Genomic DNA, 72,089 nt, shown 5'->3' on the forward strand with positions numbered 1-72,089 from the left:
AGCTGCCCTGGTTTATTATCTATGATATTAAAAACACTCAGTTGATTTATTTGAATTCGTAAACTAAAAACGACTTTGCCATCGGCAGAGAAATCTGAAGAGTTCCTTATGTGAGAAAAAGTGAAAAGGCCTATTCACCCAAGTACACAGCAAATGCCTGTCTGTATTTCTTATGTAACAACGAAGTTCCGTTGGTATCCTAAAAACAATTTCGGCCCGTAAGTGTTTTTAGGTTGCATGCGACACAGAGATTACATCCCCCTTGCTGTGATGGTAAAAACCTACACATATTGGTTGTCATCATTCACTTGATGGCCGGTTAATGAATTTATAACAGGTTTAATTAGTGGTGACACCACTCAAATTACTCGACAAAGGTTCCCATTTGGCATTTCTCCTGTATGAGGTAAATGCTCAACATTATTAATTAAGGTCTGATGTGGCAATGTACTACATGTTATGTAATATGTGCATGTAAGAGTTTATCAACTGAGTTACAAAAACAAACATCGAACAAAGCATTAACCCATAACACACTGATTGATTAGTTGCTCTTAACTTCTACCGCGGATTTGTCAAAAGACAGTGTGTGTAGATGTACTAATCTATACTGACTACACCTTGTCATAAAGTTTCTAGTGCAAAAACAACATCCTCACTTCAAAGAATTAACCACCATTGCCTTGATTGAATGCTCGTTATTGGTTAACTAAGTTACTTAGAATGGCGGGCATGATACAATTAGCTGCCAGGTGATCTTGGGTAACCAATGAGAGGTTTATCAGGTTTTCACCAATGTGAAAGACCTGAAAGATGTGTCACTTTTTCGCACATTAGACTGTTGTAAAACACACGACACAGAGCAGAATTATTTACCAGATGCAGATGAATGGAATATCGTTCTTTTAGGTGGAAATTGATGAATACATTCCTGAAAAAGGTAGTTGTCTGACATTGTTGCTATAACATTAGTCTGTTTTAATTCATTATTTGCATTTTGTATTAATTTATTTGTTGTAGCATTCAGCAGGATCTATATGACACACACTAGATTGCGTATATGGCATGTGTTAAAGGGGCACTGATGCGGAGCAATTTCCGTGGACTGGTTGTTTCTTTGAGTACCTGGATGATATCCAGATTTTCGTGACTGGTTCGCGACCTCTGCTGCGCTATCCATATGCGCAATTGATAGTTTAAGAATAGACTGATCACCAAAGATGAAAGACTTTGAAGTTAGTCATCTGCCAGTGGTGAGAAAAATGGTTAGAACTGAAAAATAAAGACGTCAGTGGACGTATTAATAGTTCGTCTTAAAACCATAATTAGTTTCTTGATTCATTTGTATGTGTTTCGAAAGTTAGTAAAAAAACCCACACGGTCTGCTTATGCTTATTGTGAATTTATAACGTGACTGTAATATCTAAACATTGTGTATTGATTGCTAACGTGAATCATATTGCACACATAAAGTTTTGGAATCTATCGGACTTCTATGAAACAAATGGCTTGCTAGCTACGTGCCTGTAGACATCATATTTTTATGATTAAATATCGAGGTCAAAAACACAGAAATGGGATCAAATTGGATCAGTCACTATACCTACCATCCAGGTATCAGAGAAAAACTACACCGTTGGGATATTTTATTACGAACAGACAAAGGATACCATGGATATGATTTTCAAATAACGGCATGTGATGGTCATCCAGCCTTCCCACTGTTTATGGTGAAGAAATTCTGCTCATGTGGACAGGAGCCCAGTTCCCGTGTCCGTCACGGTGGAGGAAGCGGGTGCTGACCAATTTGCAGCTTGGTTTCATAATTAGACCGTTGGCGAGAAACATTAGTCGCTCTGCATCAGTGCCCCTTTATATAGGATCCACATTGGCAGTCTATACAATGTTTAAATGTTACAGACAGTGTGTTCTTTTATTAGTTTCCAAAATCATACAGATATGTCTGTAAACTAATTAGGGTTATGAGAAAAAATATAATGATGTACATTGGCAGCTGATTAACCTTCAAAGTGTTTCATTTGCTTTCATAATACATTTGTAATGAAGTAGAATGACTTCACCTTAGTTGATCTATAATTAAACTCTGAATTGCGTATACAGGCAGTACAGCAGAGGTCACGAATCAGTCACGAATTCTGGGATATCATCCGGCTACATCCGGATATCATCCGGGACAGACTGACATCAACAGCAACACGTTTACCCAACTCTGTACAACCAGCCACAAGCTTCTCAGTACACACAGGTACGATAGTTAGAGAATTACTAGAAGCATTATATTCACCCACAACAACCAGTCCCAGCCAGTCTATGATAGAATGAGTAAGCTTCGACAGACCAGTGGCTGATAGTGTGACTAAGCTCTTACAAACCAGTGATTGATAGAAAGAGTGATTTTCTACAAAACAGTGGTTGATAGAGTGACTGAGCTTCAACAAACTCTGTGATGTTCATGGGCAACAAATGCCCCAACCACAAAGACCCATAGTATTATCATTGTGAAAACATTGACATATTCTTGAATGTGAAGATTGTATTTTTCATATTTTGTGGGGAAATCAGCGTCATGACATCGTTGACATGTCCTCGGCTTTATGAGTGTAACATTGAAGCAAGTTGTTGTACAGTCATTGTTGCATAGTAAAGATGTATTGATGGAACTGGGGAATAAACCGCTGTCATATTTCTCATGTTTGACACCACGATAAACCAAGGTGACCCTTCAACGGAAATTGATCCCCAAAAGTGTATTTGATGAGATGTTACTATAAACATTCTAAACCCATTCGCCAACTAGCTTCTAATTGTCTGATTAAAATAGCTGTTCACCGACATTGCAACTATGAGTGAAAGGCTAATAAGAGATATGATAACCAGGTATGACCCAAATGATTCCGGCCTCAACATGAACGGATCGCACAAACGCAACAAAACTCGCCATTTCGAACATCTCATCTTAGCATCTTGTGCTTCAGTGCAAATCAGGAATCCCTCGAACTCTATATATTTTCTATATATAGCTGCCAAACAACATGACATTATCGCTTGCTCTCAAAGTGGCGGGAACAGAAAGCAGGGTTACTATAAAGAATTTGTGCCCAAAGAAATTTATGATGACAAGACATAAACAATACGAAATAATGCTCCGTAGGGTGTGGAGAAACAGTGGTGTGCCGAGTCAGGTTCAGCATGGATGACGAGCGAGAACGTTATCTGAAGAACGCTGGAGAGTCATGGTTTGATGTCAGCTTCTCGAGGACTTTCGGATAGATACTCATGTTTTAATGGGTCATAGTGTTACTCCGGATGAAACCCAGGGTCATCACTTTGACAAATGCAGTCGAGTTATCCAGTGGAAGCACATGGCCTCATCAGCACCCATAACACACATCTTCCGGTATACAGATGGCATATTAGGGAGGTCGAAAACTTTTGGGACACCCCTCGTAAACACTTTGTGAACGAAACAATGTCCAGAAATATATTCAGTGTACTGATCGCAGTATAATGGAAATGCATCCCGCTGGATAATGGAAGATGGGTGACTGGGAGCAGGCAATTACATGACAACGTTGAGGGCTTCTTGCTCTTCACACCTATGCTCTAGTGATACATCCGATGATAAATCTTTCGGGATAAATGCGTTCACCAGTTTCTGGAAAAAGCAGATTAAATAATACAATGCATAGTATATTCTATATTCTACACAAACGGATTACTGAACGTCTGCTGTGACGACTTCTTTGAGAGGCATTTATAGGTAGGAACAGCAAGGATGGATAATAATATATACAGAAGATCGTTTCGATGTATGTTCTTACACCGTTATCAAGCAAGTGATGAACCATATTGGGATAGAGAAGCATGTATGCATGTTACAGGAGATGTTTGTACACTACAACAGGAGATTAGGGAGCCAGACAATAACAACATGGACATAGAGAAGCATGTATGCATGTTACAGGAGATGTTTGTACACTACAACAGGAGATTAGGGAGCCAGACAATAACAACATGGGCATAGAGAAGCATGTATGCATGTTACAGGAGATGTTTGTACACTACAACAGGAGATTAGGGAGCCAGACAATAACAACATGGGCATAGAGAAGCATGTATGCATGTTACAGGAGATGTTTGTACAGTACAATAGGAGATTAGGGAGCCAGGCAATAACAACACGGGGATATAGAAGCCAGACAATAACAACTCATGGACTCATGCTACGACAACCTTTCTTTGGACTTTGGCTTGGAGAGCAAAGGTGTGTGTCCATATCAGCAGATTGTCTTAAGTGGGGGACACATCTGCAATCCCATTACAAAATTATTGTTTACTCACGCTCCATGCACTCAAGACACGCATATTCCTTCAATCCTACCCAAACATATATGGGCACGCGCACATGCATATTCCTTCAATCCTACCCAAACATATATGCGCAAGCGCACATGCATATTCCTTCAATCCTACCCAAACATATATGGGCACGCGCACATGCATATTCCTTCAATCCTACCCAAACATATATGCGCACGCGCACATGCATATTCCTTCAATCCTACCCAAACATATATGTGCACGCGCACATGCATATTCCTTCAATCCTACCCAAACATATATGCGCACATGCATACTCGCACACATATCAAACAAAAACTCACTCGCTGACTAGATCGGCCACTCTCAAAGATTGCAGTTACAGTTACCTGTTTGAACGTGTCCCCGCTGGACCTCCATACACAGTAAACCATCCAACACGGCGTGGGAACAATCATAAAGGCAGATATAAGCCAGCCAATCACAGTTGCCCACTCAGGATAGAAGTAAGTGCCGTACTTCGGAGGTCGGTATTGGTAGAAGGCGTACCCGAATATAATCTGGAGGTATTGAACAGAATACATAAGTGCAACTGTAGCCTGAGCCGAAATTCACCCTACTATTCAGTCGGCAAGGATACATATAGAGCTATGAAATGGCTAACTGATATTTGTGATGCTGACAGATCTCTGATTTGTCACCATGAAGAAGTGAGTGAGTGAGGCAGCATAAAAGTGTTATAAGTAGATTCCCTGTTCGGAGCATACGGACGAGTGAGTATGGGTTTAAGTCGCCTGACGACAAAACAATTAACCACTAGGTACCCTTGGCTGCAGATCTGGGCCAGATTGATTGATTGATTGATTGATTGATATTTATTTATTTATTTATTTATTTATTTATTTATTTATTTATTTATTTATTTATTTATTTATTTATTTATTTATTTATTTATTCATTCATTCATTCATTCATTCATTCATTCATTCATTCATTCATTCATTCATTCATTCATTCATTCATTTATTTATTTATTTATTTATTTATTTATTTATTTATTTATTTATTTATTTATTGTAATATAAAGCGCTCTGGAAATAATCGAGTCTGGACAAGACAATCAAGTGACCAGCAACAAGAGCATGCTTCTGCGCTAGTGGAATGCAATTGTATGTGTCAACTGTCAACAAGTCAGCGAGTCGGACGACCCGATCCTGTTAGTTGATTACCGAGGCATGATATAGTGAAGGCCAGTTCTAGTACAGGTCTTCACGGTTGTAATTAGATCAGGCTGTTGGGATGTTCTGTCTTGGATTCTGTGATGAAAGGTTCGCTCTTAAGGTGGGTTTTGTCAAAATCAGATTATTCACATGTATTTTTAATAATGGTTCGGCAATAAAGCCGTCACATCGAGCGCTTCTAACCACGCTATAATTAGAAACACATGGCGAAGTAATACCCATAAGCCCCCACGATTTTACTTTTAACGCGTTTGGATTTCTGAATAGGCCTATGACGTCTGTTTTAAGGGTTCATATATGAAGCATACCTAAAATCAATTTGATCTCGACTGACTCACTCATTCACTCACATTAAGAATAATTAAGTCCTACCATGAGAAGTCCAGGAGTGATGTACTTCATGAGGAAGGTTAACCATCTTGGAACGGTCTGCCCGTACATCTCTACCGTGCACTTATCAAGCCTCCAAACACCTGTAACGTGATAGTCTCGTCATACACATATGCACTGACTGGAATCACTCGTTTTCTGGCTGTTCTGTTTTTCGTCAACAAAATAACGTGCACGTGTTGGTATCAAATCCATAATTCTTATTGTTCATAATATTAATCATTCGTGGCATGGATCAGATTCGACTTTCCATCCAATAGTCTATTCCGTCCAGATGCAATGATAGGTAACTTTAGTGAAAGTCAACAGCACTCAGCAATACTCCAGCTAGATGACCGAGCTCTGTGCAATAATCGAGTCTGGAACAATCAGTCCAATGATTGACATCATGAGCATCGATCGTCAATGCTAACGATCGCCATGTATTTAATAAAATATTGAAAAATGTTAGTTCAAATACCAATAAATGTATGAGTTTGGTGCAGATGTCCATCGACTGATAGATTGAGCATAGAATCTGATGCCATTCTGTGCCCCATGTCACCGAAACCGACCACCCAAGTCTCGTTGTATGACCATTAGGACGAGGCCCCTATTCTTACAGGGAATAACTTGATTGGTTGGCTGCTTAACGCTTTCTATTTCAGTTACATCTGTGATTAATTGCGTCTAGTATAGACAATCCGGTGATCATCAGCATGAACATCGATCTACACAGGGAATAAGTATGTTAAGAAGAAAGTATTTACCAAACACCCAGGCCAGGACCAGACACTCCACCACCCCAAAAAGCATCACAGGTGGTACAGACGCGTACCAGTCTACTAGGGTCAGGACGTAGATGCCAGCCTGGAGGTAGAACATTTGAGACACGTGTTGTGTAACTAAAGGAAATATGTGCGATAAAAGTAGTCAGGGAATTTAATCGTCTATTTGTTTAATGTCACACTCAGCAATATTCCTGCTATATGACGACCATCTTTTATATAGTCTTGGACCAGACAGTTCAACGAAGAATAGCGTGACATTCGTCAACTCAGTTGATGACGATGTGCTAACCAAGTAAGCGAGCCGGAAGCTCTGACTCTGTGAGTTTGGTTTCAAATGAAATTTAGGAGCTAGGAATTCGGTCTTACATCAATATATCTTTCAAACACAGAACGCTTATCTCAATTAAAAACATGTAATTTACATGCGTATCCCAGCATATTGTGTATATAAAAATGTACTTTGATTAAGGTAATGCTGAACAGATTCTTATGTGTATTTTATCGCGACTTTCGAACCCCCTTAACCTCACCCAACCTTTATGAATAGTAAGATCGTCGTAAGTTAATGTTAATGTATGGCACTTACGAATATCTTAACGCTGAGAAAGCTTCGAAAATCTAAGCCTAAGGCCCCATTTCATAAGGAGATCGTAGCGCTAAATCAATCCCATACTTTAACGTAGATTTACGGCAACCGTAGCGCTACGGCCGCTTTGTGAAACGGGGTTAGTGAAATATTCAGTTTAAGAACAACCACACGCTTGATGTCACGTATGTTCTCGTCACGATATGGCTGCAATATTGCCGATGTGACGTTAAATATTAATTCACTCACTCACACGCTTGAAATGACAACGTAGCTCTCGTTCTTGAACAAGCAAGGTTCCTTATCTATCAGTGGACGCTATTTCAAGCTACCTGTGTAGTGTAAGGAAGAGCCAGGAGGAAACAGGGAAGAAACACAATCAGAAGAAGAAGCCACCGACGCTTGGCCAGTGACGGGAACTGATCAGCTAGTGTCTCCTGAGTGATCTCCAAACTCGGAACCTAAAACAAAAGGTTGAGTTTTGATGGGTGCTTCGTTTTATTGTATTTGTTTTGTACGCACAAATGCGTTAGAATGTATGTTTTGTAACCCCCTGATGCCATACAATCAATATTACGGTGGGGGAACCAGACATGGACTTCACTCGGGTCTTCAACTCAATGAGCCTGAAACCCGGCACATTTAGTCAGAGGCAGAGGTGGTTAGTCAACCCCGTCGTCTTGTGTATGATTTGCTTCGAAGAACTTTATATACCGTTGTGTCGAGACCCAACGTCATCATCATGAGGAAAACCAGCACGGACCATAACTGGGACAAGGGGAGATAAGTCACGGCTTCCGGTAACACTGAGAACGCCAGATTAAGACCTGGAATTGAAAATGAATGGGATCATCAGCACACATATATGCGCCATACACCGAAACTATACGTGATAGATGAATAGATATCTATATTCATAAGCTGGTCGTCAACGTAACTTCGTTTGGGTGAGAACATTGCCTGCTTCCTTTGTTACAAACTGTCAAACATGTTTAATGTTAGATGATGTATTGAATCTGTAGACGTGTCCATTATGGATCAAAATTCGTCCATAAAAATGCAAAACACGCATCAGCTTATGATATACGTCACACATTATCATATTTAAGCATATTTATGAAATATTAACATATACATAATAGCCGACTCCACCTCACACCCTAGAACATGTCCACTTGTTTATTATTATAATGTTACTCACCAAAATGGGTGACCCCCTTAAAATCATCATCATCCAACTCCCTCGCCATAAAGTATGAACAGTCCCTCATAACAAATTGTTTGGTCCTAGCTAGTTTTGCATATTTAATTCAAACTGCGGATATAAAACTCCGATTATAAGACCTAGCATTAGTAGTCCCTGTAGAAAACATAAGGACTTAAATTATTTAAATGTCAAAGTGAGAAATAAGATTTAACAGACACGTCCTGATAGTGGCTATGTTTATTATTACTGTTAGTCCATTGAGATTTCAGGCTACATCTTAGTGTAACAATTACCCCGTACATATACCTGAGGACTGAAAGTCGTCCATGTTGGACCCTGTCACGTACGCCATGTGTCCCAACACTGTAAACATGGACAGTCCACAGAAGATGGTGATCAGAGGGTCCACGATACACAGAACCATCGCAACTCTGGGAATTGGGAAAATAATATTCAATGAAGGACTACGAAAGTGTTATACTTTAAGAGTGGAGCGGTAAACCAGAGTACTGACCGTTTTGGAGTTACAGGAACGTGAACATTATTGTTTTGTTTTCTTTGTCAGATATCATGTTACTTTCAATGAAACTTTGATAGTTTGAGAGCGCTTCCTTTGATAATTTATGTTTGTGACCTTATCCATCATTATATATGTAGCCTTGTTCATTGTTCAAGAAAGTCGCTGGTGTGAGCTTTTCAAGAGAGTAACAACAGATAACCTTGCTATTGTGCCTCTGTACCTGATGTTGCCTTTGTTTCAAATGAGTATATAGGCGTTTCCTCTGATATTTGTGAATGTATATTTGTAGCAATTCATCAAACAATGAAGCTGAGTGATACACTTAATGCAAAATACCTTGTGTTGTTCGGGAGAAAATCAGTAATGCCTCGAACGTTTTCGAGAACGTTTCAAAGAAATCGACGCAGTCAAGAGAATAATTATTTTTCCATGTGTAAAACCCGAGACAAAACAACAATGTTAAATGTTAAACCGGTTCCCTATACCTGTAGCAGTTACTGTTCCGCTGATTGTGACTGGAAATGGTGTTGGCGATCCCAGTGCTGGTCCCCATGGAATGAAGGGCGTAGCCACATGCTTCGATCCATATCTACGGCACATCAAAGTAACAGTTGTTTTACGCTTAATAATATTTGGGATTACACTTTGTCAGTAAAGTACAGATTGTAGAGGTGGCTGAGTGGGCTAGAGGGCTGACTCAAAATATTGTGATGCTGACAAACTTTCCATCAATGATCATGTATAGGACATTTTATGTCCTGAAGCGTATACTATACCAGGCCACACCACACCACACCACACCACACCACACCACACCATCCTATGCCATGCCATCCTATGCCATGCCATGTTATAAGAGAATACATTATTTTCATAACGTTATATTTACGACTTCAGGAAAGTGTTTTTGGAAAAGCCAAAGATCTCGCCTTTAATGAATTCAAGAAGATGCCAAGCATGTGCCTCAACTTGGAAACGGTTGCTAAGCAAGCTCGTCGATCCTAAAGCTCAGCATACCTCCAAAGTGAGGTACACTGGTTGAGTGAATTTAGTTTTACGCCGCATTTAACAACATTGTAATATCACGACAGGCTTCACACACTGATCCAAAGTGTGGAATTGAATCCGTGTTTTGGGCGTGAAGTGCGAACCTATCCAAGTTGAAGATGAGAAAATAACATGTACTCACGAATAAAACTTTTGCCCACAAAAACACGTTCAGTGTTTCAGGATAAACCATGAGCGTTCCGCTACCTACTAAAAACCCCGACGTCGCCAGAGACGACAATTGTCTCTTTCCATCTTTTTTTTTCACTGAGACTCACATTTGGGCTTTTCAGCTTCTCAAAGTCTGGTCTTATGAGATAAAACAGTCCATCTGTTGCCCCTGGCAACAAGGATCCCCTTATCAAGAAGACCGCACACACCAGCACCGGGCACATGAAGGTCACGTACACTATCTGGAAATGGTGTCATTATGTTCGTTAGTTAAATCAGTTCAGGTCCGTGGAGTTTGTATGCCCATGAGAAACTCTCACTTGAAACTTCATTTCTTTCTGCCCAAACTTTCCAGAAATCCCCAATGAAACTTATGGCAGCTTTTCAGACATCCGCATTGAAACATATAGCAGCTTTCCGGGAATCTCTCATGAAGCTTATGGCAGCTTTCCGGAAATCTCAATGAAACCTATAACAGCTTTCCAGAAATCCCTAATGAAGCCTTTTGGGTTAAAAAGATATGTCTTTACGTGCATACGTTTTATGTGTTCTTGTTTCTGCCAGTAAGACATTACATGTCCTTTTGTATTCTGAACGTGGGTACATTTCATCTGTTGTTGTTTCTGCCAGTAGGACATTACATATCCTTTTGGCGAATATCTGGGATTATGGCCCATTACCTGTTATGAAGAACCAATAATTGTCTCATCTTATTTTGCCTATAACGCCCAATGTATACCCCCTCGTCAGATACTCGAATCTGATATTCACTGATGTTTTACCTTACCCTGACTCAGACTGCGGACATTTGCGACATGTTTCTTGCAATTCGAAGAAATATTTCAGACATTTGAGTCTGCTGATATCCATCGATATTTGCCTGATTGCGTTAATACCTTGCCCGTGACGCGGATGCCTTTAAATAGCATGATGTACATGGTGACGTAGGTGAAGGTCAGACACCCAAACAACGGCCACCGAATTGAGCCAGTGTCATCCAGGCCTCTCGAGATGTCCAGTGTTTTGTATCTGAAACAAAGTTTTAGTAAGAACGATGATTGCTAAAATCAGAGTCCTCTTCGTTCAAAATAATACCCCTATAAATAATATCCCCGAGAACTTCAGTTAAATGTGGGTACTCCCTACGACCATTAACCTGTGACATCATCATTGGACTATTCTAATACTCGAATTTGATTGGACAGTCAATAAAACTGGACAAAAACCAACATGGCCTCTGATTTTATGACTGCTTCACCGTACTTGTGTACAACACTTCTGCTTTTGCTTGACCACCAGCACGGCTGATATGAACATAACGTGATGGGAATGTTAATTTTTAAGCATTCAGTATATCTACGCATTTCAAATGACATGTAGCACCGATCAGTTCAATTGTTGAAATACAGTACGTGTGTTTCCTCAAAAACAACATCTTAATTTGTACTTACACATATTTCAGAGAGTGGGAAAGTCAGAACTATATCACTTGCCTCCAGAATTCTTCTGAAGCACTAGCAGCATCCCCAGAGGACACATTCAGATGATCCCAATGTGTAGCATTCATGACGCCTTGTAGAACAACAGTGTCATTCACTGTGGTGGTCCTCCCAGTATGTCCATAAAGGGTCGACTCCACACAGCTGGGCGTGTTCCAGGAGTTGTCACACGTGGACCATGGCAAGGGGTTGAAGAAGGAGTTGAAGAAGTAGTAGAGGTACCAGGAGAAGTACATGGAGGTGTACATGGCGTATACCCACGATACCAACGCCGTGCCCAAACCCAGACCTGCTCACAGTAGGCAAACGTACAATAAGGATTTTTCTTTTCTCATTTAATGGTATTTGGGTAATAGGGATTAAATATAGAGTGTTTTTTTTCAAGTCCCATTATACCCTGGCTAAATTCAGGTAATTCTTACCATTTCAAAATGTCTCGGTCATTAGTTTAGTTTAGCTTAGTGATGTTTAATTTCAGCACATATGCTGGGACAAAAAGCAAAGGAAAAAATGAAAATAGGCACGGCTGACGTTGGCAGCAACTGTTGGTGAAGCGTCCCATCTCTGTTGAAACAGTCAGAGAGAAGAGGTTCTGTTAACAAGACTTTGTCTTGGGCATTGGCGCTTATTCTCAAAATTAGTAATAAATATATCTGTGCATTAAACAGTGTGTAATCAGCTAGATAATGTGGCGCATTATATACTGCATTGATAAAATCGTGAAGCAATTGTTGAATCTCCTACAGCTCCCCTCATTCTTTGAACAATTATGTTAAAAGAATTAATGGTGCTTGCATGAAATGAGGTAGTTGCATGAAATCCTATTAAATTTTTAATGATCAATCATTAACAAAAGAAATATCTCTTAGACAACATGCTTGCAGATGTAACGTGCATTAGCAAAACATGATCAATAATAAGCAGGTAGTTACTTTTCTCAAAAATGATTTATTGTTGCATAGAATATGATTGAGCATTTCAATTTGTTCAACCGTTTGTCACAAAGGGGTCCCAAGTTTTGAATTTTTTTATAAACCCGTGACAAAAAGGTATATTGTACCTTTGATGACTGGACAAAATTTCCACACCTCGACAGGGCCCTTCTGGTAGTAATGGCCAATGACCACATCCAGGAAGCACAGAGGTACAGCACAGAGGCCAACAAACACAAGGTAGGGGATCAGGACTGCTCCTGAAAACAGTACAAAGACAGAGATGGTAAGGTATACTGTACCTTTCATGGCAGGACAGAACTTCCACACCTCGACAGGACCCCTCTGGTAGTACTGGCCAATGACTACTTCCAGGAAGTACAGAGGTACAGCACAGAGACCAACAAACACAAGGTAGGGGATCAGGAATGCTCCTGAAAACAGTACAAAGAACAATTCTGAGATAAATGGGTTTTGCTGCTGTGAGCTAACACATTTCGGATATTTCTATTTTAAAAAGTAATCTGCCGTGAAGTGTGTTTTCAAAATGAATATTGTGAAGTAAATAATTGTGTTAACTGATAACTATATGAAAATATGTAAACAGAACTATATTTGCATGTTTGGATGTTCTCGTGTGACAGGCGATTAATATACATGGGAAAGCAATATTCAATGAAGCCTAAGCAAATGTTATGCTTCTTGGGAGGAGGGCACTTGTATGCTATCTGCCGTTTGTGGTAAGAGATTCAATGTCTCTACGTATTCCTGAATATACAAGTGTGTACTTAGAGAAAGCTTTTAGAAATATAAAGGTGGGTGAGCCTGACCAAGGTCATCTCCCATTGCAAGAGGACCAGCAGTTGTGTGGAGATCACTCTCCGCCTTGAATACTCCGCCTGTTTTGTAAGCTCGACGTTTGTTACAGTGAGATGAATATTACCCTCACTGTCTTTATTGACACGATATCTGCTTTAATTTTATGATGGGTATTTATATTTTGTAGTGTCAATCTCAACACGACAGCGTGTTTTTATTCATTTGTAAAATTGTTAATTTTAGAATTTAAATTTGTTATCTCACAACTCTCATAACACCGGTATCCTATACTGAAAAAACAGCACCTCTACCTTTAGTGAGTTTTTAAATAGATGATATAAACATGAGCGCTATTTTTTAAAGAGATTTCACTATTGTAAACTTGCGTTTGGTTTGCTGTTCAGTATTGAGTGGAAGCTGTCAAAACCGGCATCTCTATAAATCCAGCAAGTTGTCAATACCATCATAAATACATCAGTGCCATTCGTGGCTTATACATTTGTCACCAGCTCTATAATCCGGGACATCATCTAAACCGGAATATTTCTGCAGTCCCAGTGAGGGCCGGTTTAGACAGCTTCCAGTGTATATTACAGCAAGACCAACAGTTGTGGGGAGATCAATCTTCACATTACATTCTCAGTCTAAGTTTGGTTTGCAAGTTTGATCACTGTTCATGAATATTACCCCCATTACTCTCTATATTACACTTATTGCTGGTTTAATAAGTAACTGATACTCCAACTTGTAGGGCCACTGAAAAATAATAAGTGGCTTACATCAATTTGTGAAATTTTCAAAGCTGTAATCGTCAGTGTTTCCTTCCTTCGATTTTGGGTTAACCTAAGTTGGGAATCAACCTGTCACACTTATCATGTGCAACCCTTTTCAGTACATAATCTGTGCACGTACCTCCACCGTTTCTGGCGCACAGGTAAGGAAACTTGAGAAGTGTTCCCTCACCAACACTGTAGCCCAATAAGGTGACGATGCCATCCACCCGATGGCCCCATGTCTCTCTTGTTTCTGGAAATGTTTCAGCTGTATAATTTATTTCTTAACACACTTTAGATGATACTGCAAGATAAATATCGAATAGTAAAGCCAGTGTTAACTGATGACAGGATTCGCTGAATTTTGACGTCCTTCGACGTCCTTTTCAACTGATGACGGACAGGGCTATATCTCGTGGATGTTCAGTGTTTAACGCTGATATTGTTGAGCGGTTGGTTACAGCATTGACTTACTTGCTTCATCATCGTTCTGTTTTGCTTGCTTCGTCATGGTGGAATAGTAGCCTAAAGGTCAGCAGTTTTACAAAGCAAGATTGACAAACTTCCAATCGCCTGTAAAATGATCAAAAATAAAATGTATCAACGTCATTCTCAGAACAGATTCATTTCCCTGGTCGACTTATTCTCCAATGTTTCTACCAGAATACCTGATATGTGTACAGTTCTTATTATTACAGCAGACGCAAGCGCCATGTTAACGGCTGTTAAATATATTCAAATACTCTCTAAACATATTTGCTATACAATCACTCGTTTGTTTGCCTCCAGGCTTCTATAAAACGTGAAGAATGAGGACAATTTTTATGGATGTACAACTTCTTTACTCTGTATTGGCGCCGCGACGTTTCGACATAGATTCTAGTGTCGTTGTCAAGCACGTAGTACATAAGAATACCTGTTATACATGTGCTTTTAATTGCAGTTTAATTGCTTTTTAATTCATACTCCGATTACAAAGTTAGCAATAGATCATATATCTGTGAGCTAACGCAAAAGAAATGGGATACCCAAGTACCCAATACATTACATGAAATGTAGCCAACTATTGATTACATCAGCTTGAGCTGACGGTCCAGATTTGTGGAGGTCGTATTGCGACAATAAAAGTTATTTTATAAATAGCAGTATGAATTAGAAACTACGTATTAGTGGCTGTATCCTCAAAAGGGGCTAAAGTATCGTTATATTAATGTCCCCTGAGAGCATACGTAAGTCCTAAAACTTTCTAAGTAAGACTTTAACCTGACCAAATATGTTAAACGTAGTATATTAATATTTTAAAATTCGTCTAAATGTAAATTTAATTTAATATTATTAACAACCTCTTTTTATTGCGTGCTTTCACAATATGGCTAAAAATATTGCCAAGGTGAAATTAGATTTTAACTCACTCACTCTTTCTCCACTGGTATTAGTATGTGCTTCGCGCTTAACAACAGGCCACTATCTGAGCCAACATTAATTTCAAACAAGCATGAATAAACATAGGACTAACTAAAGAATTATTGCTTGGTACAAGGTGACCAAAGACTGTTTAGACGCAGGCAGTTCCATGTAATCCACACCATAAACCTGCATATGTATGGTGTTGTTATTCAGAGTAGTATTTCCACGGGAAACCATCTCTGAATATAGATGACTTGTTTAATGCATGCGACTTGTATGCACTGAAACTGCAAATAAGAACACACCTCGGAACCGTCAATACTATTGCAACAATATTACACCCCTCTTCTCTCATGCGGAAGCCGAGAAGATCTGTGTTGGAACTGATCTTGATTAACCTATGCTTGTCCTAAGAGGCGATTAAAGAGATCATATGGCCGTATCATATCCCAACTGTGTATATCGCTGCTCGTGCTGTTGATCAGTGGATGTTCTGGTCCAGACTTAATTATTTATAGTCTGCTGGAATATTGCTGAGAGCGGTGTAAAACCAAACTCATTCATTCACTTTTTTTATGTGGACAGTGCGCATAGGGACAAATTTGGACATCTTGAAACGTTTGATTGACAATGATGACTGTGACCATCGCTCATTACGCGACCATCGTATGTATGCTTCATCATGGCGTTTTAAAGTATGAAGCTTCCCTACAATTTGAAGACGGTTACTACAACGGTACTTCGTTACATCTCCTCAAAGATCCACTTGTCCCTTAATCCTTTAAGATGTAAGTGCTTCAAGCACACTGGGCACGAAGTTCAAAACCATATTTGTACGATGAAACGTGAAACGCAAGAATACTGAAGAGTTTGGTCGGAATACTAGCCACACTTAAAAGCACAAAGCTACAACGATTGCATTAAGATCAAAACGGGTTTTCATTAGATAAAAATGAATAACATTTTCCATATTAATGACATGGAGATCATTTCAGTACCTGAAACATAGTTACGCGGCAGCAGAATAAATTAGTTCCACACCCTTATGTTTAGTCTTTAAGAAAGTGCCCTTTGAGAAGCTACTGAAAGACTTCAACTGTAAGAAGATCCTAATTTCCATCCCGACTTCCAAGTGCACTAGAATGGGCCCTATTACTTTTTGAGCTTCCGTATGATCAGGATTCATGTAGTTGTTGAAAAACGCTTGGTCTAATATGGGCTGGGCACCCAGTGTACAAGACAATGTAATGGGGAACAGCTTGTTGCCAACTTTCGTATTCATACATTTGCATGATGTGCATAAGCCATTACCGTTACTATTTCTTGGGTAAATACCGAAATTTAACCAGACGATATTTACAATTCATAATAGAATCTAATGAAGATTCAGTCACGTCGACGTAATAAGAACAGGTTCAATGAATCCCATTCTGCATGTTCGCACATCCGCTGTATCAGCTGTTTCAATAGAGTAGTTATACCTATGACTTGATCTGAAACGTCTGAAAACATATAACTCAAACCAGAGACCAATCATTACCAAACGCCTGCTGATACCGAAGAGGCTGAATGGGCATTTTTGACATCATGAAGAAAAGGACTGTACTCCCATATTATGCTTTTCTCTCACTGTTAAAGTGCGATTGAGGTCATTGAGGTCCAAGGCCTCCTTTCACGAAGCAACCTTTACAAAGGTTAACCTTAACTCCCATTCTGAAGCATTGCACTAAGGTTACCTTAGTGACCTACAGTCACCTTAGCACTTCATAAAAGGAGGGGCTGATCGATATTTTGTCTGGTTTGGTTGTTTCATGCTGCAGTCAACAATGATACAAGTTTTATGGCGGCAATCTATGAATAATAGATCAAGTGGACGCGAACAACATTGCTTTACATTTAGAATAAGAAGGAGAATACAATGTGTGTTTGTATTTTTTGTTAATAATATAGTATTAATATTTCATCCTCTATTGTGTTATTTGTCTTTCACAAGTAGTACAGATTATAATTCTGAGCGTTTTGAGAAGGTCACAGAGATTTACCTGTACATTTAAAAATGGATCTTTTCTAATAAAACGTAGTTTTTGTTTGCAGGGAGGTTGAAGTCATCCGAAAATATAACCAAAACTCTTTGTCGTCAGTACAGATCCCACACAACAAGAGGAACGCACCACGCCGCACCCAGTAGATCCGTGTTTCTTAATGTCCCTTCTTACTATTGCAGCTGACGCTCGATCAACATTCGTGTAGTTGTTGAAAAACACTTGCTCTAATATGGGGACGCCTATCGTACAAGACAACTTAATGGGAACAGCTTGTGGTTTAATTTCGTATTCATACATTCGCATGATGCGCATAAAACAACACCGTTACAATTTCTTTGGTTAATACCGAAGTTTAACCAGAAGATATTTTTGAGCGTTGAAAAACACTTGCTCTAATATGGGGACGCCTATCGTACAAGACAACTAAATGGGAACAGCTTGTGGTTTAATTTCGTATTCATACATTCGCATGATGGGCATAAAACAACACCGTTACAATTTCTTTGGTTAATACCGAAGTTTAACCAGAAGATATTTTTGAGTGTTGAAAAACACTTGCTCTAATATGGGGACGCCTACCGTACAAGACAACTTAATGGGAACAGCTTGTGGTTTAATTTCGTTACAATTTCTTTGGTTAATACCGAAATTTAACCAGAAGATATTTTTGAGTGGATTCAGTCCATTAATAGCATTTACACGCTAAAAGGCAACGGAACTGGATTAAGTCAATCCTGTCACAGTCAGCTGTCATGAACGTTTTGCTCTTGTGTATCATGGATGGATTTACAAAACTTTCGTGTTTTATTCAACATCATTAAGTTATTTTTTATGAAATGACTGGGCGAGTATGTGTGAGTGAGTTGAAATTTAGAGTAGCATCGTCCGTATTTAATCCTGTTTAGACCTGGATTCCAAAGATCCATGAAGATCCGTCCAAAAGGAGAATGAGACCAGCAAACGTGTCTCAAAGTCCATTTAAGATCTAGAATTGACCAGATTCCTAAATAGGAGCAAAGATAGGCTTTCTTTAAAGACTAAGGAGACAAGACTTAGTGGAAATACTACTATGTGCGTCATCAGAACTACATGTGCTCTTACAATGTTTAAGGGCCAATTTCACCTTGTGAAAATTTAATCCTTCATCTTCTTGTTTTTTTTGTTGTCACATATTTGTTACCGGTGGATCATGATGTGCAGTGGTGCTATATTTTCTTTCTAATCCTATGGCTAAATTATATGGATGAAAGATATTCTCTTGCAATTATTTTACTGACTTCAAACACAGCCCTAAAGAACCATACTAAAGCATCCAGTCGACATTATAGCATTTTGAAGGAAGTCAGCAGTCAGTTCAGTTTAACGACACGTTCAGCAATATTTTAGGAATATCCAGACGGGGACACCACAAATGGACTTACCCCATTGTACCCATGTGGGCAATCGAACCCAAGTCTTCAGCGTGATGAGCGAACACCTTAACCGCAAGTCCACCCTGCCGCCTATTTAGAGAACAGTTACTATTCTGATTGTAACGTTATGTCAGTTCAGAGCGAACCTATACCTCATTAAAATACATATTGGGACGGAGCTAAAATTGTTCCTTTCATGAAATGCTGAGACCAAGCTGGAATACTATCGGAGAGAATTTTCAAATCAAGTTTATTGTCTGACCTTATTTTAATGCTGCTTTTGGCAGCATTCTAACAATATTAAACACGTGCTTTAACTTCTCACATTTTGCAAGCCTGATATAAATGGACCCTCTTTATGTAAACTTCATTGATCGGCAAGTACGCTAGTTTCCATAAGTTACAAAGATCACATTAGGACACTGATAACTACAGGGGCATTTCACTTTTGAATGTATCTGGGAGAGTGTTTACTGGCGTAATAGAAAGAAGACTTCAAGTAAGGTTTGATGTTAACAACTTGATTGATCACTGAAGCACAAGCAGGTTTTCGTCCAAAATATTCAACAATAGATAGTATATTTACTCTCCTATCAGTTCGTACACATTATCTGTGTAAACCAAAAGGTCGCTTTCACTGTGCATTTATAGATGTTTAAAAGCGGTTGATGATGTTGTACAAAATGGTTATGTAAACCCATGCCGTGCATACTGAAATAAGTACCAAACGTTCATGTAACGTAGCCAGGCCAGACAGCTGGTAGCTGGCTGTGAAAGGATTGGCATTTTCATCATTAAGTCTCCTCATTATTGTGTGTGCATTCAACTATTTAGTTCTCGGCCAAATGCTAGAAAAGTCTTTATTTTTTAGGACGTCCCAGAAGCAGTAAACATGTTGAAATTATATTAGTTCAGCGCAAACCTTATACCTTCCTACAATACCCACGGAAAGATAACTGAGGGATAAAGTCTATTCAGGTAATGTTACCCAGTGGGGACGGAGCTAAATGTCAGCTAAGGTCAAATCTGAATATTAAAGGAAATGATTTAAATTAAATTCTGTATTTTGGTCGCTTTTAGAAATATTGACGCAATATCAAGGCTGGGGACACCAGAAACAGGCTTCACACTTTGGACTCACGGGCGGACTCGAACCAGAGTCTTCAGCATGACGAACTGACACTTTGAGCATTCGGCTACCCCACAAACCCTGAAGTCTGCAAAAAGCGGTCTCTTGACCTTCAAAATCTTAGAGCGGTATTACTAATGGGTCGTCCGTGAGGTTTAAATGGGTTTTAAACATAACGTGATATCGCTAAAACATTTGTTTACTTTTGACAAGATCGGGTCTTTTTGTTCATCCAGTCATAGAATATCAATAACTACCCATAACCGCATTAAGAAATGACAACTATATTTTCTTTTGATCTATCATGCCACGCCAAGCATTGTTGGCTCGTGCTGTCCATTGTAATCATGGCCAAAGTTTATTTTCACTGGTTATTTTTACCTTGCTTGCGCAACAGTGCAGCTTCGAAATCCTGTGATCAATATCAAGAACAAAGACCCACGCTATTGGCGACATGTCTCAACCAAATTAGCGAGTCTGACCACCCGATCCCGGGACTTACAGATGCCACGGGTTGCTGATGCTGAAGATCAGTCGTGACTCGGATCTTCATGGATTTGAAAATGAAACAAATGACAGTTTATGATATTAAAAGTGACGATAACAAATCCCTCCGGCTCCCATGACATTTGAAAGAACAAATCAACTGACAGTTACTTGAAGTCTAACTTGATTTCTTTGGACTAGGTTCAAATCATTTCCATAGAAAACATGAAAACTTAAAATGCAAAAATTCTGTAATTTTTTTACGGACAGTGTTTCAAGATCTGTGTGATATATCTGTCAAGTCTTACAGAAAGATATTGAATGGTTTTCGAGTTGTGCTCCGAAAACGAAGCCCAGCCCTTCATTTTGAGACTAAGACTGAATCGTTTCCATTGAAATCGAAAAACTAATAAATTACAATAGTCTGTAAATAACAAAGGGCAACACTTTAGGTTCTGTTAGATATGTCTACAAAGTTTTGCAGAGAAAATATTGAGCGGTTTTTGAGTTCTGCTCCACAAACAAGAAAGCCCATTCCTTTCTTTAAGACAAGGTCCCAAACGTTTAATTGAAAATCGTGAAAATTAAATACGGCGATAATATATGAATAACTAAAGGGGTGGGGATAACAACGGTAACGCTATTTTTACCAACTGCAGTAAAACTGCAGTTTTGTAGCATCTACTGCGAACAGGGTACATGACGTCACTACTGAGAGCGACGATTTTCGCCCTAAACCTTTGCCCATACCACCAACCGCCATTTTTTTCAATGCTCAACAACGTGAGAGTTCCAGTCGACGTTTTCATTGCTGCATGCTATGATTTATGGCACAATTATTAAGGTTGGCAACGGCAAGAAAGTGCATAATGGCACAGGTACATGTGATGAATCGTCAATATTGAATCCAAGTTCAAACGAGCTATAGGTGGCAAGATCTCAGCTTCTTATGACATCACCTAACAATTTGATGGCCCGTGATAATGGCCCGTCGTCAAACAATTAGTAAATCATCAATTTACAGTGGTCCGTTCAATCCTGACAACATGCGGGCGTTTTAAAGGATAATTTTATTCATTTTAGCTATAATGAAAATTCGTTTCATGAAAACACGACACAAACAACGTGCAATCGCCTCTAAACACTGCAATAACTGGAAATTGAAAACATTACGTCAGTGACAGCTGGAGGTTTTAATGTGTTGAAAATAGTAAAAGACCGCATTTACGCTCATATGTATGGCTACCATAAATTGCAAGAAAAAACAAAACGTTAAATTCAAAAAAGGCATTTAATACCGTTTTCTGCCACCTCCAGAGTCAGTACACATTGTCTGCGGATAAATCTGTCATAGACTAAATCATTTCTACAAGTTTCCTTAAAACTTCATTTATTCAAACGATCTATTTATTTCAACATAAGTCCAGGGTGCACCGAAATTCTACCCCCTTTGTCTATGTAATGTATTCAGCAAACATTCGGTGTATCCCCTCTTATCATAAACCCCCCTCCGGGCAGGACCCTTAATTCTCAAACGCTATCAATACATGTCAATTAACACCTCCCTAAGTCGCCTAATCTTACGCATGTACTTGTGCATGGGTCAGTGACCTTGCACAATGTGGCGTAATGGCCCTGTGTATAAAAACCTGGCTGATATGGTCAGTCGACAGACCATCCAGGGGGACCATCCAGCGAGACCAACCAGCAAGACCAACCATGGAGACTAGATCATCGACAGAAGTGGACGGATTGTGCGTCTAGTCGGGGTGTCGGCCAAGGCCGTCGCCCCACCTACGACTACGTCGACGATGAAGAATCGGACTTCTGAATGTGTGTGAGTGACAGAGCGGGTCTCCACATCGGGATCATTGGCCACTCAGTCCCGATGTGCGTTCTGTCACATGTTTACCACTGTATTTACCATTTCGACCATCCTTCGACCAAACAGTAATAAAACATGGCTGCTGCTGTCTTCATCTCTAACACCGACTCATGTCTTCCCTGTTTCTTGTCCACCATCCTAAACTACCACCCGAGAGCTCTATAAAATGGGTATACATGTAAAATACCGCTTTCTGTCACCTCTGGAGGTTTTAATGTGTTGAAAATAGTAAAGGACCGCATTTACGCTCATATGTATGGCTACCATAAATTGCAAGAAAAAACAAAACGTTAAATTCAAAAAAGGCATTTAATACCGTTTTTGCCACCTCCAGAGTCAGTCAACATTGTCTGTGGGTAAATCTACAAAATGGGTATATAATACCGCTTTCTGCTGAGTCAGACGCTGCATGGACATCTTTCTTGCTCTTGATCAATGGTCAATGGTTTTGATAAATGGCCCGAATGCCAAAGTTTGATTAAGCCACGTGAACAAGATGGCGGTAGCTGGACGTGTTTTGAGTTACTCCAACAATATTTAACCTTTAACTTCAAAGTAATGAATCGCTCTTCCGTGACACATTCAAAATCAAAGTAAGATGAAGAAGAAACCTTCCACAGATAGCATAGTCTCGCCCGGGGGACACACTGTAACAGCAACAGCAACACGTTTACCCAACTCTGTACAACCAGCCACAAGCTCCTCAGTACACACAGGTACGATAGTTACAGAATCACTAGACGCTATAAACACGTCACAATTTAATTCTGGACTCACAAAAGTCCAGAAACTCTCAGCACTGTGGCCACTCTCGCACAAGGGATTTCGCAACATTAAACAGGCAGCTGTTATGTATAAGTGCTAAGGATGAAAAAATGAAAAAAAGAAATTTTCGAAAACTCACAATTTAAACTCGCTCGCCCATGGGCGAAAGTGTTTCATTTCATCCAGAATAAATGTTTTGGAGCTTGTAAATGAATGAAAAAATGTTGATAAGTATCATGACATGTTCCCATGTTTCCCATGTTTTGGAGGCTGTGAATGGATGAAAGTATGTTCATATGTATCATGTCACAAAATTCAACTCATTTTGAATTAATTCCGTTAATTTAGAGCTATTTAACAAAATCTCACCCATGGGCGAAAAACATTTTGGCCCATGAGCGAGAATATTTCCTTTTACCCCAAACACATCTTTTCCAATATTTGGAGGATGTAAATGAATGAAAGTACATTTATGAGTATCGTGACAGAAATTTCAACTCATTTTGACTTAAGTCCTCTAAATGAGAGCAATTTTGAAAACTCTAGCCCATGGGAGAAAGACATTTTGGCCCATGGGCGAGAATATTTGCCTTCACTCAAAATACATCTTTTCCTGTGGTTTGGAGGTGTAAATGAATGAGGATATATTTATGAGTATCATGGCACAAAATCCAACTCATTATGACTTAATTCTGCTAATTGAGACCGATTTTCAAAAACATCTCGCCCATGGGCGAAAAACATTGGGCCCATGAGCGAGAATATTTCCTTTTCACTCCAAATACATCTTTTCTAATGTTTTGGAGGATGTAAATGTATGAAAGTGCCATTGTGAGTATCATGACACAAAATTCAACTGATTTTGACTTACTTTTGCGAGTTCAGGAAGATTTTTTTTAAATATGCCAGAATAATCACTTTTACTCAAAATACATCTTTTCCTGTGTTTTGGATTTTGTAAATGAATGAGGATATATTTGTAAGTATCATGGCACAAAAGTCAACTCATTTGGACTTAAATCTGCTAATTTGTAACAAGTACAAAAATCTGGATTTCCACTTAAATTTTCATAGTTTTTTTTATTGTCTTGGGGGTTGTAAATTTATGAATGAAAATGTGTTCATAATTATCACGACAAAAATATGAAATAATTCCGGTCTTAATTCGACTAATCTCTCTTGTGGACGAAAATATTTTCGTTTGCTGGTTTTCTTTATTTTGCAAACATGTGGTTTAAAAATAGATGAAATTCTAATGAAAATTCAGTTTAATTTCGTGAGTTTAGTTTTATGTCGCACTCAGCAATATCCCAGCAATATGGTGGTGGCTTGTAGATAATCGAGTTTGGATCAGACAATCCAGTGATCAACAGCATGAGCATCTACCTGAACAATTGGGAACTGATGACATGTGTCAACAAAAGTCAGCGAGCCTGACCACCCGATCCCGTTAGTCACCTCTTACGACAAGCATAGTCGCCTTTTATGGCAAGCATGGGTTGTTGAAGCCCTCTTCTACTCCAGATCTTCACGGGTCCCGAACACAGAGCTTTACTTCCAGCAACATATACAATACACTTAGAATACTAAGCCTTGAGATTCTTTTGAATTTAGGTATTCTATAAATATATCAAAATTCAACCTATATCTATGAAGTTCAAGTTATTTGTGAAAGCCCTAATCCAGGCCCCCATAAGTAATTGAAGGAATTACAGCAAATTTGAAGGAATTGCATCTCAAATGGATACAAACGCAGCCCACTCGCGAAATTATTGCAGCGATATCGGTAATTTAGCGGTAATAACAGAAACACATCGGCCCTATCGGAAGCAATGTCGGTAATACTGGAAACACGCTCGGCCATCTTCGGAGATTTTTCGGTCGCGAGCGGAAACTCACGCAGCAAAACATGGCGTCGTTGGAAGAAACACCCGTCTCGGTGAGTTGTGTTTTTCGTTCCTACTATTACGTTTTTATACCTATCCATCTTTGACAACCCGTGTTGAATGCGTTTAGGTATGAGGTGTTGTCGGGGCAATAGCTTATGTTTTTAGGAAAAGATTGCCACTGCAGAACAGTGTCACAAGTCATGCCCCTGGAGATTGTTTACACCTGAACATCGAAGTCGTGCCGAAATATGTATTGAAATATGTCTTGCCAATTCCGCTGACATTCACCAAATGTACCTACCTAGTAATTTTAAGTGTACCTACCCAGTTTAGCATGTTTCGTTTTAATAGGGTGGTCTCCATTTTTAGAAATTCCCGTTTGCCCGTCCCGGCTTTTCTTCGTCCGGGGTTTTATAGGTTTTATTTGTCAGACCAGAAATAATCTTCAACAGGGGTAGGTCACTCGCTTGTTTTCTTTACCATTTGTACTAATTAGTATGCGCCTCCTCATGCTCCAATGCACACAGTGACCTGATTCGTCTCCATCGCAACTTAGGCTGCGTTTAACAGTACTTCAGCCAGTTTACTGTATCAGTCGAAATCTTACAATGAATGAATGAATGAATGAAGAGCAAGAAGTATATGTGAATGAATGAAAGAAATAAAGAAAGAAAGAAGTACATATGTGAATGGATGAAAGAATAAATGATACACCACGGCCATCCCTTCCAAAACACGCTAAAGAACGCAAAACTATCGTTAGATCACATGTGTTAACATCAGCTTGTTATTGTCTCCCTGGTCAGGCGTAACAATTGTCAGACAGGTTAAAACAACAAACTATCTGGTTGACTGCACAGCTGCCTGTTGACGTAGTATACCCACATCACCTACTTTTCCTGCGTAACCTTCATCTACATCACCACCCTTAATATATTGAGCAGAGAGCACAGAAGGCCCTAGCTGTAACCACTGAACCGTGGCGTCTCTCTGCTCCCAAGTTCCCAAGTGGGGGTGTCCTTTTTTACCTATTCTATTAATCTTTAAAACATCTAACAAGCTCAACGCAGTCATTTTTTACTCAAATGTGATGTTATACATATCATAAGAGTATTTTTTATGTGTTATTCAGTTGATAAATTGTTATTTCATGATACATATATGTACAATATTTTGCTTCGATTCTGTAACTACCCACATTATGACATTGAGACCATTCTGATTTATCGAGTAAAATACGATTGTATAGTTTTGAGTTTGAAACTTGGCATATTTTACCAGTTTGCCACTTTTGCACTCTACCTTTTTAAAGGGGGCGTGCATATTTTGGTGGTTTTTAGTATTCCATCTATTCATTTGGATTTATTAATCTATTTGTTTTTGTTTTGTTTTGTTTTTTGTTACTGCTAGTGGGCCTGTTAGTCTGCTTTGATAACTGTAAATTTATTCTGACGTTTGACGAGCGAAACATGAAGTGTTGTTATCATGTATGTTATGTAATTCTATTATTGGTGTGGAGCGGCATTGATATGCATGTTTATGCTTGCCAATCCAGTCCCGATTACTTGAGGAGATTAGTTTAAACTATAGATGAACGTATCCATACTATTAATGTGTAATGTAATCAAGATTGACTTTGCGTTTACTTTTCTATTTTCACTATTTTTGCTACACTCGAACAGATTTACTTTGGCTTTCGTGATTGTGGTCTCTAAGTATTTTGGTGTTGAGACAACTGGAACTGTTGATCTGCAGTCTTTCAAAATTCATTTTCACGGGATATATTCTCCCTTTTTACCAGTTCTCAAAATGAACAAAAAGCTGTTTACACAAAGGTATCTTCCCGTACAATAAGTAGGACGAAACGTGAAGCATAGCAGCTTTACTGAAGCCATAACCGATTGCCATAACTGAAGTTGTTAAAATGATCCTGAAAACTGTCATTTTCAACATTCACCTTGCAAGCAATTTTACCAAGAAACTAAATAACTCATTACTAATGGAAGGAGTGAACTGAAAGCCCATTTTATTAACTGAAGTCACTGATTGAACTCGCTAACATCGATTGACTTACATTCTGGTACACGTGTCTTATTTCGTTTCCTGAGGACACACATTTTACTTTTTTTATAGAAAATCCGTGTCTAATCCCATAAAACAACACCGTTGTCACTACACCAAACGATTTTGACCTCGACCCAAAACAAAGGTTTAACTTACAGGACTACCTGTAAGATATCCCTTTCTTGATAACGAGTTTAACAGCTACGCCGAAATGCTGCTTACCTTATAAGAAGTTGTATATCCATAGAACTTTCGTATTTTTTTCCAAATGATCATGACCTGAACAGAAATTACTTTGTCAGAGACTTCATGAGTGATTTTCAAGTTCTAATCCACACACTGATTTCCACTTTTTCATCATTTTGACTTTTATCTCAGTTTGTTGAGTATCTCAGCATAACTCGCAAAGACAATGGAAACTGAGCGGAACGATGACGCTTTCTGTTTCTTCCGCGTTCACTTACGTAGTTTCCGCAAAGCGCCTACGATGTCATGTCTCGTCCGCTGGTCTTGTTTATTGGAGTATAACAGCTGCCGCTTTCAAGTGTATTTTACTTGTCATATACAAAATTCATCCATGGATCACATTAGGTCATTAGGGGACACCAGCTTTGAAATGAACAGGTGCTCGTGAGTGTATATGAATGAAAAAGACTGATTGCGCAAGACGCGCAGCCAAATATCTCACATTCAAAGGAAATCTCGAATTGATTGTTTTGGAAGGCGTCGAGCTGACCGGTTGGTTTTGGTGTTGTGTATAAACCTCCTTTGCAAGAACTTTGTCAAGCATACCTGCTTTGTCCTTTTGCAAGACCTGCACATATCAGTCTTTGAAAGACATTGACATTTATGTGCAGGTGCTCTGGAAAACCTTGTCCGGCACGATATTCCTTCCAATTTAGTTATTGTGTGCATGCTGCATTTCAATTTTGAAAATGTGCTTAAAACATATTTTGATTCTCAAAGAATGTGGTTCGTTTAGCAAGCAAAATATTGCTTTGATTAACACTTCACCAGTACTATGCAATATTGCAGAATACACAAAACCGGATACACAAAAACGACAAATTATAGCATTGTGATTAGGGGTATATGGGGTTATAGGAGTCCCTTTTTATCCACCGAGACAAGTCCTACACGCCCTGGTGGGGTGTGGATTCGGGGAGGGGGTAACGGAGGAGATGACCAAGACACAAGTACTCCATACGCTATCATGGTCTTCCTTACTGCTTGAAGATCGACCTTTTCTCACTGTGGTCTGTGATGACTTCGGTGAACGGAAAAGAACTTATTCACTGTGAAAACCAGAAAATAGTTGAATCCGTCCATGATTTTAGCATAAAACACAAAGCTTGATTTTTAATTTTTTAACAGGAAACTAATTAACTTGTCAAAAACCTTCTCACAAATGTTCAGTGTTTCTACAAAGAGCTAGTCAGACGCAACAAACCATAATTCTATTTTTCATGTTTACTTATATGATAGATGTATTTGATGTAATGATATGTATGCATATGTTATTATATGATAGTTCATATGGATGACGACACATGCTTCATTTATATTTTGTATTATATGCTGTATGGGTGAGGTACTGTAAAGCTTGTTCACCAGTCCCAATCAGAGTTACAAAACACACAAAAATACAACAACATGGAGATGTGTGGAGAAAATAGAGACATATGGAGAACAGCAATGTCATAACTGAACAGAAATCATTCCCTCTATTGGTGAAGGCCGTGTTGGATTAGTTAAACAAAGAAATCTAGTCGACCATGCCTCCTAATCCTCTTACTCCTTAAACAAACCACTTGCCTGGGCTGTCTAAAATTGAATTGAAATTTTTGTAAATTCGATGTTTCGGGTATTACGTAAGGAGGTAATCAGGTGTCAACACTATGGCGTTCGACGCTCCGGACATGAAGGAAAACCAAATACGTTATAAAGTACAGTAATGTGGTCACTATGAGCGAGGCAGACAGTCTGATGAGCACAGCTCATTACGGAAATCTCTTGTCTTTGGAGCTGCTCGTTGAGACGCTGAAGCCTTCTGTCAAGTTCTTCTTTATTCTTTATTGTGGCTACTGTGTCACAATATGCAGTTTACATTGCTCACAGACCCTCAATTCACGATGACGCCAACTTTCTCGACCACTGTTCGTGCGACGACTATCATTCAGGAATTGGTTCCACAGCTCATTCTTTCACCGAAGTCTTTGTGTATGTGTTTTAGCTCGTTAATTAGCGTAGAGACGAGTCTTCTGCTATTCTCGGGCACAAGTTCTCCAAGGTATTCGACGCTCCGGGTGTCATTAGAACAGTGTTGAGCACTGTCACACTCCACTGCTTTTTGACAGTCCTGTTGTGTGTTTGATAAAACAATCGACAATCCGGGTGTGAACCAAAAGAGGATATCACCATTCTCATCGGTGGATGAAATGGGATGAAGAAAACCCGCATACTCTTCATCATATTCCTACACCATATTTACCATAACGAATGTTTAAATATCACTTTATGTAAATAGAGCATCAAAACAGGCTGAAACCATGTATTATATTAACATGGTACTAACTATAGTCGATTCGAACCACTGCTTTACAGTTCACTGACTGGATGCAGGCTTTTCCCACGTGGCGGGGTAAAACTTAATGATCTATTCTCCCTCGCAAGGCCACGTGAACCAATCAGAAATGGACATTCTTAAATGGGGTAGGAGAAATGTGCCCTGTACGTTCTTATGAACCTTGATCTTTCAGGTACATTTCATCAGTTGTGTACAAATAATGGTCTAGAATAATGTTTCAAACACTTTAATACGTATTGATGCAGGGGCTCCATATATGTTCTTGTTTACGTCCCGCTCGTCAAACGTCAGAATAAATTTACAGGTATCAAAGCACTCACTCGCTGGGCCACTTGCAATAAAAAAACCCAAACAAAGCAAAAACAGGTAAATCAGTTAATTTAAACAAATAGATGGAATACTAAAAAACACCTAAATATTAGTATGCAGGCCCCATTTAAAAAGATAGAGCGCTAAAGTGGCAAGATTCAAACTCAAAACTATTCAATCGTATTTTACTCGATAAATCAAAATGGTCTCAATGTCATAATGTGGGTAGTTACAGAATCGAAGCAAAATATTTTACATGTTTATGTACGATTTATTTAGCAAAGCCAGAAAAATCCCCGACAAACACGGCCGCTTCTCCTCAGTACGTGGGTTTGTGAGAGTGAGGGTACTCCCTACAAGGCTCACTCCCATTAGTAAACAAGGCGTCCTCCCATTTTATGTATTTTTTACTCGATAGGTATGGAAAATTAATTAGGCGATGTGGGTATGGCATGACTGGTTGATTTCTCAGGATTAGGTGAATTGGGTATGGCAGAGTCGATATACTATGATCAGAGGGGATTTAGCAACCATGTTGGGGTGAAGGAATGACAAAACTCTGAGATAGATTAATGAGTGTCTCTTTAAGCATTATGAAAATGGGAATGGTAAATTAACACAAAATGCCCTAGACCTGTCCAGCGTGTCATACATATATATATATATATTATATATATATAATAAAATAATAATTTATCAACTGAATAATACATAATCTTATGATTATGTATAACGTCACATTTTAATAAAAAGATGCATGCGTTGAGCTTGTTAGATGTTTTAAGATTAATGGAAGAGGTATAGAAGGACACCCCCACTTGGGAACTTGGGAGCAGAGAGACGCCACGGTTCAGTGGTTACAGCTATAGGGCCTTCTGTGCTCTCTGCTCAATATATTAAGGGTGGTGATGTAGATGAAGGTTACGCAGGAAAAGTAGGTGATGTGGGTATACTATGTCAACAGGCAGCTGTGCAGTCAACCAGATAGTTTGTTGTTTTAACCTGTCTGACAATTGTTACGCCTGACCAGGGAGACAATAACAAGCTGTTCTTAACACATGTAATCTAACGATAGTTTTGCGTTCTTTAGCGTGTTTTGGAAGGGATGGCCGTGGTGTATCATTTATTCTTTCATTCATTCACATATGTACTTCTTTCTTTTATTATATCTTTCTCATTCATTCACATATGCACTTCTTTCTTTTATCATTTCTTTCATTCATTCACATATACTTCTTGCTCTTCATTCATTCATTCATTCATTCATTCATTGTAAGATTTCGACTGATACAGTAAACTGGCTGAAGTACTGTTAAACGCAGCCTAAGTTGCGATGGAGACGAATCAGGTCACTGTGTGCATTGGAGCATGAGGACGCGCATACTAATTAGTACAAATGGTAAAGAAAACAAGCGAGTGACCTACCCCTGTTATTTCTGGTCTGACAAATAGGAGAATACCCTATAAAACGTCGGACGAAGAAAAGCCGGGACGGGCAAACGGGAATTTCTAAAAATGGAGACCACACTATTAAAACGAAACATGCTAAACTGGGTAGGTACACTTAAAACTACTAGGTAGGTACATTTGGCGAATGTCAGTGGAATTGACAAGACATTTCAATACAGTTTAAAGATCTCACAACACCGTTTATTAATGTGTCCCAGCATAGTCACTGGAGTTTGGTCACTCTTGATTAGGGCTTTCACAAATAACTTGAACTTCATAGATATAGGTTGAATTTTGATATATTTATAGAATACCTAAATTCAAAAGAATCTCAAGGCTTAGTATTCTAAGTGTATTGCATATGTTGCTGGAAGTAAAGCTCTGTGTTCGGGACCCGTGAAGATCTGGAGTAGAAGAGGGCTTCAACAACCCATGCTTGCCATAAAAGGCGACTATGCTTGTCGTAAGAGGTGACTAACGGGATCGGGTGGTCAGGCTCGCTGACTTTTGCTGACACATGTCATCAGTTCCCAATTGTGCAGGTAGTTGCTGATGCTGTTGATCACTGGATTGTCTGATCCAAACTCGATTATCTACAAGCCGCCACCATATTGCTGGGATATTGCTGAGTGCGACATAAAACTAAACTCACGAAATTAAACTGAATTTTCATTAGAATTTCATCTATTTTTAAACCATATGTTTGCAAAATAAAGAAAACGAGCAAACGAAAATATTTTCGTCCACAAGAGAGATTAGTCGAATTAAGACCGGAATTATTTCATATTTTTTTGTCGTGATAATTATAAACACACTTTCATTCATAAATTTACAACCCCCAAGACAATAAAAAAACTATGAAAATTTAAGTGGAAATCCAGATTCTTGTACTTGTTACAAATTAGCAGATTTAAGTCCAAATGAGTTGACTTTTGTGCCATGATACTTACAAATATATCCTCATTCATTTACAAAATCCAAAACACAGGAAAAGATGTATTTTGAGTAAAAGTGATTATTCTGGCATATTTTCAAAAATCTTCCTGAATTCGCAAAAGTAAGTCAAAATCAGTTGAATTTTGTGTCATGATACTCACAATGGCACTTTCATACATTTACATCCTCCAAAACATTAGAAAAGATGTATTTGGAGTGAAAAGGAAATATTCTCGCTCATGGGCCCAATGTTTTTCGCCCATGGGCGAGATGTTTTTGAAAATCGGTCTCAATTAGCAGAATTAAGTCATAATGAGTTGGATTTTGTGCCATGATACTCATAAATATATCCTCATTCATTTACACCTCCAAACCACAGGAAAAGATGTATTTTGAGTGAAGGCAAATATTCTCGCCCATGGGCCAAAATGTCTTTCTCCCATGGGCTAGAGTTTTCAAAATTGCTCTCATTTAGAGGACTTAAGTCAAACTGAGTTGAAATTTCTGTCACGATACTCATAAATGTACTTTCATTCATTTACATCCTCCAAATATTGGAAAAGATGTGTTTGGGGTAAAAGGAAATATTCTCGCTCATGGGCCAAAATGTTTTTCGCCCATGGGTGAGATTTTGTTAAATAGCTCTAAATTAACGGAATTAATTCAAAATGAGTTGAATTTTGTGACATGATACTTATGAACATACTTTCATCCATTCACAACCTCCAAAACATGGGAAAAGGTGTATTTTGAGTAAAAGTTTTTTTGAAAAATCACTCTTAATTAGCCGAATTAAGTCAAAATAAGCTTAATTTCGTGTCAAGACACTAATAAATACACGTTCATTTATTGAAAACCTGCAATGCCTGAAAAAAACAAAAACACGTAGTTTCAAAGAAATTAATTATTCTCGTCCATGGGCCAATATGTTTTTCACCCATGGGCGAGATTTTTAAAAATCGCTGTCAGTTAGCAGAGTCAAGTCACAACAAGCTGAAATTTGTGTCATGATACTTATTAACATTTTTTCATTCATTTACAACCTCCAAAACATTTATTCTGGATGAAATGAAACACTTTCGCCCATGGGCCTGCCCATGGGCCTACCCATGGGCGAGCGAGTTTAAATTTTGAGTTTTCGAAAAAATTGTTTTTCATTTTTTCATCCTTAGCACACATACATAACAGCTGCCTGTTTAATTTTTCGAAATCGCTTGTGCGAGAGTGGCCATAGTGCTGAGAGTTTCTGGACTTTTGTGAGTCCAGAATTAAATTGTGACGTGTTTACTGTTTATTTTTTAAAATGTTGCAGAAATGCATATTTTGCACACAAAGATTTCGGTCTTAAAAGAGAAACTCTACAGGTCCCCATAGCAAACACCGGTTACCGGACCTCTTAACTGATACTCTGTGTGTGCTGTGAAGAGAATGCATTTTTGAACAATTCAATGCAGCTCTTCATTGAATAAAAAGAAAATGATACGCATTTGAAATGAAATACTTGACTGGACAGATTTAAAATAATCTCATAAATCTTGATCCCCAAGAGTTTTCAGTGGTATCATGTCAAATGATAACACGTTCTTGCACATGGTTTGATCAGTAACGTTATAACAAGTGTACTAGGTGAAATGCTGCGTTGTTTACCTAGGCCTTCCTTCATCCCCGCCTGTGACAGGGTAAACAAACGTCTGGGTGTAAACACTGTGTGAAGCAAGCACTTAGTTCCCACCACAGTCATACTGCTCTGCAGCTGTCGTAAAATATGCATTTACACTATTTCTTAAATGAGTTTAAAATCAGAAAACTGAGAACTTACCCACCAATCACCACAGGCACTCGTGTCATTGCGCAGATTTAAGTTTCGGTTTGTTTTTGTTTTTAAATATGAAAGTTTTGAGATGACCCCCGACTTGAAACGATTCACAGTACGATATAACCTAGACAAGACCGGACACTTCCGTGTACCCTACTCGCCTGCTTTGCTGATCGCTACGCTACCATCGCATGCAGTCGATTAAAAGTTCATCTGAACATAATCATGGGTGATTGGCCCATCGAGCACCACTCATGACACCTACCAGTTCTTTATTGTTATTTGTACAAGTCAATTGAAAGCCGATTTTTACCCTCAACTAAACGATCTTGACACAAATGGTGGGCTATAGTAAGCGTCGACGAATGAGAGGGCTTGGTTTCAACACACCCTCTTTATGCAGCCTTGCTATCGTCCGCATATAATGTGAACCGTATGTTGACATGTCCTGTAATGGCATAGCCTGTCTGGTCTGGTCGAGAGGCATGACGGTTGTTTAAAACTGATATATTCGGAAATGGAAGGTTTCCACTGAAACACAGAGGGTTTACCTCCGACATACTGTTTCACAAACGGAAGTATGACTGTAAAACATTGACTGAAATTATAACGAAATGATGACGTTATTCTCGTATCCATCAGTTGGAATGACAAGATAGAGCGCTAATCAAGCGACTAATCTTTGCTGAAGCTCTCAGCTCTCACCTGCTGTAGTTCTAGGGTGGGCAGTGGTTCTGGCATCACGCAGGTCAGCTACAGTCTGATTCACCTGCAGCTGTAATGCCCGGATGTCTCATGTCAAGCTGCCCCGTAGTTTTCGTAGACTATCTCTGTAATTGTCACGTTCCCGTTCCACACGTCTCAGCCTTTGCTTCAGTGCTTTAGGGTGTGTCTTCGTGTTTCGCACATTGGCTTTGAGACTTTGAACTTCATCGATTACATGTGCACTGATGATATTCCCGATAACATCTGATGTCAGGATGTCGGTCATGGCTTGTTGGACTAGATTTTTTATTAAGGGGGGAACGAATGTTCTCTTAAGTTCTTCTTTTAGCGTCAACTCCAACTCTTCAAAGTTCTCCATCACTTTAATCTCAATACCAGCAGCTGAACGTTTCCATGCGTTGATCTCAATTTCGTTCTGCCTGACCTGTTTAGCCAAGGCAGCAATCCCGGGATCAGCCTGTACGTCGCTAATACCACACAATAGCAGACTGAACAATACAACAGTTGTTACCTCCATCGTGCAAGTGTGCAGCACGCAGATAGGAAGCCGAGTGCCTCGCTTGCCGGGTAAACGGGTTTAATATAGCCCGACTCAAGTGTTAGGCCGAATGTCAGCTCGGGTCAGCACATGCTCCATCAGCAGTGTGCATACACGTGATCAACAACCGACATGGCGAATAGCTACTTGAGAATATTAGGATGTATATCCAGTGCCATGTACCAAGCAACATAACACTGCTCGATATATTGTCACTTTTAAAGTAACATCAAATATATTGCAACACTTGTGATTACACTTTCTAAGTGAAGTACAAATTCTAGTACTTTTGGTCGTAACAAGTTTCGCGTGTCAGATGGGTGGATAAAGGTGATTGTTTAAAGTACCGCACGACTTTTATTGTTGTGTGGGCCGCGGTGGCTGAGAGGGTTAGACGGCTGACTTTGTGTGTGCCTGACTCTGAGAGTGTGGGTCCCGTGGCTGGATGAGACTCAACCCATCAAAACAGATATTGGTGCATGTTCCTGTAGTTAAGCAACAATAACAACAACAACACCTCGTATTTTGTGGTATAATATACACATGCACAAAAGTTAAGCGCCACGTACTATTTTTTTATCTGCTACTTTGGATACTCAATGGTAACTATCATAACGAGATCTATGCCTGTCATTGACGTCATTGGTTTGATTATGTTTGGCAACTAAACGGGTGATGACGCTGTGATGACGACCCATGTACCGTACAAAGGCCCTGCAGGACATGTCAGCATTTTTTTATCCCTATCAACTGCCATCTCTCAGCGGTAGTTAACTTTCTCCTGACCATGACTGAAAGGAGAATCTCACAACAGACCGTTGAAACCCAGTGTGTGAAACATGATTTTCAAGATTCAGATGGTAGGGAAAAACGTTGCAAAAACGTTGTCCTTGTCATAGCTTGACAATCTTACGTTCTAGAATCTATGGAAGGCTAATTCAGTCATAAACGTTTACAGTTTGTATTTCTGATCTTCAGTGGTGAAATCAAGACGCTATGAAAATAGTGGCGCTTAACTTTTGTGCATGTGTACATACACCAGAGTCCTTTATGCATTACTGTCTTCGGTATCCATTGCAAGCATTACCTTACAAGACACTGTAGGTAGTCTAATCGTTAAAGACTCTACTTGTCACGCTGAAGGTTCGATTTCCTACATGGGTACAATATTTGAAGCCAATTTCTGGCTCTGACTCTGCTAACTGACAGCGATTTTGAAAAATCTCGTCCATGGGCCAATGTTGTTTTTTTTATTTATTAGTGTCTTGACACGAAATTAAGCTTATTTCGACTTAATTCGGCTAATTTAAAGGGATTTTTGAAAACGCCTCGCCCATGGGCGAAAACCATTTGGCCCATGGGTGAGAATATTTACTTTTAACATTTTGGCCCATTGGCGAGAATATTTCCTTTTACCCCAAACACATCTTTTCCAATATTTGGAGGATGTAAATGAATGAAAGTACATTTATGAGTATCGTGACAGAAATTTCAACTCAGTTTGACTTAAGTCCTCTAAATGAGAGCAATTTTGAAAACTCTAGCCCATGGGAGAAAGACATTTTGGCCCATGGGCGAGAATATTTGCCTTCACTCAAAATACATCTTTTCCTGTGGTTTGGAGGTGTAAATGAATGAGGATATATTTATGAGTATCATGGCACAAAATCCAACTCATTATGACTTAATTCTGCTAATTGAGACCGATTTTCAAAAACATCTCGCCCACGGGCGAAAAACATTGGGCCCATGAGCGAGAATATTTCCTTTTCACTCCAAATACATCTTTTCTAATGTTTTGGAGGATGTAAATGTATGAAAGTGCCATTGTGAGTATCATGACACAAAATTCAACTGATTTTGACTTACTTTGCGAATTCAGGAAGATTTTTTGAAAATATGCCAGAATAATCATTTTTACTCAAAATACATCTTTTCCTGTGTTTTGGATTTTGCAAATGAATGAGGATATATTTGTAAGTATCATGGCACAAAAGTCAACTCATTTGGACTTAAATCTGCTAATTTGTAACAAGTACAAGAATCTGGATTTCCACTTAAATTTTCATAGTTTTTTTATTGTCTTGGGGGTTGTAAATTTATGAATGAAAATGTGTTCATAATTATCACGACAAAAAAAATGAAATCATTCCGGTCTTAATTCGACTAATCTCTCTCGTGGACGAAAATATTTTCGTTTGCTCGTTTTCTTTATTTTGCAAACATATGGTTTAAAAATAGATGAAATTCTAATGAAAATTCAGTTTAATTTCGTGAGTTTAGTTTTATGTCGCACTCAGCAATATCCCAGCAATATGGTGGCGGCTTGTAGATAATCGAGTTTGGATCAGACAATCCAGTGATCAACAACATGAGCAACTACCTGCTCAACTGGGAACTGATGACATGTGTCAGCAAAAGTCAGCGAGCCTGACCACCCGATCCCGTTAGTCACCTCTTACGACAAGCATAGTCGCCTTTTATGGCAAGCATGGGTTGTTGAAGCCCTCTTCTACTCCAGATCTTCACGGGTCCCGAACACAGAGCTTTACTTCCAGCAACATATACAATACACTTAGAATACTAAGCCTTGAGATTCTTTTGAATTTAGGTATTCTATAAATATATCAAAATTCAACCTATATCTATGAAGTTCAAGTTATTTGTGAAAGCCCTAATCAAGAGTGACCAAACTCCAGTGACTATGCTGGGACACATTAATAAACGGTGTTGTGAGATCTTTAAACTGTATTGAAATATGTCTTGTCAATTCCACTGACATTCGCCAAATGTACCTACCTAGTAGTTTTAAGTGTACCTACCCAGTTTAGCATGTTTCGTTTTAATAGTGTGGTCTCCATTTTTAGAAATTCCCGTTTGCCCGTCCCGGCTTTTCTTCGTCCGACGTTTTATAGGGAACGCATGATAAACAATAGACTAGTTTGGTACTTAGAAACCAATAACCTCATAACATATATTCAATGTGGCTTTCGTAAAAACAGAAGTACCATTAATCACTTAGTGCGTTTAGAATCTTTTGTCAAAAACGCTATAATTAATAAACAACATGTAGTGTCTATCTCTTTTGATTTAAAAAAAAAACATATGACACTACATGAAAATACGGCATTTTAAAAGATTTACATGACTTTGGACTGCGAGGCCGATTACCTCAATTTATATCCATCATTTTAAATGACAGTTTCAAGTCCGAGTGGTTTCTTCCCTGTCTGAACATTATTATCAGGATCAGGATGGTCCACAAGGGAGTATTTTGTCTGTTACTTTATTTAGATTTACAATCAACATTTTATCCAAAGTTTTAAATGCTTCGATTGACGGATCATGTTTTGTGGGCGATTTTAATATTTCTTGTTGTGGTAAAAATATGCATACTATTGACAGGCAATTGCAGTTGTGTTTAAACAAAATTAATAAATGCTGTGTTTAGAACGGTTTCAAATTTCTAATCGAAAACTAATTGTATGCATTTCTGTAGACGATATAAACCACATAAAGACCCTGAACTGTTTCTAAATAGTACTGCTATTAAAGTTGTAAAAGAGGCAAAGATCCTGGGATTGATTTTTGACTCGCATTTAACGTTTCTCCCTCATATCAAATCCCTTAAAACTAAATGCCTGAAGGCACTTGACTTGTTGAAAGTCATTTCTAATTGTAAGTGGGGAGGGGACCAAGCTACCCTCCTATCGATCATTGGTCCGTTCGAAATTTGATTACGGCTCCATCGTATATGGTGGAGCCGGCAAAAGCAGCCTCAAACTTCTTGCTTCTGTCCATCACCAAGGTTTAAGACTTTGTCATGGGTCTTTCTGACTTTCCGGCATGTTTTGTTTGATTGTGTTGAATATTCCATCACAAGGGATAACTATTTTTAATCAAGAACTATGAAGGATCTTTTTAGGAATGTTAGTTATCATTTAATCATTACGTTTTTAAAAGAATTAGACCTGTTACATGACTTGTAAATAGATAAATATTTTATAATTGGAAGTTGAATTAGCAACTAAGATTGTTAGTGGCTGTATCCTCGAAGGGGGTTGAAGTACCGTAAATTTATTGTCCTCCTGAGAGGGTACGTAAGTCCCAAAACAGTTGACGTCATATTTATTCTTCAACTTTTTTAGTCGTAGAATATGTGTCATTTTAAAGTGTGCCTAGTCTTGCATACAGTCGCCAGCAGCCGAGGTGTAAATCCTGTTAGGGAGCATGCAGGTAGCAAAGGCACTGTAAGTCCTCATGGTCCATTTACCTTCGGTTGCTGGCGATCTATGGCCTGGTTTTATAATGTTCTGTCCAAATAGTTATACTATTATTTTTTTAAGTTTCCACGCTAGTTTTAAATACTAAGTGTGATAATCTAGTGGTTTTACTGTCTTTCGTAGACAGGTTCTTCATAATATGCATATATGTTTGTTTTTTTAATGTCACGTATGTTCTCGTCACGATATGGCTGCAATAATGCCGATGTGACGTTAACTATTAACTCACTCACTCATCCCAGATAGTCACTGATGAGTAAAATCTACTTCCACAATAAACTTTATGATTTTAAATGTTTGTGGCCTTCGAAAAAAGCTACACTACCCACACCTATAAGAACTCATAGATGATCATGATTTCATAGCGTTCCAAGAAAAAAAAAACCCTGATCAGTTTGATGAGTTACATATTGAAGGATATACTCTTCACATAAAACAGAGCTATATTCAAAAGAAGGTCAGGTGGTATTGAACTAGCTGTACGCAGTGCTTATTCTCAATATGCCACTGTACTAGATCTAGAAAGTGAATGTGTTTTGTGGGTGAAGATAAATCGTTATTGTTACGAGTGTGTAATTTCTGCATATTTTGTTAATTAAGTAATAATTGTTATTGGGTCACAACATTTAGTGTTTTGAAAAATAATTATGATAAGTCACATTTCGCATAATAGATGGTCAGCATTTTTAAGTTTGTGGTAGCAGGCTGTCCGAAAATTGTCTGCCCTTGGTTTTCTATTTGTTACTTCCTGGAGACTGTTTAGATTTCTACAGTTTTGGCGACTGTCGTACGTGCCCGGACTTTCGGGAAAGGACTGAACGTGTATATAAATGTTCGTTGCCGTTTTGTGAGGGACACATTCACACAATTTGCTGGAGTTAATATCTTTCTGCATCTGCCAACGCCTGATCTACTGCCGCCAGACCACTCGCTGTGTTTCATTCTGCATAACTGTCTCTCTCTCGCACTAGGTCTTTGGTCAGTTTGCTTTACTATATTTTGTGAACAACTGCCTTACATTTTGTGTCATTGGTATTGTATTTGAGATCGGTATTGTGAAATTGACTTGTGACTTTGTATAACTTGCTCTCTGCTTATTAATGATACAATATTTGAATATTTTAGACTTGTCTTTGTTCCGTTTTGCTGGTTCACAGGGGTTTTTCTTACATCGTTTGTCACGGCAAATTCTTCCAGACCGAGAATGATGTAGTAATGGGAATTGTTTATAATACCCCCCGAAGGGTCCAAATATTGTGATGTACAAGTGCTTGAAGATATTGAAGCAGATGTACTTAAATGGTTAATCATTAGTGAAACTGTTGTGCTTACTGGTGACTTTAACGCTATATCAGGAACTTTAATGTATCACTGTTGTAGTGATAAAACCACTCTTTATGAATTAAGACTTAGATGAAAGTACATTCTTTAGCCTTAAGCATACACCGTTGGAGCTTAAGAAAGCTATGGAAAGAATATCACAAGATACGGGAAAAGTTAACAACTTTAATAGAAAGCTCACAAATATTATTCATACTCGTTTAAGATATCATGTAAGTGACTTGAATTATGATCTATTTCATGTTGGCATTAAGATGAACTCAAAATGTATGTGTGGCTATTTCTGTGAAAATGTTTATCACTTCCTCCTTGAGTGTTTCCTACATAATGTACATAGAACGAAGATGTTAAACCTTGTAAACGTACATGTACATGATGATGATTTAAATGTAGATCTATTACTAAATGGCAGCAGGGACTTATCATATGATCAAAATCACGCAATATTTAAAGCAGTTCAGCAGTATATATCAAATAGCAAGCGTTTTTCTTGAATGCTGTAAATATTTTCATATAAGTAAATAACCATCTTTGTACATAGACCTCTACTACTTCTGTACCATATTTCCTTCCATTTTCCTTCCTTGGTTGTTGTATATTATATCTATCATGTTGTAAATACTCGGGAGAGGGTTACCTAAGTTGGATAACTTGTTCCTAATCCCTTTCTTCACTGAATAAAATATGTTTAAATAAAAAAAAAATTATGCAAACGTCTAAATCTACTTATATGTAATGATCGAATTGGTGGAGACGAAGGTGTTGGTAGCCCTACGTGTAAAGACAAAAGTCTTGTTGATCATGTTATATCATCCCCTTCCTGTCTACCCTTATTTGTTAATTTGAAAGTCATATCATTTTCCCCACTATACTCAGATGTCCATCGTCCAGTCTCATTCAGTCTCCAATCAAGTGACCACCCAATGTGTGATACTGGTATACGAAATACGATCATTTATACAGAATCCCATAATCGTATACTGCGTCGGCCACAATGTTACGATCAATGTAAACCAACTGAGAATGTAAGTAAGTTGGAAAATGAACGTACCGACTATGTGAAAGGTGTAGCGGAAAGAGTCTTGCAGGGTCAAGGTGACTGTAAGGCGGTAGGTATACTAGCCAAGGAAATTGCTGACGTGTTATGTGATGGTGCATGTGCAACTTTTGGCGTGAATGAACGACACCGTACTCGTACTACTTGTACTGTGTAAACATTCCCGGTTTGGTAAAGATTGTCATATAGCAAGGAGAAAATACAGAAAAGCTCGTAAACAGTTTCAGAAACTCAGATCCTACCAAAATGAGTTATATTATATATAAAAAAACAAGCTAAAGGTTATAAAAGCTGTCTGAATAAATGTATAAATAAAGAAAGGTATCGGGCCAGTAGTCTGTTGTGAGATAAAGCACAATCTTCAGTCAAACAGCGTTGGAAACGTTTGAAACCTGCTGATAGTAGTCACGAATCATCTCGTCCAAACCTGGAGGATGTTTAAAACACTTCAGAGATATTAATAAATGTACACAAGATGATGTTGTGACTGATGATAATATCGTTTTTGAAACACGTGACACTTCTATACTCAACGATGATATTACAGAACTAGAATTAACACATGCTGTGAAAAATCCTAAAAGAAATAAGGCATAAGGGATCGACTTTATAGAAAATGACTACCTAATTGACTCTTTTGATGTGTTTGGTCCTTTGTGTGTGCCTTGGTTCATCCTCGTGTTAAAAACTAGAGCAATGCCAGAAGCTTGGATAGGAAGAATAATCAGAGCTATATACAAGAATAAGGGGGGAAAGGATGACCTCTCATCGTACAGGCCTATTACCATCTTGGGCTGCTATTCACTTCTGTACTAAACACCGGGTTGACTAAAGTTTAGACAGTAATGCTATTCTAAGTAATGTTCAAGATGGTTTCCGCAAAGGGTTTTCCACAATCGATAATATCTTTGTCCTAATCATGCTGATGAACGTTTTCTTAAAACACGTAAACAAAAGTTATATCGTGCATTCATTGACCTTTCCAAACGTTTGAAGAGTCGGTTTGGGGCATAAAATACTGAAGCAAGGTATACGTGGGCGGTTTTTTGACCTAATAGAAAATATGTATAAAAACATTAAATCATTCATGCATGCAAATAACAAATAGTCAGACTACTTCCCGTGTGAGTGTGGTGTAAGACAAGGTGAAAACCTATCACCAATATTGTTTTCACTGTTCTTAAGTGATCTTGAGGTATACATTTCAAATGATAATCCTGAGTTTGTCTATATCGAGAGTGAATGCCGTTTTACGCCTTTTTTCTCTCTTATACGCAGGTGACGATGATGTCAGTATATCCAATACTAAAATCGTCATATTTGGTGGTAGAACACCTTCTAAAATGAAACATATGTTCTATTTCGGAACACGTGTAATCTTAAAAATGTTCATCTGAGGTTTCTGAAAATCATCTGTAATCTTAAAGTATCTACCCCAGCTTACATGGTCTACGGAGAAACGGGAAGGTATCCTCTGAGAATTAAGATGGTAAAACGATCGATCAAATATTGGTAGTACCTAGCATATTAAGCGTTCAATTATCTCACACTTTACATAACTTTGTTACACAACAAAAAAGAGCACTATGGCTATCAAGATAGGCGGTTACATTTTGTCGAATGTACGTTAAATCATTTAGGTCTTAGTAATATTTTCAGAAATCCAGAATACATTAACACTGAATGACTGGTCTTAATGGTAGAACTAGTCTTAAAAAAGATCAATTTACTCAGCGCTGGTTGTCTTTAATGAATAACAGCTTCAAGACTCTTAAAAGACTATAAAAGACTCTCTAACATTTGAACGTTACGTCTTTCTTCCAACCAATATTTATATGCCAATTCTGAAATTCAAAACAACTAACCACCTTCGACCCAATGAGACTGACCGCTGGGAGGGTAGGAAAAGAGAACATAGATCATGTAAGTTATGCGACTCCCCCGCAATAGCCGATGAACTTCATTAGGGAGGGTATAACAAGAGAACATAGAACATGTAAGTTATGCGACTCCCCCGCAATAGCCGATGAACTTCATTAGGGAGGGTATAACACGAGAACATAGAACATGTAAGTTATGCGACTCCCCCGCAATAGCCGATGAACTTCATTAGGGAGGGTATAACGAGAACATAGAACATGTAAGTTATGCGACTCCCCCGCAATAGCCGATGAACTTCATTAGGGAGGGTATAACGAGAACATAGAACATGTAAATTATGCGACTCCCCCGCAATAGCCGATGAACTTCATTATTTACTGCGATGTAGTTACTTCATCAATATTTGACTAAAATATATTCTTTCACGATATCTCAAATGGTAAAATCTGGCTATCTTGAAGCAACTAATGTGTACAAAGAAAAGAGCAGAATTGAAAAAGCTCTCGATGTTTATTAATTGTGTACTATCACACTTTAAATACTAACTATGTTCCATCTGGTTAGTTTCCATGCAATCCGATATGAATGTGAGCCCCAATCATAGTATCGCTGATATCCATTTTCCCTCATGGAGCGAAGAAATTACTTCGTAGCAGCACTGCATACTGTTATACCCTCCTCCTGCCTCCCTCCTGCCTCACCAGCAAAATTGGTTGCACCCGCAAATTCTAAATTGTCTGAAAATATTCCCCCATCATCGTCAGCTTTTCTCCTGGGAAGGCACTTATCACGCATAATGTTCCGACAGGCCAAGAGTTTCGCTTCAAAGCGTTTTAAAATCTGCATATTGGCCATATGACGGCACTGCCTAATGATGATGTTGTCACCGTCTCCTCTATTTATAAGTGCACCCTGGTTGGCAGTGAACTTCGTCGATGTGAAAAACAATGTGAGAATTGCTGGGAAGTGCGGTATTTTAAAGAATTACATGGTCTCGTGCGACATAGCAAGGGATATTAATCCAAGCCTGTTATTTACTCGCACCAGGAGTAAGAACCCTCCAAGAACAGGACTTACAGTGCTTTGGCTATTTGCATGGACCCAAACGGGATTTATACCACTCATTCAGACGTTGATGATGGTACACACAGTTACTACAGAGTTCCTCGCCGAATTCCACAATTAGTTAACGGTGACTTTTCATTTCATTCCCTAGAAAACAGCCACGTTGGCACATAAAGCAGAATTTACAACCTACCTTAAAGTGTATCTCAAAGACGGCGTACCACTAAGACTGTGTATGTCCAGACAACAGCGTTGTGTACGTGTTGTGTACTGCAGCCTCGTTGTTTACTGCAAATGTGGAAGCAAGCTGTTGCAAAACATGAAGAGTAATATGTGTACTCTATGGACGTTATGCAAATATAATTCATAGTGGACATAAAATTGCTGTTGTGCTGGAATTACAGTCAAGATTTACGATCAGAATCGACAACATTCACGTTGACAGTCAGGTTACAAACACGTGGACTGAATGAATGTTTGATGACGTTGCCTAAAGAAACATCATTTGTTGTTTGGGTTCAACAAATGGATTCGAATAATATCAACATTAGATGGAAAAAATAACAAGGGAAACCACTCCCCCAATTTGTCACGGTGACAGTTTGTCGGAATATATCAAATGTATAAGCTAAATTGACCGACATAATGGACAGAGGCCATTACAGGTGTCAGTCAGTCTTTTAAGAGGATGATAAAGACCTCGCTAGCAGATAATGAGGCAAATTTAGAGACTGCACTGTTGTGGATGTTACTGATACAGTATCCATAGTTTGACCATAGTTTAAGCTCTGTTCAAAGGAATCCATGGTCATTAGCTCTCTGGCCCATCTCAGTGTTTCTATTGTAGAATATAAGTCTTTGTGGTCTGAGAAAACGCTTCTTCATTCACGATGTAGCATACAGTTTTATGGATGACAAATTCTTTATCATTGCATAGAAATACGTTTCGGCGTTGATTCCTTTTAATATCCCATTCTTTGATTCTTCAAGCTTGTCTTAGTTATTATTTGCATGAGACCGATATCCAGGTCAGCTGGTCAAAGGCGATTTGTTTTGTTTTGTTTTGTTTTTTTCTCAATCTCATCGGCACGACATATACTCTTAAAAAAGTAGGGGAAATTGAAATTTGAAGTCTGATAGAAAGCAAACCCACTAGGGAACGTTACAATGACATTCATTTTGTGTACGAAGCATCACTTCACGTTATCACCACACGCAAGCACAATGCAAGAGAAACACTTGAACAACGTGGGAGCCTACTACACGTGCACGGGATGTCTGAATGTTAGCGGTTCAAACAGGCAGGTCGATAAATCACTGTAGACCATTTTCCTGTAATTTTCTTGCATCTGTGCATGGTCAGGGTTTTCAGAGTGAAATCACACACTACTGACTGAAAATTGTAAACATGAAATTTTCATGTCATACTCCAGTCACCTTACCAGGGGAATACGTGAACGAACAGCTTTGCTTTGAATGAAATCCATGTGGTGATGCATTCTCTAAACATTCATTATTATTGTCTCAACATTGATTCAATCCCATATATCTCCCAATTTCGACAATCGTACATTGACAGTACAGTTCCAATTCATGTTTGAAGAGTATACCTCAACTCCCGAGGGACCATACAACTCTTGCAACCACCGAGTTAATGTGGCTTTCTCATCCTTACGAGGTACCCATTCACAGCTGGGTGGACTGGGGAACATACTTGTCTACCTTTACTTGCAAGTACATGTATTCATGTCACCATTTGGTCATTTACTAACGGGCCCATGCATTCCTTTAAACGCACAGACTTGTGTACTGTACACAAGGGGTTGTGACATCATTGAAAGCATCTACATGCAAGTTGAGTCCAAGGGTATTTTTAACACCTCGATATCGACATCTCAAGGTCACTGGATCACTAGCCTGGTGCTTTAAACAGCTCGCCCTGTCTCGTTTAGCGGCGATTGTCTAAACTGAAAGCAAACACCATCTTTTTACAAAGATACATGTACATCCCCATTCAGACTGTCTCTTTGTACTTACTGGTCATGACCAGTATCTCCGTTTGGGGCACCCGTGGCGAGCCACCTCCTCGTGGTGGGTGCTTGGTAACGCCAAGAGCTCGCCAACACCCCCGTAGTGGACCCGGGGGATATTTGGTCCACCAACCCGTTTGCCTGTTTCGGTGGAGGGGGGGATCCTGGTGGTTGAGGGCAATATGGGCCTGCAATCGTGTTCCTGTTGCTCAATACACCGCCTAGACGGGTGGTCGAATGAGCCCGGTTTGTCCAATCCGCTGGTCATGCCAAGCCCTGTGCGTGGATTATGTAATTTCACAAATTTGATTTTGTATTGTTTCAATTTTGGTCTTGGCTTTTCACTCATATAACACTTGTAGATTTGAAAAGTGATGTTATTAACTTTGCCTAGAGTCCCATGCCCAGAAGGCGGTGGCTCATGGGCCAATCTGGTAGATCGATTAATTTTCTATTAATCTTCTGCTGGTGTATACCATTTCAGTATCCTTGGTGATGCCAGTCGGGGACCCACTGGTGTATAGCATTGTCCATGTGATACTCGGTGGAGGGTAAGGAGCTGGGATGGTGAACTTTCTATTATTAACCATGGCTCAACCCAAAAAACATAAACGAGCACTAGATGAGCGTTTGTCCTCTGATGAGGAAAATATCATAAACAGATATCCAGATACATGGAGTAGATTTTTTGCTGTATCTTCGACTGATGGTGAACCACTCAAGCTAAATCCGTTTGCCACATCAAAAGCAATTTATGGACTTGTTGGTGATGCCCAAGCTGTTAGAAAAATTAGATCAGGGTTTCTCCTCATAGAGTGTAAAACAGCAAAACAGTCAGCTACCCTCATAGCCACAAAACAGCTTGCAAATACTGTAAATACAAACACATACATAATTTCTTTTTCTCAACCCCAACACCCAAAGTACATAAAAGCTGGATATTGTAACATCGAAGTGGAACAGTATATTCCAAACCCACTTCGTTGTTACAAATGTCAAAAGTTTGGTCACGGTGCCCAATCCTGCAAAAATCGTGCAACATGCTATAGATCAGGTAAAGATGATCATGAAGGTTCTGACTGTTTGTCTTCTCCAAAATGTGTCAGTTGTCTCGGAGATCATATGTCTTCGTCAAAGACATGCTATGTCTGGAAACGTGAATATGAAATTGTCAAAATCAAAATCCAAAAGAATGTCACATATCATGAGGCAAAACGTTTAGTTAATGTAGCCTCCCCTCGGTCATCAGGTGTACCATATTCTGCAGTTGTTGCTCGCCCCAATACTAAGTCTGTTCTGTCAGTTGCATGTCAGACAGACATCACCTGGGTTAAAGCTGACAAACACAATTTAATTGCATCAGATTCAACTGTTGATAAACACCATGCAACATCAGCTTGCCAGACTGAATCACAAACAATATCTCCTGTTGTGAAAAATCCTTGTCAAAAAGAAGATTGCAGACAAATATCTGATGAGTACAAAAGGGATCACGTGATCCTGTACAAAACATTTAGAAGACATCGACGTCTCTCCTCATCCCTGTGCGCGAAATAGAAGCAGTTCGCCTCGGGAGGGGAAAAGTCGGTCCCCAGTACTGCCACCGGCTATAAAATGGACAATAACTCCTTAATCCAGTGGAATTGCGGAGGACTTAGGACCAATTTTAATGAAGTACAATTACTAGCACAGGAATTTAAACCATCAGCATTTAGTTTTCAAGAAAAGTACTTGAAACACAATGATAAGTTCGAATTGCGTAAATACCATTCTTATCATTCTTTTTCACCCCGTGGTGACAAAGCCACTGGTGGATCTTCCATATTGGTGAGACACGGTATTATTCATAGCCCTGTTCCTCTTAAAACCAATATTGAGGCTGTTGCTGTTCGTCTTACTTTACATATAACCCTTACTCTTTGTTCCTTGTATATCTCCCCTTCGTCCATTCTCCATGAGAATGATCTTCAAGATTTGTATGACCAATTACCAAAATTCTGTATCGTGATGGGTGATCTCAATGGACACAACCTATTATGGGGAAGTCCTAATACCAATAGTAAAGGGAAAGTTCTTGTAGAGTTTGTATCTGATAATAATTTATGTATACTCAATGATGTCTCTGACACATATTTACATCCTGCAATGGGAATATATTCTTCCTTAGACCTGTCACTCACTGATTCAAACGTTTATAATGAGTTTGAATGGTCCGTCCATTATGATCTTTGTGGTAGTGACCATTTTCCAACAGTACTTACAGATATTAACCCTTCCGATGATCCGCCTGTAAGAAGATGGAATTTTTCAAAGGCCAATTGGCCATTATTTCAGGCCACCTGCCTTAAGGAACTTAAACCAGACCTTTTCATGAATGTACCTGATCCGGTTAAAATGTTCTCAGAGAAACTAAAACATGTAGCTGATAAAACTGTTCCTAAGTCCTCTGTAAATCCGCATATTCGTAAACCATGATTTAATGATGAATGCCAACAGGCTAGGAAAAAGAGGAAGAAAGCAGAGAAATAAATTCGTCTTCATCCCACTGTTCATAACTTAAATAATGTAAAGAGCAGTTACGCTAAAGCTCGACGAACGTTTAAACACATTAAACGTCATACTTGGAAAAATTACGTTTCCAAACTAAATTCCCGTACTCCTATGTCAAGGGTATGGAATATGATCCAACAAATTAAAGGCAAGGATTTCAAATCCCGTAGTATTCAGCATTTTAAAAAATGATAATAACAAACAAATGAAAAATCTGATATTGCAAACAAGTTGGATGAAATTTGGGCTAAACATTCGTCCTCCTCAAATAATCATCCAAAATTCCAGACTTATCAAACACACCAAGAGAAGAAACCAGTGAATTGTAAATCTGATAATGGTGAAGATTATAATGAGGTATTTTCATTACATGAACTTCATACTGCGCTATCACAGGCTCACGACACTGCAACAGGACCTGATGATATCCATTACCAACTCTTAAAACACTTGCCTGAATCATGTCTCGAAACGTTACTTGGCATTTTTGACTATATTTGGATAACACAATATTTTCCCTCTTCATGGCGAAAAGCCATAGTTGTTCCTATTCCAAAGTCCGGGAGGGATGATACAGATCCATCGAATTACCGACCTATTTCCTTAACTAGCTGCGTTTGCAAAACCATGGAGCGAATGGTAAATAACCGCTTAGTTTGGTTTTTGTAAACCAACAATCTGATTACTGGTATACAATGTGGTTTTCGTGAAAACCGAAGCACATATGACCACTTGGTACGTTTTAATCATTTGTTAAAAATTCTTTCATTAAAAAACAACATGCAGTATCAATCTTTTTTGATCTCGAAAAAGCATATGATACTGCTTGGAGGCATGGTATTTTGAAAGATTTACATTCTTTTGGGTTGAGAGGTCGCTTGCCTCAGTTTATATCTAATTTTTTAAATGACAGACAGTTTCAAGTACGTGTGGGATCAACCCTCTCAGACTACTTTCATCAAGATCAGGGTGTTCCACAAGGCAGTATTTTGTCTGTGACTTTATTTAGTATTAAAATCAATAGTCTTTCTAAGATCTTAAGTGATTCAGTAGATGGATCACTATTTGTGGATGATTTTAGTGTTTCTTGTAGAGGTAGAAATATGCATACAATAGAGAGGCAATTACAAATTTGTCTCAATAACATTGAAAAATGGTCACTTGAAAACGGGTTTAAATTTTCTATAACAAAAACAAATTGCTTGCATTTCTGCAGAAAGTATAAACCACATAAAGATCCAGAAATATTTTTCAATGGCACCCCCATCAAAGTAGTAAAGGAGGCCAAGTTTACGTCGAGGCCGATGAGCCATCTCTTACTCAACGACGTATAGTATATAGCAAAACTATATTCTAATGAGGTCAATCATGCATTTAACTGTGTTTTTTAATCCTCTTTGTGATCATCTATACAATTAAAAGTCTTCTCTTGTTCCGCCTCTGGGACTTCGAGTGAAACCTTTTCTGTCTGCTTGCGGCATTGAGCTAGCCAATTTATCTCCTTCCCGTCTAATTTCGTCGCCACCTTGGCAGTTAGTTAGACCCGAAGTTGACCTGACACTGACGAGGTTTAAACAATCAGAAACAAATGAATTACAATATAAACAAGAATATAATCAATTAAAAAGTAACTATAATACATACAAATCTTTATTTACAGATGGGTCCAAGGATGATGGCCCAGTGGCATGTGCCAGTGTCATTGGACCCAGAACAATGTCTTTCAGATTACCGGATAATAGTTCTATTTTCACAGCGGAAGCAAACGCTATATTAACGGCTCTTAAATATATTGAAAGACATCCTAGACATAAACAGTATATTATCTATTCCGATTCTATTTCTTGTCTCCAAGCTATTAAAAACCTGTCATGTAAACACCCACTTTTAATAGAAATAATTGAAGTATATAATAATCTTGCTACTGGCCAATACGACATATCGTCTTTTGTTGGTTACCAAGCCATGTGGGCATTTCTGGCAACACAATGGCCGATCTTGCTGCCAAGGCTGCACTAAAAAAATCCTCGATTCCACTTCTTATTCCATACTCTGATTATAAAGCTACAATTCGATCGTATATCCGAGACCTGATGCAAAAGAGGTTGGACACCCAAGTGGAGGTAAATAAATTACATGCAATAAAACCTTATATTGGTTATACCCACTTGGGTTGTCAGTCCAGATTTGAGGAGGTCATTATGCGGCGATGTCGTATTGGCCATACGAGATATACTCATGAATACCTTTTGAAAGGTGAGGATCCTCCGTTCTCCATCCCTTGTAATGAAAGAATCACAGTCAAGCATATCTTACTTGACTGTGTTGAGTATTCCATCACAAGGGATCAGCATTTTAATTCACAAACTATGAAGGATCTTTTCAGCAATATAAGCCCTCATTTAATTATTGCATTTTTAAAGGAATTTGATTTGTTAACTGAACTGTAAATAGATAAATATTTTAGAATTGGAAGATTAAATTAGTAACTCAAACCGTTAGTGGCTGTACCCTCAAAGGGGGTTGAAGTACCGTAAAATAATTGTCATCCTGAGAGGGTACATAAGTAAAAAAACATTTGAAGTAAATTTAAGTTTTCCAGCTTTTCAATCGTAGAATAAGTGTGTTTTCTTTTAGATTTGTCTAAATTGCTAACAGCTGAAGGGATGATGTAAATCCATATAGGGTCCATACAGGAAGCGAATGTACTGTAAGTCCCCATGGTCCTTAGTATGGTGATCTACCTTCAGCAGTTGGCAACCTATAGCTCATTTTCATATTGTACTGTCCTCTATAGATATATTGTTTTAGGTCTATTCACTAGTTTTACATTCTACTCTGTGATGTCCTAGTTAGTTTTACTGTCCTTCGTCGGCAGGGTTTTACAATGTATGTGCTATTAATTCATTTATATTTTCACAATTACTCGTTCTCGTCACGATATGACTGCAATATTGCCGATGTGACGTTAACTATCAACTCACTCACTCACTCTGTTTGGATTCAAAAAGTCAAAATGCAATAACCACCCTACTAAAAAAAGGAAATGTATGAAATTCGTGAGACCGTCTGATCTGTTTCATATTTAGATCTATTCATTTAGAGACTCAGAGACGACAAACCACAAGCCGTTATGTATATATACTACTCAATGCAAGTTAAGGACCAAAGCTTTAAATGGCAATACCTACAAAAATGAATAGCAGTGAAAGGTAGCAATCATACAACATCATGGTAAAGATGTCATCAGAAAGCTCTAAGCGTATATATATATATATATATATATATATATGTTTCATGCGGATTTTTTTGTTGAGAGATCAATATAAGGGACCGGGAAATATTATAAGTCCCACCAAAACCTAAACAGTATATGTTGTGTGATTGGTGATCATCCTGCAACACAAACATCTACCAGGCAACACACCATTACTGAAGCATGGTATTACACATTCAACGTCAGGACAAAATAGTGTTAGTACATATTGAATGTCAGTATAAAATAGTGGTAGTACACATTTAATGTCAGTACAAAATAGTAGCAGTACATATTTAATGTCAGTACAAAATAGTAGCAGTACACATTCAATGCCAGTACAAAATAGTAGCAGTACACATTTAATGTCAGTACAAAATAGTAGCAGTACACATTTAATGTCAGCACAAAATAGTAGCAGTACACATTCAGTGCAAAATAGTAGCAGTACACATTTAATGTCAGTACAAAATAGTAGCAGTACACATTTAATGCCAGTACAAAATAGTAGCAGTACACATTTAATGTCAGCACAAAATAGTAGCAGTACACATTCAGTGCAAAATAGTAGCAGTACACATTTAATGTCAGTACAAAATAGTAGCAGTACATATTTAATGTCAGTACAAAATAGTAGCAGTACACATTCAATGCCAGTACAAAATAGTAGCAGTACACATTTAATGGCAGTACAAAATAGTAGCAGTACACATTCAGTGCAAAATAGTAGCAGTACACATTGAATGTCAAGACAAAATAGTAGCAGTACACATTCAGTGCAAAATAGTAGCAGTACACATTCAATGTCAGTACAAAATACTAGCAGTACAATTTCAATGTTTTATGACTTGCGTACACTCCCAGGAGGACAATAAGGAGAAACATATTGCTGAAAATTCAACCAAAAAATCAATTTCTTTTAAAAAACCAATAATTAAATGAGAACTAACGCTAGTAAAAAGATCCTTCATTGTTTTAACTGTAAAATACATATCCCTTGTGATGGAGAATGCAACACAGTCAAGCAGAATATGCTTGAAAGGAATTCTCCCATCACAAGGGATACAAACTGGAGGATCCTCACCTTTTGATAGGTATGCATGAGTATATCACGTCCAGGTTTAGGTATTGGTACTACTATGGCGACACAGCCTTGAGGGAGGAAAGTTACCCGATGTCCAAATATCATCAAAAATATTTAGAAGAGTTTCTAGGCAGGATTCAGGTAAATGCGTCAGGAGTTGATAATGTATGTTATCAGCTCCTGTAGCCGTATCATGGGCTTGATGAAGAGCAGTATGGAGTTCATGAATAGCAAAACGTTTCATTATCATCTTCCCCATTATCTGAATTGAAATTATGAGCTCTTTTTTCTTTTTGTTTTTGATACTGCTGGAATTTAGGTACATAATTAGAAGAGGAAGAGTGTTTAGCGAGGGCTTCACCCAGTTTATGGAATATCTGATTTATCAGTAAGCATTTGATCTCCATGTTTCAGATGATGAACAGCAGATTTAGTACCCTTTACCTTTAATTTTCTGGACCATGTTCCATACCTTGTTTAAACGTACGCCGTGCTTTAGCATTTAAAATTTTAAATTTATTTAAATTATGCACCATGGGATGGGGACGGAAATAATGGTATGCTTTTTTCCTTGCCTTCCTAGCTTGTTTGCGGTCATCGTTGAAGCATGGTCTCCGAATATGTGGAACTGTAGAGGAATTTGGTATACACTCATCAGCAATGGAGTTCAGTTCATCTGGAAAGCATTTAATAGCATCAGGAACGTCAATAACACGTTCAGGTTTAAGTTTTGCAGCACACAGTGTTTCATGTAAAGCCCAGTTAGCCTTTTGTTAAATTTCCGCCTTGATGATGGAGGAACATCAGATGGAGTTACAGATTTTAGTATAGTAGGAAAATGGTCACTTCCACAGAGGTCATCGTGGACTGACCATTCAAATTCATTTAATAGTTCTGAATTTGTCAATGACAAGTCGAGAGCAGAATAGGTCCCTGTACCAGGGTGTAAATATGTGTTGGAACCATCATTATAAATACATAAATCATTGTCAGAACAAAAGTCCTCCAACAATTTCCCTTTAGTGTTTGTATTTACACTACCCCAGAGTGGGTTGTGCCCATTTAAATCTCCCATTATAATACTTGGCTGCGGGAGTTGATCATAGAGTTTGAAGATCAGTTTTTTGAAACGTCGAAGATGGCGAAATATAGAGAGAGCGTAGTGTAAATGCTACATGTAAAGTAATTCTCTCTGTAACAGCCTGCATATTAGTAATAAGTGAGACAAGGTTATGTATAATGTTTTGTCTGACTAGAATGGAGGATCCGCCAGTGGCCCTATCAACCGGAGGTGAAAAACAATGATATGCATTAAATTGACGAAGGTCAAATGTATCTGTCTGTTTTAAATATGTCTCTTGGAGACATATCGCTGATGGTGTAAAATCTTGGACTAATAGCTGTAAATCATGTAATTGTGGATGATTTTGTAATTTTAGAGCTGTATACAGGTGATGTGTTTGCTACTGTAGCAGAACTTTCTGTAAGGTCAGATCTCTTCACCAGTTTCTTTGCTTCAGAAAAAGAGATATTTTGGGTAAACGTTATTCTGTTAATCGCCATTTGCTCTTTCCAAATTGGACACTGATTCGAAGAAGATGAATGGTCGGCTGAGCAGTTGGTGCATTTTTTTAAACCACTGTCGCAATATTCTGTTGTGTGTGTCTTCTCACCACAGTGAGCACACTGTACAGGTAGATACACCGTGTCCATATTTCTCGAATTTAAAATACCTGAGTGGATTGGGGATGTAGGTTTCAACTTGGATGTTATAGTAACCTGCCTTTACTCACTTAGGAGCATTTGGAGACGAGAAGGAAAACAGATACGTGTTTGTTTGGATACTTTCATTATTTTTCCGGGTTGAAAAACGCTCGACACCTTGATCTTTCATTTTGCATGCTATATCAAGTTCTGATATATCAGCAAACAGTCGATCACGATCTCTGACAATACCTTAACTTGTGTTTAGGGTTTTGTGAGCAGAGGCCGTGACCGGAATGCACACGAAAGATTTAATACTCATCAGATTGGTTGATTGCAGTTTTTTCCCGCACTCAACTAGCATTGCACCCGAACGTAAGCGTCTAATGTTTTTAACATCCCCAGCAATACCTTGAATACCCCTAGATACTGCAAAAGGGTTCAACTGTAATGGTTTCTTGTCAGGAGTTTCAATTACAAGGAAACGTGGCCAATACTCATTCGATGCAGACGGTCTGTGGTCAGTATCAACAGGGTCAATATCAAGTGGGCGTTTTGTTTTCTTTGGTGGGATTTCAAAAGCCATGGTTAGTGTAATACGGTTAATCATCCGAGCTCACCACGCACTATCACAAGGACAATGCTAAAAGTGGGTCTCCAACTTGCAGCACCAAGGACACCCGGATGACATACTCCAGCAGAAGAATTCTAAATAATTATTCTACCAGATTGACCAATGAGCCATCGCCTTCTGTACATGCTGTCAAGATTTTTTATTCATTTGCACTTTGAATATTCATACAATTGTCACAAAGCTGCATATGGTAGAATACCTCTGGATTGAAATGATAGTATGAAAAAAACAGTCATCATAGTAACTAAATCAATGCGTCGTTCATACTCAAAAGATGAAATTGATTTGTTTCGTCCAGCAAGAAATACTCAGATATTTGGAAAATACCTAATGTGTCGTCTGTGCAATTTGTAATTATGTCATTTTTGGATGTCTTCTGTACACGTATTTTCTTAAGACCTCGTGAGTGAGTATGGTTTCACGCCGTCTTTACCAATGCTTCAAGAACATAACGACGTTAGAAGAGAAACTGGCTTCAAACAGTGTACCTATTTCAGGAATTAATCCTGGGTATGCAGCGTGACGAGTGAACACTTCAACTACGAGACTACACCACTTCCTCGGATGAGTGTGAGTGTGTTAGGATGTACGCCAGCAGTATCACGGCGAGGGACATCAGAAATGGGCTTCACATGGGCTTCACACGGGCTTCACTACCACGCACCCTACCAACCTCAAAGATGCGACAACGTATTCACGTTACACATATCCCTTCTTGTATGATCGGATGGTCAGCTCAGTTTGCTGACTTCTTGTTGATAATGACGTTAAACAACAAACAAACAAACAAACAAGAGCTTTGTTTAAAGCATAGATTCCTTCACTCAACACAGCCAAACATGATGGAATTTAGTCAGGAATGTGTTCTGCCATGAAAGATAGATTTATTGCAATGAAAGCTGTGGAATGTAATGAAAGCTGTGGAACCCAAATTGCACTGCCATCTGTTTCATGTGTTGGAGAATCCCGGGCTTTGACATCAGTTGTAATTGGATAAATGTAGTAAATGTAATCAATGTGTTGCTTGTTTGTTTGGTGGGTCGTTGTTTAACGCGCCTTCGCTTCGCCTTTCCCCTAGAAAATTACTAAAGGGCCTATACATTCAGATCAGGACCAACAAACGGTTTTATGGTGCTGTGCCCTTAGGTCCTGTAGCTTTACAGAGGTAAAGACAAACACTGCTAGCACCGTCACTTGCTTGATACAAAATTACACCGCAACGTCACAATTACTTTAACAAGAAGCCTTGTTCCTCGACATAGTATCATCAGTCCTGAAGGTAAAGCCAACATGGAATGGTTCCTGCATGTAAAGACACCGTGCCGTCCATTGCCTTCTTGTCAATGATAGACATGAATGGTAGTGATATCATTTAGAAGTTTAGTGGAAAGTATCACTGAAATTCTAAAACCATTGAGTGGATGGTTCGGAATGACGATTGTATAGCTACTCACGCATGCGTGTAGTGCCGATGATAGGCATGAATACCCAAAGAAAAACTATTACAATCAGGATCAGGGTGTTCGACAAGGCAGTATTTTGTATGTCGCCTTTTTTAGTATCAATATCAACAGATTATCCAAGGTTTTAAACGATTCAATCGATGGATCACTTTTTGTGGGTGATTTTAAAATTTCTTGTCGCAGTAAGAAATTATGCATACTATTAAACGGCAACTGCAGCTGTGTTTGAACGAAATAAATACATGGTGTCTTGAACACGGCTTTAAACTGGGTCCTTCAGAACTTCTGTTAACAGTCTTAATGTGGAGACCTTCTCTAACCAATTGCCGTATAAAATTATCATTACAATATATTCCTAAACTGTATTCTAACTATATTCTGGTGCAGATAATCCCATGACTGTCAAAATGAACATCGATTTACACCTTAGGATTATTGTGGGTTAACGTTTCACGTCTCACCGGCAATATAGCGAAGGTAACGTGCCAGTCACCATCAGAGAGTGAGTCAGTGAGTATTGCTTTTAACAATATTTCAGCAATATCAGTGGGGAACACCAGAAATCTAACTCGGGTCTTCGGCGTGACGAGTGAAAGCTTTCACCTCGAGGATACCACACAGCTCCCAGTTATAATAATCAAAGGCAACAAAACAAAGTTTTAAAGGCCTTCGTAAGACATTTACATGGTAGTCTTCAATAACTGATAATTCATCAACAGTAATCAGATCTAATAATAATGATAATAATTTGCCTGGAAGAAGTCGGTTGGTCTAAAAAATGAAAATGAGGGTTTCCTTTCTGCTGCTCAGGGCCAGTCACTTCCAATGATTCTCACTGAAAATATTAACATGAAGTGTCGCTTGTGTAATGAATTTAAAGAGACTGTACAACACCTTGTCAGCGGATGCTCTTCCTTGGCACAAACAGCATTTCCTAAACGACATGTTGGTATGGCTCGCTGCTTCTACTACCGACTTTGCCATACTTGTGCCTTTACCATGCTCTGAGGCCCGTCCATGGTACGACCTTGAACGGTCATGGTAAATAATGCTTTCATACTTCTGTGGAATGGGCCCATATAAAGCCACAGAAGAATTCCTGTTAACGAACTTGATCTTGTCCTTTACCGGAAAGCCAATGAATCCATGTATGTCATTGGATTTTCAATTTTCATCACTGAGCTGATGATGAGCCTTACCAGCCAGACTGTGCTAGGATCACGCAGAAATCTCTCTGCTTCATATTTACCTTTAACTGTAAAAGAATAATAGTAACGTGACGTATTGCGCCTTGAAACCAGCACACAGCTGCTCTCTGGCGTTACATTATCACCGTTACTAAATGCTAAGCGCGACCGTGTACGTCGGAACATCCGCTTTCAGGTCCCCATTTCAAACTCTTGGGTGAACCGAGTGCAATGTGGACGAAGTGGCTTGCCCAGAGACACAAAGCAGTATGAGACCCTGGTCACAAATGTGTGTTGTCCCCACCGGGATTTGCACCCGGGCTTTTGGCCTGAGACGCCAGCATGCTAACAAATACACCAATGTGCTCGACAACATTGCCGAATGATGAAAATACCGACCTGTATTGTGTACTATAACACTGTACTATGACACATCTTTTCCGTGCGTTTATATCGTAACTGAGTGAGTGAGTGAGTTAGTATTTAACGTCAGATCGGTAATATCGCAGCCATATCGTGACGAAAACACTCAACACTGAAATGGAATATATGTATATTATGAGAACCCGTCGACAAAGGGCACTAAAACAACTAGAATATCACAATTATAATTAAAATAGTGCGGAAAGTTAAAATTGATATCACTCTTTGGACAATACAAAATAAAATACAGGCTATAGATCGCCAACAACTGAAGGTAGATCACCATACTAGGGACCATGGGGACTTACAGTACCTTTGTTACCTGCATGGACCCTAATTGAATTTACATCATGCCCTCAGCCGCTGGCGAGTGTACGAAATGCTAGCCAAAAATTAAAATAACAAGAATACTACAATTAAATCAACCATAACTTAGTCATATGAGTTCAAGTGAAAACGAAACCAGATATTTTGAATTGTGACTTTACGACGAAATGGGAAACTGATAGGCTAATTAATTCACACGTTCCAGAAAGCTCCGTTATAATGAGACGCCTTGCAATTTCAAAGTAATTCATAGTGAGGTGAAATGGGGTTTTACGTCGTACTTAAGAATATTTAGCTCAAACGACGACATGCATGCGTGTGTATGTGTAGCTGCTTGAACTAACCAGATTTATAATGGGTTTTTTTTATCGTGCCAGCATACTGAGATAACATGAATACTCCACTCATTACACAGAGCCAACCAGACCTTGTTATACCCGCTAATGCCGAGCGCCAGGCAGGCAGCAACAATTTCCATGTAACGTCTTGTGGTATGGCGCAGCCGGGGCTTTGAATCCGCTTTACGGTGAACGCACTGAGCACTATACCAGGGAGTACATTATATTACGTACAAGTATTTCCTTGTCTTTTAAAATACGCTGCTTGCTGTTTAACGCCGCACTCAGCAATATCTCAGCCATATGGCGGAGGTCTTGAAATAATCGAATATGGACCAGACAATCCAGTCATCAAGAGCGAAAGCACCTTTCCAAGTCAACAAAGTCATCAAAACCCTGACCAGCCATCCCAATTGTCGTCTCTTGCGACAAGCATGGGTTACTGATAGATTTTAACCCACACTTGGTTGGTCGTTTGAAATTTTCTGGTAACCCTAAATATACACTCTGATCGGGCGAAGCTCTAAAAACTCAAAGGCAAAGCATATACCTTGGTAATTGATTGAATCTGATAGTTGAAACCTCCTTTCACAAGCCCCACAATAAGTGATTGATGATTGAATCCAGTTTAACTGCCCGTCCCCATTTTGAGGTTGACACAACTTTCTATATACCAAGTGTCCTCTAGCATTTATCTATTACATGAGATCAAAAGATGATTATCGAATGGTGATAGACAATAATTCATATACACTTTTAGATTCAGGTAAATATACCAGAGAATCCGAGAAAGTGAAGATCATACATCAAGGTCCTGTGGCATCAAATGACCCAGATTTAAGGTGGTGTCTTTCAAAACCTATATTTACTGTTTACAATGCTCATTTGCAAATGTGGAAACGTGATTCCATGATGAAGCTACAAAACATCAAATAACAAAAATACCTCTCATCATGCGGTTCTCCACAACAATAAAGATAAAGGTTGGTGTCTATTAAATATCAATTATACACGTATATGCAGCATTGGAACTATCAGTTTCTCGGTTGATAATCAGGACGCATTAAATGGAATCGCTGTAAATTTAGATGTTTAGACGATTTAGATGTTGTTCAGAAACAATTTTCAGTTATAGCTGAGGATGACAGGCGGGCTTTGCGATGGCGTTTCTCGTCTTTTTGTTGACATTGTTAGTTTGCGTGGATGCCGTGTGTGAGGGCCATATAGTTACTTGTAATCTGAAACTCTACACCCGCAATGCTTTAACTTCAACGTGGAAAAAGAGAGAGGGTATCTCCAGAATTCATTGTTTCACCATGTGCGTTCGTGAGTTTCAGTGCATATTTGTCAGGCTATCTCGAAGTAACTGCTGGACGGCATCTGTTGGGGACGAATCAAGCACCCCCGTCGTCGATGAAGCTGATCAGATGGGACGTATCTACAGATTGGATAGGGGTGAGTTTGTGAGGTGAGGTGAGGTGAGTTTTTGCCACTAGTCAAAATGGCTAGCTCCCATGTTTGTCATTTCAGGTAGAGTCTATGTATGTTCTTGACCAAACGCATATTGGAGTTTTGGTGTTATCAAAATGTCTGGCACAAAGTTGATCCTTTGGAAAATCATGGACAAGATTGTCATTTTTAAATTTCATATTAAACTAATAAATGAAGTAGGTTATCAGCTCAATAGTTCATTATAATACTTGCTATAACAATAGTATCGTCTGGTATCGCTATCTTGAAGATGCTCAAGAGAACATTTTGTCTCTTGTCGGTGACGTTTAAATCATGGTAATGTTTAAATCGTTAATTCCCCACATAGGGACAATGCGTTAAGCCCACATTTATACATGATGACATGTATGCTCAACACGTTATGCTCATGTACAGACCGGTGCCAATTATGTTCGGACACTTCACATATTTTCCATGGACTTACATGTTATTTCAGTGTAGCAAAAGTATTTTTCATGAAGTGAGTTTTGGATGGATCTTTGTAAAATTTGATAAGCAAATGTAAAGACATCTCTGGTCTGAGATGATTCTTCACAAATGTGCAAAATATTTACTTGGATCTTACAAGTATCCATGATTCTTTTTTCTTTTTGCTGCACTAAATTAAAATGTAATTTAATGGAAATACGTCAAGAGTCCAAATATAACTGCCACGGGTCTGTACATACATAAGGTCTGCTGACATCGGAAGTGTTAATTCCCACTGCGACCCACTACTATTGAGACTACTATACTATTGCCACATCGATAGTGTACTGCGACCCACTACTATTGCGACTACTATGCTATTGCAATAGTTTTTTTTTCTCCTTGAATTCTGCGAGGGACGAATCATTAAGATATCCAAACTACGAGTCAAGTCCAAACTACATTACAAGTCCATGGATGTGATACATAACCCCAGGGATTTCACATTTGGAGTGACTAAATGGTGTAGACACAATCAAGGTTACAACGGGTTAGTGCCATTTAAAGTTAGAGATACTGACTAACTTCATGGATGAACAATGTTTATAATCAGGTGATTCTGGTTTAATCGGCATTCCAGACGTTGGCGTGTCAAGGATGAGAACATACAACTTTATGGATGACAACTTCTAATTTAAGGCATTGGGCGACATTTCAATATAAATTCTTACTAACTATACAAACACCTTTAGCTAGTTTAGCTTGATAACGGTGTAACAATTTACCTTACCAAGTAGATATGAATTAGGTAGATGATTATGATGATTATGATGATGATGATGATTTGGAGATTTAATGTACGTGCTTTCCAACATAATACTTGTTTAGCACAGTATTTGATCGAAACATATGCCACCTGAAATGGGACGATGAGTGTTGCATAATAACATTTTTAATAATTTTGAATTTGGAAATTTGCCACAGGTTTGTTGCGTTTACATTGTTAGGGCTCAGGATGTCGACATTGTCGACCTTGTATCAACATCACCACAAATGAGTAAATGAAAAAGGTGGTCTACCTCTTAAAACTGCGTCCTGTGCATTTCGACATTTTAGCAATTAACGTAGGATTATAAAGACAACAATGGGCCTCCGTGTTGTTAAAAGATGATCATATGCTGGTTAGAGCACACCTAATGAAACGAGTCAAACATATGTCTAAAGATAGTGTTACCTGCTTCAGTGATGATCAGCGTTTCACTGGGTACTTTATGTTTTTAAGTGTTGCATCTGTCCGCTTTTGAGCCAACAGATATGGATAATGCTTAAATCGTTAATTCCCCACATAGGGACAATGTGTTAAGCCCACATTTATACATGAGGACATTACAACACGGTATACTCATGTACAGACCGGTGCCAATTATAGTCGGACACTTCACGTAATTTCCTTAGACTTATCTGTTATTTCAGTATAGCAAATTAAAAAAAAAATTGAAGTATCTTTCTTGAAGTGAGTTTTGGATGGATCTTTGTAAAATTTGATAAGCAAATGTAAAGACATCTCTGGTCTGAGATGATTCTTCACAAATGGGCAAAATATTTACTTGGATCTTACAAACATCCGTCAAAATTATTTTTGCTGCACTAAATTTATACATAATTTAATGGGAATTACGTCAAGTGTCCGAATATAACTTGCAGGGGTCTGTACACATGTAAGATCCGCCCACATTGGAAGTGTTAATTGGTACCTACCCATGATCATGAGACTAAAGTTCCTGCCCGGTAAAGAGGAGATAAACCAAATGTTTGCTGAATTCAATAACAGGACAAATGATACAGAATTACATATTTGATTTGTAAGTATTAACTGTGGCTATTGAGGGGTAAACAACTATTGCTGTAGCAATTGTGTATTGCGACCCACTACTATTGTGACTACTTTACTGTTGCCATATCAATAGTGTAATGCGACCCACTACTATTGTGACTACTTTACTGTTGCCATATCAATAGTGTATTGCGACCCACTACTATTGTGACTACTTTACTGTTGCCATATCAATAGTGTAATGCGACCCACTACTATTGTGACTACTTTACTGTTGCCATATCAATAGTGTAATGCGACCCACTACTATTGTGACTACTTTACTGTTGCCATATCAATAGTGTAATGCGACCCACTACTATTGTGACTACTTTACTGTTGCCATATCAATAGTGTATTGCGACCCACTACTATTGTGACTACTTTACTGTTGCCATATCAATAGTGTATTGCGACCCACTACTATTGTGACTACTTTACTGTTGCCATATCAATAGTGTATTTCGACCCACTACTATTGTGACTACTTTACTGTTGCCATATCAATAGTGTAATGCGACCCACTACTATTGTGACTACTTTACTGTTGCCATATCAATAGTGTAATGCGACCCACTACTATTGTGACTACTTTACTGTTGCCATATCAATAGTGTATTGCAACCCACTACTATTGTGACTACTTTACTGTTGCCATATCAATAGTGTATTTCGACCCACTACTACTGCAACTACTGTACTGTTGCCATAGCGACCCACTACTACTGCAACTACTGTACTGTTGTAATGGTATTGTCTCCTTGAATTCTGCGAGGGACGAATCATTAAGATATCCAAACTACAAATCGTTGAAATATCCATGGATGTGATACATAACCTCAGAGATGTGACATTTGATGTGAGTAAGTGAAGTAGACACAATCAAGGTTACAAGTGTCCATTAAAGCTAGAGTTAATGATAAACTTTATGGATGAACAATGTTTATAATCAGGTGATTCTGTTTTAATCGGCATTCCAGACGTTGGCGTGTCAAAGTTAATACATACAACTTTATGGATGACATCTTCATATTAATGCATTGGGCGACATTTCGATAGAGATTCTGAAGCTGTCATCAAGCTATACGAACATATTTAGCTAGTTTATCTTGATAGCGGTATAATAATTTACCTTGCCAAGTAGGTATGAATCAGGTAGAGGAATGAGTGAGTGAGTTCATATTTAGCGTCACATCGGCAATATTGCAGCCATATCGTGACGAGGTCATTTTAATTTATATCAGTATTGAAATTAATAAATTGAGAACGTAAAATCCTGCCATCGAAGGACAGTAAAAGTACTAGATTATCACAGAAATGAGCTTAAAACTAGCCTAGTGTGACTAACACAGTGTAATTAAAGAAGACAATACAATATGAAAATCGGCTATAGATCGCCCACAACAGAAGGTAGATCACCATACTAGGAACCCAGGTAGATGATGATGATGATGATGACGATGACGATGACGATGACGATGACGATGACGAAAGTGGATACATTTGCATTTTGATTCGAACATTGACTTCTAGTTTCTACAGACAATTTACTGACATTAATTAATCATTACTGTACTTTCCTTTCAATGATATGCGTGTATTTGTCACAACAGAAAATGAAAGTGATCAATCTGGTGTATCTTTCATCACTTTAGTATTATTAAGAGCGCGGCATATTAATATTTTACGTGATATAAGATAATTGTAGCCATATCGCGAAGAAAGGTTCAGCCACAAAAAGTTCAAATGCACTCCGATTGAAAACGGTTATGTGTCTAAATGTTGTTTGAGTATTAAAACGATGGTTGGTACAAAGTTCTGTGAATACTGAAAACGGTGATAGGTGGGTTTAGTCTCTAATCGCCTACATCAGTAATCGACTGCATCTCCAATCGTCAACAAAATCAAAGCTGACTAACTAGGATGAATAAAAAGCACCCCTACTCTGATAAAGAAACTGCCTGATCAGGGCTAAAGTGATCTTGATTGACTCTTGTAATAAGAATATTTAGTGACGTAGGAGTGAATGAGTTACTATTTAACGTCACATCGGCAACCCATTTATATGAGAAAAATGCAATCATTTTGAAGAATATAAGCTGTCATGAAGGACGGTAAAATACTAGTGTATCACAGATATGGATATAAAACTGGCATGGAAACGTAAAATATTCTAGTAATTAAAGAGGACAATACACAACGCCAACAACTAAAGGTAGATCACCATACAAGAGAACATAAGGACTTAGAGTACCTTTGCTACCTGCATGGACCCTAGCTGGATTGACACCATCCTTCAGCCGCTGAATATTTACTTAAAGGTGAGGATCCTCCGTTTTGTGTCCGTTTTGATGAGAGGATCACGGTCAAGCATGTCTTACGACAGGCAGAGTCGCCTTTTGTGGTAAGCCTAGGTTGCTGAAGGCCTACTCTACCCCAGACCTTCACGGGTTACTTTAAATGTGGATATAAGTCCTTCTTCACCAAAACTCCACAAGATCATCATTTGGCGCGGATATATACACTTTGAAGGTTCTGTCCTGTCCATTCATAACTATTGAGTTCAACTTAATCTGTGCCTATTAAAAATGATTCACATTATCCAGTGATATCACAAGAAGGTCGACAGTATCACATTGGTCAAAAATCTTTTCTTCTGACTGATTGTTCTGATTATTAAATAAACATAACGCTCCATATTGTTACGAGAGTGTGTTTTCTCTTAAGTGTATTATTAGTCAAATAATAATTAATTTTGGGTCACAATGTTTAGTGTTTTGAATGATAATTATTATGGGTCACATTTCATATCATAAATCTTCAGTGGTACTAGTATTTTATCGGCAGGCCTTGGAGGTAGTTCCTTAGAGTTACCTTTGAAAATGTTTTGAGGGAAACATGAGGCTGACCGAAACATTACCAATGTGATTCCTAAACTAAATTCACTCACTTAACTCACATAATGCAATATGCAATACTGAGTAGGGTGCTATAGCCAACAACCAACCAATCAACTTTACAATATGGACTGCGGACGTGACCATTGTAATGTGAGCGTATTTTCTGTAAATTATATTATTGAGTAAGTGCTAATTTTTGGGGTCGCATTTCGTATAAGAAACGTTCAGTGCTTTTAGTAATTTGGCTGCAGGCCTTTAAGGAAATGATCCAGAGTTGCCTCCCTTGATTGTTATTTCCGGAAGAATACTAGAGAATTGATCATTGATGGCGATGGTCGTATGTGCTCGAATATTCCAGACTTATTTATTTTGTATATAAAGGCTGGTTGTCGTGTTGACGACACGGACACACACAGATTAACTGGAGTAACATCAAACTGCCTTCATCAGCACTTGACCTACATAAACGCTACCTGACCGCCTGCTGTGTTACATTCTGCATAACTGTTTCTCATTCTCACATCAAGAATTCGGAGAGTTGACAATAGATTTGTGACCCATTAATATAGAATTGGCACAGCTGTTTGGTACATGAAACCTCTATTGTGTACCTGTGCATGTTTTTGCTGAATACAAATGATTGAAAATATCAGACTTCTCAGTAAAGACCCATTCAGTAAAGGCATTTGCAGCTATTTACATGCTTTTGTTTGTTTGTTGTTTAATGACACACACAACAATACCCCATACATGACGTTTACAAGTTGACTTATCAGTTTACTACATCGAAAAAAAATAACTTTGATTTAAAACTTCTCCTACAGATAGTAGTAGGGTTCCAAACATCAGAGCTCAATCTATTCAAATTTCCCTTTCTATTATATCAGAATATGTAAATTAGTTCAAACTCGAGATAATGAAACAACGTCGCTTTTTAATACAGAAGCTGCTTTCCTGATTCGAAAACATTTTGTCTAAAATGTAAGTTGACCAAACAAAAGACAAAGCTCTAATTTCTACATATTTGATATGAAAGCAAACATGTTTTAAAAGACCGGTTCACGTTCGACAAAGCCCGAGTCAAATGTGCCACCCCTTGTCAAATGTACCAACCCGCGAAACAGGAGACTTAACAAGCTAATTCGGGTAAACACATCTGCATCGGTTCACACGCTTTGGGACAATACGGAAAGTGTATACGTATAAACTAGGCTATAAATCGCAAAGAGGTGATGGTGGGTTATCATACTTTAGAACATGGGGTCTTACACCATTGTTGCTACCTGCATGGACCCTACCTGGACAATTTTTAAGAATAACATCACTCTTTCCAAAGGCATCTTGCATCATAAATTGAACGAAATTGTTCATTGTCATTTCAAGTTTTAATGTTTACATATGACCAGCATGTAACCTGTGCCGTGCCGTTTCTGAAAAGGCAGACAAATCAGTTTCAAGCGTGTCGAACAAGACCATGTCAACAGTACATACTGAAGGAGGTGAGACTTGTGATTCTATACATCGTTGAACATTTCATCAAAATGATGAACCCCTTTAATAACGTTAACGTCCCAACAGTTTACATCATATAGCCACGTGTTGATGCCGTTGCCATGGTGCCCAAACTGGGTCTGTCAGGTCCAGACAAAGTTAAGCTGGTTGGTTGGTTATCATATGTCACCTATATGGTGGTGGTCTGTACATAATAGAGTACAAACCAATAGTCAACATCACGAAATCATCATTATACACAAATGGGATACGATGACATGTCTCAGCGAGCCTGGCCACCATATCCCGTCAGTTGTGTCAGGTTGAGGTTCCTATTGTTGACTGTTCCGTGTTGAGACACCATGTCACGTTGCATCTACACCCTGAGCCCCGATATAGGCCATTACTTGTGATATTTCCGACGATGTTCACTCAGTTTCCATCTAATGATGATCTGATTGTGAAGAATGCAGACAGAAATGTTTCTATGTAACCGCATTTGGATGTTTTTATCATGTGGCTGTGCGTTGACCAGATACTTAGTCAAACAATTGCAAGTAAGTGGAAAGGTGACTTCAAAGTTGGTCAAACGTCTTTTCTTGTTTTTGACCCAATGTTTTGACTATGAAAAAATGAAAATAATGCTCGATATGAGGTTATACATTGATTTTGGTTCCTTTGTCACGGGTCGATAAGGTTGATTTTCCGATTGTTGACGGTTTCCTTTTGAGACATCATGCCACGGTACCACTACACCCTGGATCACGATTGTGGCATACAGTTCAGATATTGTCGATGATGTTGACTGCTGCAGTCATTGGGTGGGCGTAGCCATCTGCAAACATTAATGTTGCTAGCAAGTATTATCACATCTAATCAGTCTATATATTTTTGAGTGCAGGACATTTCCCAAAAGTTATTCATTGCTGCAGTGTTTCATTTAAATTTAGACGCCAAATTACAGCCCAGGATAGTGAAATCTGCAGGTGGATAGCTGTTGTATGTGTTTTCAAACATCTACAGCTTCTACTCCCTTGTTTTGGTTTTGTCTCAGGCAATGTTGATATGGGACAATCAGAACAATATGTACGGTTATTGTTATGGATTTGCTGAGCTTTGATATCGAAAAAACCCACACAGCTGTGCACAAGTTTAAGGTCACTATATCACACCACGTTTCTTTAACAATACACAATGCAAACCCCTCAATGATACTAACGCATATCCCTCACCACAATCGATCACGAGAGGCTCCTAGCACCTTGAAGAACTCTTTTGGCATTGACGGAGCTGCTTTAGACTGGTTCACATCTTACCTCACTGACAGGTTTCAATCCGTTGTTATCTAGGGCGTTTCCTCTAGCAAGACTCTTTTAAAATGTGGTGTTCCTCAGGGATCAGTTCTGGGTCCAGTTCTATTTACCATCTACATCTTTGATCTGGGAAAACTTATCGCATCCATGAACATTGGTCACCATTTCTATGCTGATGACACTCAGTTAATTGATTCATTCCTGCCTCAGAATGAACAGACTGCTGTCTCTCATATGAGTTGGATGAACACAAATACGTTGAAATTAAACACAGACAAGACAGAAGCCATAGTGACTGGTACACGTGATAAGCGAAACAAGGCAAACGTCTCCTCTCTTAGTGTTGGACAGTCCCATGTTCTATTCACTGACAGTGTTAGAAATCTCGGAGTTATATTGGACAATGACCTGTTGATGGATCAGCACATCACTATGACCTGCAGAGCTTGTCACAGTCATCTCAGGAACATCGGCAGCATCCGGCACTTGTTGTCTGCTGCTACTGCTCACATGCTAGTCAGGAGTTTAGTGTTATCTAAGTTGGACTACTGTGATAGTCTTTTATGGAATATCACCAAAGAACAGATGTCCGGGCTTCAACGCATTCAGAATTCTGCCGCAAATGTCGTTACACGTTCAAAGAAATCATTGCACATCACACCCTTGTTCATGACACTGCACTGGCTACCTTTGAAGCATTTGTTCAGTACAAAGTGTTTTCACTGGCCTATCAGTGTTATTACCAGTCAGCACCTTCCTACCTGTCAGAACCAGTCTACGAGGGTTGGCTGAAAAGTTCACGCGAGTGCTCGATATGTTGATGGATGATCGACGATTGACTACTCGACATATTGCTAGTGTAGTGGGCATCTCTCATGAGAGGGTTGAGCATATTATCACCAACGAATTAGGAATGACGAAAGTTTCTGCAAGATGGGTGCCAAAGCTCTTGACAGCAGAACAGAAACGTGTCAGGTTCCAGACGTCCCTTGACAATTTGCGTCGTTTTGAAGCAGATCCCGATGATTTTGTGGCACGATTGTAACCATGGATGAGACCTGGATACATCACTTTCAACCAGAAACAAAACTACAGTCAAAACAGTGGAAGCATGCTGATTCACCAGCTCCGAAGAATGCCAAGTCTGTTCCTTCAGCTGGAAAGGTGATGACATCAGTCTTTTGGGATTCCAGAGGTATTCTGCTCATTGATTATCTTGAAAAAAGTCAAACTATCAACGGCAGATACTATGCTGATCTACTGAACCAGTTGCGAGAAGCAATCAAAGCCAAACGACGAGGGATGATCGCTAAAGGTGTCCTCTTCCACCAAGACAATGCCCCTGTTCACAAATCGGTGGTGGCCTTGTCAACAATCTGCGATTGTGGCTTTGAACTCATTGACCATCCTCCTTATTCACCTGATTTGGCTCCTTCTGACTTCCGCCTGTTCCCCAAAATGAAAAAGGAATTCGCTGGTCGCCATTTTGCAAGTAATGATGACGTCATTTCCGCTGTGACTGATTTTTTTAGGGTAGCTGAAGAAGATTTCTTCCTGACCGGAATTCGGGCCTTGCAGAATCGCTGGCAAAAGTGTGTGAACTTGGAAGGGGACTATGTAGAAAAATAAATTACAAACGTGGACTTTGTAACTTTTTTTCACAGTGAGGCTTAGAACTTTTAAGCCAACCCTCGTACCACCCATCTAGAGTCCTCCGATCTGCCAAACAACATTTATTCTCTGTTCCAACCTCACGTCTGAAACGATTTGGTCAGAGATCCTTTACTTACAATGCCACCACTCTCTGAAGCAAACTCCCAGATCATCTTAAAGGAATCCCAACTCTCCAAATGTTTAAAGACAGTCTCAAGACATTTCTCTTGTCCCAGTTCTATAGACTTTAATCTTTCTAGTTGCAATCTCTTAACCTGGTGATGTCCGTATACACTTACACTTTTTGTGTCTGGATTTGGCGCATTATGAATGTACTTATTATTATTATTATTATAACTTACGAACTTAGATTACAATATAAAATTGAAAACTTCGAATGAATTAGTGCAAGACTGCATTACATCGACTCTTGCGCCTCCACCAACCAAACATTTCAAGCGAACCCAAAATAGTTACGTCCATTTGAGCGCTCTTTCCAAATATCCTACGCACAACATGTGATTGAAACAAACTGGGCAGAATAGGAAGCTAAGGTACTACAGGTCGCATTGGCTTA

The 72,089-nt window shown here is 38.8% G+C and overlaps 1 protein-coding gene across 4 annotated transcripts; it reads right to left on the bottom strand.

The window, feature by feature from the left end:
- Positions 1 to 982: 982 nt before the first annotated feature.
- On the bottom strand, positions 983 to 45,697 carry LOC137259851 (sodium- and chloride-dependent glycine transporter 2-like). 4 transcript variants are annotated; one of them, XM_067797477.1, is made up of 15 exons: positions 45,560 to 45,697; positions 14,771 to 14,869; positions 14,436 to 14,549; positions 13,007 to 13,138; positions 11,767 to 12,061; positions 11,170 to 11,302; positions 10,381 to 10,515; positions 9,541 to 9,644; positions 8,842 to 8,966; positions 8,043 to 8,155; positions 7,661 to 7,789; positions 6,722 to 6,821; positions 5,955 to 6,055; positions 4,731 to 4,901; positions 983 to 3,676 (listed from the first exon to the last, which is right to left on the bottom strand). In XM_067797477.1, exons 2-15 carry the CDS (start codon positions 14,805 to 14,807, stop codon positions 3,581 to 3,583), a joined length of 1,785 nt encoding a protein of 594 aa, XP_067653578.1. In that variant the 5' UTR covers positions 14,808 to 14,869; positions 45,560 to 45,697; the 3' UTR covers positions 983 to 3,580. The 4 variants fall into 4 exon arrangements, with proteins under 4 accessions (XP_067653578.1, XP_067653579.1, XP_067653581.1 ...); XM_067797478.1 differs by lacking the exon at positions 45,560 to 45,697 and adding an exon at positions 35,181 to 35,683 and having other exon boundaries at positions 990 to 3,676; XM_067797480.1 differs by lacking the exon at positions 10,381 to 10,515 and having other exon boundaries at positions 990 to 3,676; positions 45,560 to 45,657.
- Between the last annotated feature and the right edge of the window lie 26,392 nt (positions 45,698 to 72,089).

The sequence above is a fragment of the Haliotis asinina genome, chromosome 13 (genome assembly GCF_037392515.1).
Source record: "Haliotis asinina isolate JCU_RB_2024 chromosome 13, JCU_Hal_asi_v2, whole genome shotgun sequence".
In the NCBI taxonomy this organism is placed as follows: Eukaryota; Metazoa; Mollusca; class Gastropoda; order Lepetellida; family Haliotidae; genus Haliotis; species Haliotis asinina.

Coding starts and splice junctions, on each gene's coding strand:
- LOC137259851 (XM_067797477.1), bottom strand. CDS start 14,807: ATGACGAAGCAAGCAAAACAGAACGATGATGAAGCAA. Junction 12,062..13,006: donor GTTCTGTCCTGCCATGAAAG/GTACAGTATACC, acceptor TACTGTGAGCAG/GTCTGGGTTTGGGCACGGCG. Junction 10,516..11,169: donor GCATCCGCGTCACGGGCAAG/GTATTAACGCAA, acceptor CACCATTTCCAG/ATAGTGTACGTGACCTTCAT.